We start from the raw sequence: 72,089 nt of genomic DNA on the forward strand, positions 1-72,089 counted from the left end.
GAGAACGCATGGCGTGCCTCAGGCTGGTGCAACGTCACGCCGGCCTCTGCCGCCACAGGCTCGCCCTGCATCCGTACCCCTCCCTCCCCCTGGCCTGAGTGAGCCAGAGCCCCCGAATCAGCTGCCCCGTCCTGTCTGAGCAAAGAACAGACGCCCACCGGCGACCTACATGCAGAGGCGGGGCCAAATCCAAAGCTGAACCCCGGGAGCTGCGTGAACAAAGAAGAGAAAGGGAAATTTCTCCCAGCAGCCTCAGGAGCAGCGGATTAAGCAAAGATCAATAAAACTAAAAGCTGGCTGAGAAGATAAACAAAATTGATAAACCATTAGCCAGACTCATCAAGAAAAAAAGGGAGAAGACTCAAATCAATAGAATTAGAAGTGAAAAAAGGAGAAGTAACAACTGACACTGCAGAAATACAAAGGATCATGAGAGATTGCTACAAGCAACTATATGCCAATGAAATGGACAACCTGGAAGAAATGGACAAATTCTTAGAAAAGCACAAACTTCCAAGACTGAACCAGGAAGAGAAAATATAAACAGACCAATCCCAACCACTGAAATTGAAACTGTGATTAAAATCTTCCAACAAACAAAAGCCCAGGGCCAGATGGCTTCACAAGTGAATTCTGTCAAACATTTAGAGAAGACCTAACACATATCCTCTCAAACTCTTCCAAAATATAGCCAAGGGAGGAACACTCCCAAACTCACTCTACGAGGCCACCATCACCCTGACACCAAAACTAAAGATGTCATAAAAAAAGAAAATTACAGACCAATATCACTGATGAATATAGATGCAAAAATCCTGAACAAAATACTAGCAAACAGAATCCAGCAGCACATTAAAAGGACGATACACTATGATCAAGTGGGGTTTATCCCAGGAATGCAAGGATTCTTCAATATATGCAAATAAATCAATGTGATACACCATATTAACAAACTGAAGGAGAAAAACCATATGATCATCTCAATGGATACAGAAAAAGCTTTTGACAAAATTCAACACCCATTTATGATAAAAACCCTCCAGAAAGTAGGCATAGAGGGAACTTACCTCAGCATAATAAAGGCCATATATGACAAACCCACAGCCAACATCGTTCTCAATGGTGGAAAACTGAAACCATTTCCTCTAAGATCAGGGACAAGACAAGGTTGTCCACTCTCACCATTATTATTCAACATAGTTTTGGAAGTTTTAGCCACAGCAATCAGAGAAGAAAAAGAAATAAAAGGAATCCAAATCGGAAAAGAAGAAGTAAAGCTGTCACTATTTGCAGGTGACATGATACTATACAGACATAATCCTAAAGATGCTACCAGAAAACTACTGGAACTAATCATTGAATTTGGTAGAGCAGAAGGATACAAAATTAGTGCACAGAAATCTCTTGCATTCCTATACACTAATGATGAAAAATCTGAAAGAGAAATTAAGGAAACACTCCCGTTTACCACTGCAACTAAAAGAATAAAATGCCTAGGAATAAACCTACCAAAGGAGACAAAAGACCTGTATGCAGAAAACTATAAGCGATTGATGAAAGAAATTAAAGATGATACCAAAAAAAGAGAGATGATACCAATAGATGAAGAGATATAACATGTTCTTGGATTGAAAGAATCAACATTGTGAAAATGACTATACTACCCAAAGCAATCTACAGATTCAATGCAATCCCTATCAAACTACCAATGGCATTTTTCACAGAACTACAACAAAAAATTTCACAATTTGTATGGAAATACAAAAGACCCTGAATAGCCAAAGCAATATTGAGAAAGAAAAACGGAGCTGGAGGAATCAGGCTCCCTTACTTCAGACTGTACTACAAAGCTACTACAAATCAAGACAGTATGGTATTGGCACAAAAACAGAAATACAGATCAATGGAACAGGATAGAAAGCCCAGAGATAAACCCACGCACATATGGTCACCTTATCTAATTGCAAAACTTTTGAGTAAACAACCTCCAGCTTAGCTCAGGTTCTTCCAAATATTTGCGTATTTTTTATAGATGCTAAATTTTCATATACAAATGTACTGAGCAAAAAAAAAATGACACAAAGTTACACATAAAAGTTGGTAAAAGAATTTTATTATGTGGCTTAGGTAGGTCTTTGCATACTACTAACAGAAAAGCATTTTTCCACATCTTACTCAACCTAACAAATGATATATTTGTCGTGTTATCTACATGGCTGCAGTATTACACTATTGAAGAAAACCTTCCTTTCATTTGTACTTTGGTGCAATTATACAGTAGATACCTCTTCCTCCAGAAAATAAAAATATTCCTGATCTAAACTTGAAATGGAACAAAGACATTAACACCAAGTTCCTCACACCACTTGGTAAAAGATTGCAATAAAAGTCCTAATAATATGCTGCTTAACACACAAAGAACATGAGACATCTGCCACAGTTTCAGTCAAATCTCGGGAGGAATGGTTCAGCATGTGGGTTTATCTTCCCGGGGTTTTCACATATGATAGGTGGAATTGTACCATAATAAAGAATAGTCACCTTTTTCTCAAGAGACTCAAATATTGGACTCTCGCAAGGGAAACATCTTTTGGGACATGGTAACGTACAAATGGATAGGAGAAAAAAATTGCCTTAAGAAAAATCCACCACTGTTTGACCAAACACCTGAAATGTTTTTATCACAGCTTTCATATATTAAAAAAGTTTCCTGCGGAGATGAAGCTTTTTCATGAAATAAAGCCTAGTCGCTATCATCTGAACCACGTTCTGAGCCCTGATCCGAGGCCTCGTTGTTGGATCCCTCGGGTTCGGATTCATTGCCGGAGCCTCTGCCGGAGCCTCGGCCGGACCCCTCGTTGTCAGATGCTCTCTCGGAGTAGTGGTCCGACTCGGCGCTGGGGGACGCGGGCTGAGAGTCCATCTCAGAGCCCCCCGAGCGGCTCCGCCCGGACTGCAGGGATTCGTTGTCAGACTGTTCGGAGCCCGAGGGCCTGAGATTTCTGGCCGGCTGGTCGCTGTCTGAGTCCTCATCTGAGTGCTGCCTCCGGGGCCGCCGGGGGCTGCCGGCCTCGCTGCCGGACTTGTTCTGGTTCTCGTCGGAGTCGCTCTCCTCCGAGGAGGCGCCCGTCTTCCTCCGCTGGCCCTCATCGGAGTCACTGTCGCTGTTGCGGGGATGTCTGGCAAAGACAAACGCTCGTTAGACCAGGGTTCTGGCCAAGGGAGCCTCGACAAACCGGGGATGTGCTTGAAAAAAGAAGGGCATTTAATGTCTTGACCGGATCGCTGTTGACACAGGTGTTCGTTTTGTGATATCCTTTGGTGTGCTTTTTTGTAAATGTGATAGGGTTATTAAGAGAGGATTAAAAAGTTAAAAAGAATAAGGCACTTTAGCTCTGAGACAGAACATAGGCAGTGAAGGGTGACCGCACTGGTCATCCCAGGCACCCTTCATCAGAATGAAGCATTTCTCAATTTCGTACGTAAAATTATGAAAAGGAAGGGATACATTTATTTATCTTTATAAACCAATACACAGTGGCAGAGGTGCAACCCGGGACCTCACTGGGCTGCAGAGACTCTGAAGAATGCACTCTGTCCCAAGGCTGGCTGGGAGGGAAGCTCCTCTGTGCCACTGCCATCTGTGCTAGAAGATCGCTGAGGAGCAAAGTCACCCTTTCTGTCCCAGAATCTGCTTCTGCTCCGGTGCCCTCCGCCACGACTAGACCTACTCAACATAGGAAGCTGGGGCTAAATAAAAAGGTTCTGCAGCTTGTTTGTGTACTTTTGCCAGAGTTCCCCCTCTACTTATCAGATGTTAAGGGCAGGGGACCTGTGCTAATGCTTGGGGGTGCAGTGGCACCCAGGGAATCTTGGCTTCTTGGAGGAAAGAACATTCCCTTCACCACTGTCACAACTGCTCCCCCACCAGAGCTGTGGAGAGGAGGACATGCTTCTCCTCGGGCATATTCCTTAGTTTTGGTTTCCATAACAGATATTCCAAGAAAGGAATATTAAATCCTACAGGGTCAGTCTAAGGAGGGTGAGGGAGGTCAAACATACTACTCTCCCTAGAAATGAAAACATCCCTGTAGACCGAAGAAAGGCTCTTTGTGCTTACAACTGAAAGAAGAAACCTAGACACACATCACATAACTCATTCTGTATACACGCTAAGCGCAGTGGGCCCCGGGATCTAATTCACTCCATTCCATCTGGCCAAACAAGCAAACACTTCATGAAGGTCTAACCATCACTCTGTAATCAGTGGACCAGGGTAACACTGTGGGCAAGGGTGAAACAGTGTTTTAGGGAAAAGCAATCCAAATCTGTGTCAACCAGCATCTTCAGAGAAAAAGGGAACTGCAGATCTTTACAGATGCTTTACCCTACCAGACTAGCCCTGCACCAGGACCCTTAGCCCCTTCGACATGCTAACCTCTCACCCTGCCTCACCTCTAACCAACCAAGACTCTCTCTTCCTTTTATTTTTTTAAAAAATTCTTATTATTTTTTATTGAAGTACAGTGGATTAGGACTCTCTATTCTTCTTCTAAGACTTAAACAGCCTTTCTTCCACAAAAAAACACCTCAATAATTCCCCCCACTACCTCAACTCCAGATTACATGTGGTCACTGAAGAGCAATAAATGCAAAATGTAAGTGATAACCCTTTTCCCACTATAATGTAGTTTTGGTTTATTGTCATTCTCCACTGTCTCTAAAGTACAAATTCCCTGGGGGCAGGGTCGATGTCTTTATCTTCTGCATCCCCAGCTCTCAGCTTGCTATCTCATAGCATGGATGTTCAAATGTCTGTTGAATGAAATGATGGCCATCAGAAGAACCCAGCATAGTATGGTATTAAGAGTCTTAGTCTAGGAATCCAAATGCAGAGCTTGAGGGGCAAGTTCAGTACAAGTGAAACAGAATATTGTTTCACCAAGTAGGCTGTGAGCTAGAGGAGTCTACGATAAGCCCTCCATAGAGCAGGCAGTGCTGAGTCATCCCTGCCTGACAAGGGAGGAAATGGTCAAGAAAGTCCCTTTCTCCCTGTGACCAAGATCAGGCTACTCTTAATACTTTAAGCCAGTCAATGGCAGTGTAGCAAAATGATAGAAAATTTCAGCTAATATCCACGAAGAAATGAGATTTCAAAATAGGTTTCCTTCTTTAAGGGACAAACATTTAGTAGGACAAAATGACAAGACTGGAATGAGAAGTGTGCTCAGGCTTCTTCCTGCTCTAAGATTCTAAGAAGCTGCAGAGATGACGCTTTGGCACAGTGACCACTCTTGGTTATCCTTCACTAGGAGAACATAAGTGAAAAATTCCTACCCTTCATCAGCAATTTTCAGTTTATCTTCATCAGATGAATCGTCACTTGATGATATTATGGCTTTGGATTTTATTTTTCCCTTCATTGAAGGAGGCAGACGTTCTGGCTTGGGCTGAAGAAAGAAGATCATCAAACGTAATAGATTAGTCAAGACTCTTTATGTTAGGATGTCTTGTTAAATTGGGTTTGCACTGCAGTGATACTGATACAATCAAACTGCAACCAACAAACTTCAAAAACAAGTGTCTGTGCTTGAAGACACTGCAGGGGAAGAATGTATTCTAGAGTACCGCAGTCTTTGATGCCTACTGGGGATGAAAACCACAGAGCTGGACACTTACAGCCTTCTTCTTCTCTGCTCTTGGTAGACGGCGCTTTTTCGGTTTGGGGCCATTTTCTGTTTCATCATCATCAGATCCTTCATCTCCCTTCGGAGGTCTAAAATAGTGAACACCAAGAGAAAGTTTGTCAAGATTCACTCGTGCCTATAAAACCCAAGACTTCTGTGCCATTCAAACAGTATTAGTCATTTTGAACACCCTTCTTTACAGGGGCTGGCCTCGAGCAGACTGTACACCCCTCAAGGGCAGAGACCACAACTTACTCTTACTGCACATGGCTCGGGAGTCTGCAAAAACTGTATTTATGCCATGTCTGCTGACTAACTGAGTCACTTTTAAGCCCTCTTATTAATCTAAGATGAGCTCGAATCTTGCCCTTGGTGAGTGACAGAAGATGTGAGAAAAGACCCAGGCTCCAGACTCAACCTCCTTCCCCTCCTCTTTCTTCCCTTCCAACTACTCATCCCAGGCCTGCTAATATCCAGCCACAGCTTCAATTCCACAGGTCTGAATGAATTCCACAAGCAGAGCCAAACATGGGTTGGAAAGAACAGGTCTAGCTAACACTGGAGGTTCCTGGACACGAAAGCACCATGAGAGGAACAGACAGCTTAGGGGCACTTCCAGGTGAGAGGGGGGCAGGGCACCACTTATCCTAACAGCGGATGGCACTAGGAGGATTAAAAGGCCCTTCTTTCACATAAATTCACATTTTATACATCCTGTAAAACCAGGAGGTGGGCCATCGCTATTTTACAGAGAGGAAACAGGCTCAGTGGCTTTTCTAAGATTTCAAAGATGGACAGTCAGTGTGGACACACTAACGTTTCTCATCCTACACTGCATAGATTTTCCAATAAATATTGCAATTTTCAGTCATAAGAAAGGCAATTATTGACTGACTCAGAGCTCTCAGAAGGAAAGCTGTGGACATGTGTGGAGACTCCAAGCATGCCGGGAATTTGGTAGTGGGGCCCATTTTAGGATTAAAGTAGGAAATGGGGGAATGAAAGGCTTCCCTATCTGGGGGGATCAAGTGATAAAAAAGTGTTCACAGATTCTAAACCTAAGATTCAGAAGGTGAAAGGTCTTTTGCCACTTTCATGAGGTGGTTTAAAACCCAGGTGATTTAAAAGGTTATTCCATGACACTACCTTCTCCTCTTCTTCTTCTTTCTTTCGCCACCCTCCTCCTCCTCGCCTTCTTGCTCACTACCACTGCCCTTCCTTCTCTTCTTCTTTTTGGATATAGGCAGGTCATCATCGGTGTCATCGTTGACAAACTCATCAAACTCTCCTCCCTTCTTGGACCGCTGAAACCCAAACAAGACCACAGTCATTGCTTTCCTGGCTGCTGGAATGTGGGTGGAATGCTAAGGTATGAAAGAGGCCACTTCCCATCAGTCCTCTAAGTCAGAGGTCTCCGACCCCTGGGCCATGGCCCGGTACTGGTCCGTGGCCTGTTAGGAACCAGGCTGCAGAGCAGGAGGTGAGCGGCGGGCGAGCGAGTGAAGCTTTATCTGCCGCTCCCCACCGCTCCCCATCGCTCGCATTACCGCCTGAACCAACACCTCCCCCCAACCCCTCCCCACTGCCACCATCCATGGAAAAATTGTCTTCCACGATTTTTCCGGTCCCTGCTGCCAAAAAGGTTGGGGACCGCTGCTCTAAGTCACGTGGAAGAAGTGCATGGTGAGGCCCATACTTTAAAAACTTCTAATTGGGATGAATGCCTCAAATAGCAAAAATCATCAACTACAAAGTTGCTACAAGGTAAACTGTACTCAGCTAACAGTGAAATGCATTTCTAAATACTGGATACCATTTAAAGCAGTCTCTGTTGGAAAACTAACTTTTAGCAAAGGAGGAAGCCAAAGCTCAGGACTAAGTACTGAGTGAATTTAACCAATTAGCTTCGTTTCTAACTGGAGTCATATCTTACCCGTCCACCACTGCCACCTCTTTTCTTTTCTTTTGTCGCTTCAGTCTCTCCAGTAAACATAAGAATATTTTTGGTCTTCTCTACGTACTGGGCCCGCTGTTCCAAAAGTTTCTTTTGCTCTTCTTTTTCTCTGAGACGTTTCTCTTCCTATGAGGAAAAAGAGTAGGAAAAAACCTCATCACAATGTTCTTATGACAAAAAAAAAATCATGGCTACCATCAGAAGAACTTCTTTTTTAACATACAAAGTGTATGTATGTACACCTTTAATTCTAGTATAACTGCAAACACAATACATACCTGTTCTTTGAGAAGTTTCTGCCTTAACAGTTCTTTCTCTTGTTCTTGTTTGGCCCGCAATTCCCTTTCTTCTTCGTCCTGTTTGCGTGCCCTGGCCACGTGGTACTGGGCCTGGCTCAGTAAGTCAGAGCATTGCCTAGAACAATCCAAATTTAGAGAAATACATATGTAGCTAGTATACTTTTTATTAAAAAACTCATAGAGCATCTGTATTCCTTACACACATTTAAAAGTTTGAAGCAGGATCATTAGGTGATACCTATGGGAAGTCTTTTTTTTTTTTTAATTCTTCAGCCCTTTTCTTTTTTTTAATTTCTATTTTATCTTATTTTTTTGGCTGCTTTGGGTCTTCATTGCTGTGCGCAGGCTTTCTCTAGTTGTGGTGAGCAGGGGCTACTATTCGTTGCGGTGCGTGGGTTTCTCATTGCAGTGGTTTCTCTTGTGGAACATGGGCTCTAGGCACGTGGGCTTCAGTAGCTGTGGCATGTGGGCTCAGTAGTTGTGGCACATGGGCTTAGTTGCTCCGCGGCATGTGGGATCTTCCCAGACCAGGGATCGAACCTGTGTCCCCTGCACTGGCAGGCGGATTCTTAACTGCTGCACCACCAGGGAGTCTTAATTAGGAAAATTAACTTAATTTCTCAGAAGCCAATACTGTCAACTATGTTAAGTTTGCAAATTATAACCGTCCTCCCAAAGCACAGCTAAAAAGATTCCCAATACTATCTTTACATGTGACAGATTCAGGAATCGTGTCTTGATTCTGACTACATAGCTGACATTAGTGAAATAGAAAAGTATTTTCCCATACAACTTAAGTACTTGAACTTTGCCATATTCCCTGAAAGGACCCTTAGGAAAAAGCCTTGGTCCAGGCTGGAGTGTCCCAGAGAGGAGTGTGAAAGACTGACCTCTGGAAGGTCAGAAACCCATTCACTACTGTGTTACTCTCCCAGTCCACACTGCTATCACTGCCTCACCCAGAGTCACCTTCCATAAATAGTACATTACCTGGCTTCTGTAGCAGCGAGGGCCAAATCAAATCTCATTTTATCTCCAACTTTACTCAAGTAACTGAAATATCTAAATAGAATGAGAAAATGAAATACTTTACTTAAAAAAAATTAATGAAACAGACCCTTTAGATTTTTAATCTGTTCTTAAAAAAACAGTCTGAGAGGAGGCTTACATACTGATTGAAACTTAATAAACACTTAATACTTAAATGAATGTATTCATGAAGGGCTGTTATCTCAATAAGAAAAATATATATACAACTCACTTAAAAAAGGACTCTCATCAATACACCACTCAATATTAGTAAGTTCATGATGATAAAGTTACAGTTAACGGTATCAGTAAATTCACAGACAACCAAAAATCAATTCCAGCAATGAATTTTACTAAACACCAAATTTACTAAATATGCCAGCATGGAGGTTAAGAGGCTTAAGCCATGAAAGCACTTACAATCTACTAGGCAAGGCAAGGAATACTTAAACAAGAATTCAAATAAGGCTGGACAAAACCTGAAGAGATGTCAGGTTTTAATTTTATCATACACTGAATTACCAAATAAGTACTGTAAGGTTACATAAATTTTGAGCTGAGCTGAATAAATTTATTCAATATTTAAGAGGAAAGGTCTTAATCTCAGCTTAAGTAAAACTAATATCACATAAAAAGACACTAGTATAACAAGTAAAACCAGCGTAAGTGGAGTTGAAAAATTTCTAGTGTGTAAAATGCTGGGTCATATTATTGACAGGTCAATGAAAAATCTAGGGCAAGTTTGCAAAGCCAGCCAGCCAGTTCTAGGGGTCGGACTACATGATCCAATTCTAGCAGGATCCTGGCTACGGTTGGGTGCCACCTGGCGGAAGCTGTCTGCTTTGGCTTAAAAATCGCTGGAATGATTCTAATAGAGAATGATTCTCTTTTGAGCCTTGTGGGTTTAAAGAAACAAAGCATTTCAAAGGTTGTTCCTACAAAATCTTACCTGTGTGCAAGCTCCAGTTCTTTCACAGCATTGAGTACTTCCTTCAGATTACTCTTTTCATCTTTCAGGACAGAGGTAGCTAATCTTTGCAGGACCAAGGCCACATTAAACATAAGAACTGTATCACTGGGTGCCACGTGTCTAGCCTATAAACAAAAACAAAGCAAATCTTTCATATGGTATAATAACATGAAAAGAATTTTAGTCAAATAGAGTGTTAGGTGTGTAAGCATGCGTAAAACAGGACAAAAAATACAATGCAGCATAGAATTGAGTTCTCTTTTTTACCTTCAGCAGAGTCTGTTTGCATTCCTGTAACTTGCCACACTTGAAGAGAGCCCGGGCCAAATAGAGGACAACTTCAGTGTTCTGGTGCTTATAGAACTTTCTGAGGCAGTTTTCATACTACAATAAAAGAAAACGTTAATTAAAACACAACAAGGATTAAATGATATTGTCATTTTGTGACAAAATTTCAAGCAATCTTAAAGCTATGTGAAAAGGTATTTTGTCTTTTGAACGGTTAATTTCAAAGACTAATTTGAGGACGATATTTTACACTCACCAGCATACATTTTTCACAACATAAAAACCTGACAAGAAAAATTACATACTAGAAATAGTTTTTCCATTTGAAATTTCGACCAACACTGAAAGGTTAAACAGACTGGAAGGTCTTTTTTTTGTATCTTCAGCAATACTATCTAGAACAAGCTCACTGACAACTTATTAGAAGTCATACACCTGGCTCCTAAGGTGCTCTACCACCTTTCTTTAGGACTGGTGGAACCTACTGGCAACGAGAATGATAAGTCTCACTGTTCTTGCTGTTAATTTCTTAGTAAAACCAATATAGCAATACTGGTATTAATTTTGCTGTGAACATATCACTTTCTGACCATGGAACATATCTTATCATAGGTAAGTTCTTTTTTGTGGAAGGTGGTTAGACGGTTTTTCCCTGAATATCCCTAGAAATTAATTTGCAGATCAAGAAGGCCCACCTCCAAAAACACAACCTCTGAGACTACCATATGCAATCTGGGTTCTGTAAGTCCCTGTGACCAGGACCTTTCCAATATTCTGAATACAATAATACCCATCCTTTTTAGAAAAATGGTTAACCACTTCCCAGAACCTATCTTCTTTTATTCTTAAAATTTATTTATTTATTTTTGGCTGTGTTGGGTCTTCCTTGCTGTACACGGGCTTTCTCTAGTTGTAGCAAGAGGGGGCTACTCTTGGTTGCGGTGCACAGGCTTCTCATTGTGGTGGCTTCTCTTGTTGTGGAGCGTGGGCTCTAGGCGTGCAGGCTTCAGTAGTTGTGGCTCGCGGGCTCTAGGGTGCAGGCTCAGTAGTTGTGGCTCACAGGCTTAGCTGCTCTGCGGCGTGTGGGATCTTTTCAGACCAGGGCTCGAACCAGTGTTCCCTGAATTGGCAGGCAGATTCTTAACCACTGCGCCATCAGGGAAGTCCAGAGCCTGTCTTCTAACTTTGTTCAGAAACCTGTTTTTTCTGACCATAATAATTCCCCCATAAGAACATTTTTACTTTTTACTATTCAAAAGATGCTAAGCATGACTCTTTTACTTCAAGTTCAAGTAATCAACAAATATGAAAAGCATAATAAAATTCTATAGCCATGGGCTCTCCTGGTGGTGCAGTGGTTAAGAATCCGCCTGCCAATTCAGGGGACATGGGTTCAAGCTCGGATCCGGGAAGATTCCACATGCCACGGAGCAACTGAGCCCGTGCACCACAACTACTGAGCCCAGATGCCACAGCTACTGAAGCCCACACGCCTAGAGCCCGTGCTCTGCAACAAGAGTAGCCACCGCAACGAGAAGCTCACACACCGCAACGAAGAGTAGCCTCCGCTCGCCGCAACTAGAGAAAGCCTGCGCACAGCAACAAAGACCCAATGCAGCCAAAAATAAATTTAAAAAATAATTCTATAACCATGAAAACTTATCCCCATGGAGTTTCATTTTAAGTGTCATTTAACCTTCCTGAAACTCAGTTCTCTCATCTGAGAAGTAAGAGGGTAAAACAAGCAAACGGATATTAAATCCCACTAACTTCTGAGTACTTACTGCTATGCGAGGCAAACTAGTGCCAAGTATGGTGCCAAGTATTTTTCATTCTGGATGCTCAAAAAATTCTATGAGATTAAGGTACAATTATTTCTATTTTATAGATATGAAAACTGGCTCAGAGAAGATGTCCTTTGTCCAAGACATGCAATTAAAGGTGGAACCAGGACTCACATCTCTGTCTGGACACCAAAGACTGGCCTTAACCACATATAATTATAAGCCTCTGAATAGACACAGTGTCGTAAGAGATAGCATCCAGCTCCAAGGCAGGACCAGAATGGTTAAGGAAACAAGTGCTCAACAATGAACACAAAATAAAAATATCTTGAAAAATAAGACATTACCATCTGAACGGCGCTGATATATTGCTTTTGTTCCACATAGATGTGTGCTAGGTTCAACCACACATCACTGATATCTGCTGTTGCTTCTCTTACTTGGGCAAATACATCACGAGCTTCACGGAAATATCCTTTGTGGGCCAAAACAGCTCCTAAAGTTATAAAAAGGTTCACAGAATTAGAATTTTCTAATTGTAGCCAGAAAAACAACTAGAGAGAAATTCTGATCTACAAACATCCCTCCAAAAGCATTCATTTCACAAATTATTATGGATATCCAAACTGTATAATTACCTATGCCATTAGCAGCATACAGATTCTTTGCATCATTTCTGAGTACTTGTTTGTAGATGGCCAGAGCACGATCTTGATGACGCTTTTCCTATAAAGAGATACAAACATTATAAAAAAAATTCAAACAAGAATCAAATAAGTATCAATTTTGTTTTAAAGAGATGGAAAAAGATTACCTTTTCTCTGTCTCGGGTGGGCTGATGCAAAGTTTGGAGCCAGACGTTGCCAAGGGCCAGCATAGAATAAGTGTCACTCTGAGTAGCTGGTTGTTTTAATATCCTCTCGAATTTCTTCTGGCCTGGACCCCATTCTTGTTTTGCCAAATGAAGATTACCAATCAAAGACCAAGCATCCGGATGGTCCTAAAAACACACGTATAAAAAGAAGCAAAATCTGTAATTTGGATTCAGAGAGATCAATCATCTTTCCACAACAGCTAATTACTGGAGAGGTTTACAAGCTACATTTACAACAGTGTTTTTCAAACTGAGAGTTGAGATGGATCAGTGACTTGTAACATCAATTTAATGTTTAGTTATCACCATAAGAAATGCAACAGAATGGAATACAGTAAAAATGTCAATGTACTGCCTATGGAAAGAGCACAAAATGATTTGTAAAACTTTGATTTCAGTTGTCTGTATACACACGTGTGTATGTACTAGGCTGTAGTGTGAAATCTATTTCTTACTGTGGGCCACAATCAAAACGTTTAGATGACTTCTATACCCTTTAGTATCTTTAACAAGTAAATGAAAAGAACAGGGAGATGCCAAGTCTAGAAATATGATAGCCATTAAAAGGAAAACTTGATTTACTGGGGGGAAATGGTGAAATAATTATTTTTCAAATCTAAGAGTTAATATTACCAACCTGATTAATCTGAAGAGCTTCCTTAAACCAATCTGAAGCCTCATAAAAATTTCCTTTATCTCTAGCCATGGCTCCTAGGCGCAGATAGCCTGAAAATATACACGTTTTCATGTTTAAAATATTAGCTATAAAGTAGAATCATAATTTTAAAGTCATACTTTTGAAACAATTGTTTTTCATTAATACATTAATAATGAACAGAAAAGTCCCACAGGTGAAACTATAACAAGTATCAATATAGCTAATTAATAACCTAATAAATTGAAGAGCAACTCTGCCACCATCAAGTCTTCCTGTTTGAAATCTCAGATTATCTCTTCCACTCCGTTCCCCAGGCTAGCACCCTGGACCAAGTCATCATCTCAAGTTAAGTTATTTTAAAAGCTTAGCATTGTTCTGTTTCCAATTTCTCTCTGACGCACAGCACTGTGCTTGGCATATGGCACTACAGTGAAAGCACAGACTACTAGGGATTACTAGTTAGAAAACCTGGGCTCTAACTGTGGCTCTCCCACTTAAATAAAAAAAGTGCCATACAAATGTTGTTATTTTCTCCAAAAAATGTCACTCTCTCCAGGAAACAACAATGGCTTACTACTGCCTATCAACTCAGTTCAAATTTAGCCTGACATTCAACTAAAACCTTATTTATTTTAAATCACTTTTGCATCCATAACAGTATGACAGGGGCCAAATTGCTAGCCCCTAATTTGACCACAGTCAAAACATCATAGCTTTAGGTTCTTTTAAGGGAAGTACAGCATATAAAATATTTTTAGTTAAAAAGTTACCAAATTTCACATTGTCTAGGTTGTAAAAACTCAAGGTAGGACATTTTTAGTAATAATTATTTCCAGGAAAAGCACTGTTCTATTATAAACATTGCAAAATGTTTATATGAATTCAAAGCAGGACCCATCATAAAGATAAACCCATCACCAAATATGCCAAGGAGTTGTTAAAAGCCTAATAAAGGTAGCTGACCCACTGAAGATGGCCTAGTCTATAAAATATGGTCCAACTGGTTTTTAGTTGTTTCTTTTCGTTTCTAGCACAAATTTAACTGAAGCTGCATCTTTTTTCTTTTTTGTTTTTTTTAAGGCCACAAATTTGCCTTGAAGAAAACGGGGCAGGCATATAACCTTCAACACTGTTTAACTCTTTTTTTTGGTCGCACCGCAGCTGCACTGCGGGGCTTACAGGATCTTAGTTCCCTGACCAGGGATCGAATCCAGGCTCCCTGTAGTGGAAGCATGGAGTTCTAACCACTGGACCGCAAGGGAATTTCCTAAAACTGTTTACTACTGGTTCTAAGAAAGATTTTTTTCAGGCTAAATTTTTTGCTGCTGTTGTGGACATTTTAATACACACAAAAAAAGTTTAAAATTCCTACAGTCAACATAATTAGGATGTTCCCGTAAGATGTTTTTATATAGTTTTTCTGCTTCATGGAATTCACACATCGCCTCATACAGCCTGGCTAAATTGTATGATGTTGTAACAGAAATGGCATTGTAATAATGTTCATCATGCTCAGCTTCTGCCTTGGCACGATCCAATGATGCCAAAAAGTATTTCTAGGAGAAAGAATAGAAAATTACATTGTTAAAAGACTTGGTTGATACATAGGAAAAAGTGTGCATTGAACTTGATAGTATAAAAGAAGGGAATATTTCTACGTTCCTACCTTTGCCTCTCCCAGATTTCCAAGCCTGAAATGGAGGGCACCCACGTTATTCAGAATCTCTGGGGGGACATCGGCCTGCACTTTCTCCTGAAGGATCCGTGTCGCTGTTCCATAGGCTGACAGGGCACCCTGTATTTTCATGGTGGACAGAATAAAGTGTAAGTGAAAATGAGAGGAAGAGAAACACTGCATTAGGCTTACCAAAAACACATCAGGTAGCAGATGGAAAACATGGCTAAATACCTGTATGTCGGTCTGTTCTAAGATTTGTGCCAACTCAATCCAAGCTTCAACGTCATCAGGATACTGTTCTGTGACCTTCTTCAAATGGCCCTGGGATGAAAGAGATCATTAAGCTAAAGCATTCCAACTCTAGGGTATGACATTGAAATGTGGTAGCTACTCTACCCTGTTTGATAAGTCAAATGTTAGTTCAACTACAACAAACTCAGCTAACAAAACTGTGTCCATCATATTTCTACTAGCAATAACAAGAAATGAGGAATGCGCATCTAGAGATAGCTAACAGAAAATAAAATTTTTAGATTTTTAAAACATACCTTGGCGATATCTCGTTTTTCTTGGTCTTCTGAGGCGGCATATAGAGAGCCAAGAATTTTCATAGTTTCATAATTATTAGGATAAGCTTTCAAGACTTTCTCAAAGCACTGAGATGCATTCTCTTTGTCACCTCGATAAATGTACATTTGTCCCAAACCAAAAAAAGGCAGCACAAAAGAGGATGAGGCAAACTGTGTGGCTTGATAGTAGTACTGGAAAGCTTGGTCATAATCTTCCTAAAAAATGAAATAAAACAAGGCCAACAATATGTACAAAAGTTTTTAAATGATTTGGAAAACCATTAAAGAATTAGATATTTAGAGAGGGTGTAAAGTTAACTTACCTGGACGTGGAATGATCTAGCCAACTGATAGCAACTTTCTGCTTGCATGGCCTCCACTTCTGTATTATGGAATGCGTGGAGAGCCAAGTGCTGGACTTTACTGTAATCCTGAACAAGGAAGATCCGAAACTCAACTGAGTGAACCCAAACAATTCTACCAGTCTCAGTCATAAGGCTTCCCCAAATTTCACTTTTACAATTTGTTTATTGAATGAACAATAGCAGCACTGTATCCAGAATTACAAATCATTTTCCTCACCCCCTCGCTGATGAATTCAGGGAGGATGGGAACTAACAGTGGCCCAGTACTTAACATCTCCCCAGTACTATTACTTCATTTAATCCCCACAACAATCCTTTGAGGCATTAGTCCCTATTTTTGTGATGAGAGAACCCAAGAGAGGTTAAGTCCTTTATTAACAGTAATGGAAGCAGTTACAGTTTATTGAGAACTATTATATCCAAAGCCCTCTGCTAGGTATAATACTTATATTAGTTCTAAGGTTAATCAACCTCCCTGCAAAGTGTGTCATTATTACCATTTTATTGATGGGAAAATAGACACTGAAAGAAGTAAAGTTTGTTATCTAAGGTGAAAAGCCAGAATCTCAATTTAGTGGGTTGTTTTTCTTTTTCTGACTCCAAGGCTATGTTCTATCACATGAGGGTAGCAAGCGCCAGCACTTGGACTTGGACTCAGCTCTATTTGAATGCATGGGTCATGACCTTTCTATTAGGCCTGACTTTCCTTTGGATTAGTCTCCCAAGTGTCTCAGAGTCAGAGTTCATACATCAGGGGTAGAAACAACTTTCCAGTTTTAATAGGAATGTGTTTTATTCATTTGACTAGAAATCTGGTCTGAAGTAGAGTTTTTGTTTGGTCAATGACCACTTTCGACTTTTTTTTTTTTTAACATTAGAAATAATAATGGGATTGCAGCTTTTATCAGGAACTGAGTGTTTCACATTAGATAAGTATTTAATATGCATATTACATTTAATCCTAACTACCATCCCTCACATCCTATATAGTAGGTATTATTACTATTTTATAAGTGAGGCAATTAAAGTTTAGGGAAATTATTAGTTTATTTGCGCAAAGCAACAGAACTATATACAATGGTGATGCCAGAATTTGAACCAAGTGATTCAAATTCCACACTTTTAATTACATGACACAGCCTTCTGGCTTAATTTATATACTGTTCACTGGAATGAGTGTATGGAAATACCCTGCCTACCTTCTAGGGCTGTTGTAATGACAAACTGAGAAAACATATGTAAACATGCTCTGTAAACCTTAAAGACATATATCCAGTGCAAGATGACCTCATGACACCTGGCACAGTGCTGATCACAGATCAGGTGTTCAGTAACACCCAAATATACTGGCTTGATTTACATATTTCACCTACGTAATCTTTTCATTTTTTTTTTTTTTTTTTTGCGGTACGCGGGCCTCTCGCTGCTGTGGCCTCTCCCGTCGCGGAGCACAGGCTCCGGACGTGCAGGCTCAGGGGTCATGGCCCACAGGCCCAGCCGCTCAGCATGTGGGATCCTCCCGGACCGGGGCACGATCCCGCATCCCCTGGATCGGCAGGCGGACTCTCCACCACCGCGCCACCAGGGAAGTCCATCACCTATGTAATCTTTAAGGTTCTGAATATACTGATTGTTCTCAGTAGAAGCAAGTCTTTATCTTCTGCAGTGGAATGGTGACTAGCATTGAAAATTAAAAACTGAATTATTCTCATTTGGTTCAAGGAAGCTGTCCCAACTGCTGTGAGCACTGACTACTAGATATGCCCTCAAATATTTAGAATCATCCATCCTCTGTTTTTGTGCTGTTGCTGTTTTTCCAGTAAAAACCAAACTAACTTGTGTAGCTGTTTTATCTTAAACAGTAACACTTCATTTACATATGAGATACATTTCCATCCTCTCCTTAAGTAGCTGCCTTTTAGTACTAAAACAGCTATAGCATAAAGCTTAATTAATAATTCATTATGAAAAGGGAGTATGCTTCTACAGCCAGAGAGAGTAAAGCATCATGGTGAATAGCTGTGTGACCTCAGGCTATTAACTCTTGCTTCCATTACATCCACAAAATGAGGAAAATATTACCTACCACATAGGACTATTTTGAATATCATATAAATTCATAGCATGCACTTTTAACAGTACTTGGCATTTTATAAGCATACGATGCATATTAATAGCAACAATAACAGCAACATAGCATCTATTACTAATAAGGATTGATGCAGTTTTGTGAACTCTTACCTAAACTGCTATTTAATTAAAGCTCTTGGTATAATTTAGTACCTGGTTTAAAAATGACTGATTAAACTCATGCTTACTAACTATATAAAAACTCTTTTAGTATCTGAGAAACCTAGAATGCCACTGCTTCTACAGAGTTAGTGGTAACTTAAAAAATTACACCATGATCAACATGTGAAAATAAACAAGCAAAAATTTCACCATATGCTACACTCTTACTAAACTACTAAGACCATTTCATAGATCTGTGCCTGTCTTCTTTCAGCTACCTAGTGACCTTCTTCTAAAAACATAGTTCAAGAGCTCTCTCATTCTTGGTGATGAAAACTCTCCTTAATCACTTCCTCTTTCATTTCTTTACCACAGCAGGGCAGAGACCTTTATTTTTACATTTACATTTGTTCCCATATCTGTGTTTTCTATGAAACAACTCCTTGAGTGCAGAAACCACATCTTATTGAACTCCACATCCCTATCGCAATGTTGGGTACAGTATACAGGGTCAATAATTATTAAATGAATGAATGAATGAATGAACAAACATACCCAGATACTAATTAGTATCCCCAGATACTAATCCAAACTCTAACTTGAAAAAAAACTCTTGATTCAAATTTCTTTCCAAGTTAAAAAGATAAAGTATCACCTGCAGTACAGAAAAACAAAAATCAGGATTTAAAATTAAACAACTTTAATAAATGATTTCTCCTACCTTTTTGAAGAAAAAGTGATTTGCCAAGTGGTTCAATACCATAGGGTTGCTAGGATCAATAGTATAGGCTCTGGAAAGAAGTTGGACACCATTTTTGATGGAATCAGCCTAAAAGAAAAACAATGATGGCAGGGTTGAGTGAAATATTACTTAAATAGCACTTTTTCAAAGTTTCCTTTATAGTTGAAGAAATAAGATTATACAAATCTAAGTTCAGATAGCAAAATATAGCTCTTGTTTTAGTTAACTTTCATCAGGGATTAAAAAATTTCCAACAGTGATGGTGAGAATGAAAATTGGCATAGCCACTGTGGGAAACAGTATGAAGGTTTCTCAAAAAACTAAAAACAGAACTACCATATGACCCAGCAATTCCACTCCTGGGTATATATATCTGATAAAAACAAAAACACTAATTCGAAATGATACATGCACCCCAAAGTCCATAGCAAGATATGGAAACTGCCAAGATAATGGAAACAACCTAAGTATCCATTAACAGATAAATAGATAAAGAAGATATGGTATATGTACATATATAATGGAATACTACTCAGCCATAAAAAAGAATGAAATTTTGCCATTTGCAGCAACATGGATGGACCCAGAAGGCATTATGCTAACTGAAGTAAGTCAGAGAAAGATATATAATGTATGATATCACTTATATGTGGAATCTAAAAAATACAACAAACTAGTGAATATAACAAAAAAGAAGCAGCTTCACAGATATAGAGAACAAACTACTGGTTACCAGTGAGGGGGAAGGGGGGAGGGGCAATACAGGGTGGGAAAGTGGGAGGTACAAACTACTGGGTGTAAGATAGGCTCAAGGATGTACTGTACAACATGGGGAATATAGGTAAGATTTTGTAATAACTGCAAATGGAAAGTAATCTTTAAAAATTAAAGAAAAAATAATAAAAATAAATTCAAATAGTGAGGTAAACTTTTAGAATTTAGCTTTCTTAACAAACTTAACTGCAGAAACACTGCCACTGGAAAGCATTTCCTGCCCTTTGAAATTGGGTGCATGTAGTAAATATACTTGATATCACTGTCCTAAATAATTTACTGCTAAGGCAAATAATAGAAAAGACTCCAAAAGATTGCATTTTTTAACAGCTCTGTTGAGATATAATTCAATATATAATTCAATACTATTCACCTGACAAATCAGTCAGGAACTAGACAGTTTTTTCACTCACATACCTCTTTATTGTTGAGTTCTAGAACAGCCAGTCCCACCAATGCTCCCACACACTTGGAATTGAGTTCCAGGGCTCTGCTGAATGCCAGACGAGCCTTCTCCAATTTGTTAAGTTTGACAAAGCAATGGCCCATTCCTAAACGAACTTCCGCTACAAAAATAAAATCAAGTCATGCAGTCTGTCAAATTAGGGCATTTTTAGGATTAAAAATTTTTTTAATGCTTAAACATTCTCTATTTACAAGTTGCAAAATCGCAGAATTAACTTCAGTATAACTACACTATAAAATCTTCGGGTGTATCACAAACTTGGTTTCACTGGAGGTCAGAGCATACCACTCTCCCCTCACACCTCCCAACACTTACCCCCTCATCAAGGATACCTTTCTCACCACAGAACAGAACACCTATAATAGTGGTATTTTTCTTGTCTTCCAATGCTCCTGGCTACACTGTACCTTCATTATCTAATTTTTTTTTAACATCTTTATTGGGGTATAATTGCTTTACAATGGTGTGTTAGTTTCTGCCCCACAACAAAGTGAATCAGTTACACATACACATATGTTCCCATATGTCCTCCCTCCCGCGCCTCCCTCCCTCCCAACCTCCCTATCCCACCCCTCCAGGCTGCCACAAAGCACCGAGCCAATATCCCTGTGCCATGCGGCTGCTGCCCACTAGCTACCTACTTTACAACGTTTGTTAGCGTGTATATGTCCATGACTCTCTCGCGCCCTGTCACAGCTTCATTATCTAATTTTTAAAGAGCAATTTTTAAACAAAGAACAAAAAGCTTCATTAAGGTCTTAAATATAGTGACTGACTACATGCACATCTACAGAGCTATGCTTATAAATGCTTCCCAATTCCAAAGCCATGCCAAATCACAACCATGTTTATAAGGATAACCTCTCCACTGCTCACTAGTTCCTACCCCTTCTCATCTAAGGACACTGCTCCTGCAACCCTGCCCTATTTTTCCCACATCATCAAATTTTCCCTCTCAACTAGATCATTCTCATCCATATACATTCTCGCATCTTAAAAAAATCCCCTCTTGATTCCATTTCCCTTTCCAGTTGTCAATTCATTCCTACTCTTCCCTAGATAGTAAAACTCCTTGAGAGATCTACATTTGCTGCCTCCCAATTCCCTTCCCTTTTTCTCTCTTGACTCCACCCTAATGAGTATCTCACCTCCACCATTTCAGTAAAACTGCTTTATCAAGGTCACTAATGATTTGTATGCTGGAAATCCAATGATCAATTTTCATTCCCTATTTTACTTGGCCTAACAACAGAATTTGACACTGACACCCTCTCCTTCTGGAAACATTTTACATTTGACTTCAAAATTTGCTAGATGAATGAGATTTTGGAAAGAAAACTAGTATAGGGCAAAAAGATTATATTATGATCTACTATGCAGCTTTTGAATCAAACATCAATATTTTAAGTTGGATCATACACAGCCTAGACTTACAGTTTTTCTCTTACCTGGACATCCTGGGTTAGTTCGCAAGGCTTTCTTATAGTAAGCGAGAGCTCCTCTGTAATCCTTCTTGTTGAATGAAATGCAAGCTTTACCTGTAATGATTTTTAAAAATAAACATGCACTTATTAAAGAACACAAGTCTCATATGCTCTCTACTAACTCATGTAAATCAAATATCTCTCTCAGTAAGAAATACTTGAAAATAGCAAAAATGATTTCATATCTAAACTTGTTTTCCATGAGGGTACATTAATCTATGCCTATAAATAGAACGGTACTATATTATGTTAAATGTTATAAAATAATTAAAGTAGCTTAGAGTTGTCCAAATAGATTGCTTATTGACGCTTTAGAAGTGTATAACAAATTATGCTTAACTGGTATATATCTTATTTCTGTAATTTCAACAGAAACAATGATCTATTGTAATAGTTTTATTTTTAATAAGGCAAAGCTCTTCTACTTTGCTGCCCAGCCCAGTTACTAAGGAGTCATCAACAAAGAAATACATTCTAGGCACAGATGAAAAATACAGATTCCTAAGATGGTTGCCAAAAATGACTTACCAAGAAGGGCTGGAATATTATTTGGAGACTGGTTGAGTACGAAATGAAATTGTGCATCAGCCTGATCCATTTTGTCACCTTCAAGTAGGCAGAAGCAGGCTCTTCCCAACAAATGGTTCTGAAAAAGTAATGCATCATCTTAGACTTGACTTTATCCAGGACTAACCACAATTTAACACAAATGTGTAACATGAAAATGAAAACCATATAGGAAGGAAGCGGATCATCACACGAATTCCTCTATCACTGTAATGTGTTTAAACTACCAGTAAGCAATTCTTAATTGCAAATTGAGGAACTATCCTAAAATGCAAGTTGTCTGTGCCAGGAACGATGACAAAAAGAAAAGTTCAAACTCCTTAAAATATGCTTGAAGTTCACCTGAGGATGTTGGAATTACCAACTCAACAAGTGGATAAGTTTCACATGCTAAATCTGCCCATATTACTTCAACAGTACCAGGACCAAAGAAATTTCTATTTTATTAAGGAACCCTTCTTTTTGACTATTCTTATCAACTATGTTATTTTAAGAAAAACTGAAAGAAAATCTGTTGCCTATTATACACATTTTACTTTCATGTGGTACTTTTTTCCCTTTCATAAATTCAAAGATATCTGATTTAATTTACCTGATCATACATAATAATTTTATCTGCCATCGTATACAATAGGGTTGCCTGTGTAATAAGATCTTTCTTGTTGTCCTTATTCTTCTCCTTCCGAGCCTGTTGTACATAATAGGCTGCCAATGTATCCAAGCAAGTCATCTGGTCTTTTTCATGGTCTCTATAGTCCAAATTGCCATCTATACGCGCTGCTTCCAACAACTTTACAAACTCTTCTGTTTTTCCTTGCTTGTAGTATTCCAGCTACAAGGTAAAGAATCAAACTAGAATTACTGGAGGATATGTCAATACAAAAAGTTGTACACAAATGTTTACAGCAGCTTTATGTGTAATAGCCCCACACTGGAAACAACTAAATTGTTGAGAAAAAGGTGAATGGACAAACTGTGGTCTATCTGTATAATGGCTACTGCTCGGCAGTAAAAAGGAGCTATTGGGTACGTGCTACAACATGGATAAATCTCAAACTAATCTTTAGTGACAAAAAGCAGATCAGGGGTTGCCTGGGCACTGTGGAGGGGCAAGGGAGAGGTGGGAGGAAAGTTTTAGGGGTGACAGATATATTCGTTATCTTGATTGTGGTGATGATTTCACAGGTGTACATATATGCTAAAAATTCTCAAATGGTACATGTGAAATATGTGCAGTTTACTATAGATGAATTATACCTAATAAAGCTGTTTAAAAAATTATAATCACTACAAATGCTTCCATCTTCTTACCTAGCAATAGCTGATTTCAAACTAAATCAGAGTCCAAGAGAGAAAGCAATAGTGAGAGGGTATAAAGAATTCCAAACAGAAAACTTAGGTTCCAGTTATAGATCCATCAAAAATTGTCTATGACTTTGGGTCTGCTGAATAACTTCCCTGGGAATCTGTTTCATTTATTAATAATAAAAGGAATATCCACCATTTATTAACCCCTTACCGTGGGCCACAAACAATGCCAGGAGCTTCGTATACATTATCTCTAATCTGTACAACCACCCTTAAGGTGAGTGCTAACAACCCCCTATTTTAGATGAGGAAATAGGCTCAGAAGGTAGATCATTTGTCTAGTTAGTAGCCGAGTTGGAATTTGAACAAAGGACTCTCTAATCCCAAAGCCTACATTCTTTCTAGTGTAACAACCTACAGCCCACAATGCTTTATGAATTTATTTTACTACAGGTTCCATGCTAACCCTCCAAGATTTCAATTTTCATGTAAGTGCTGTTAAAGGAGGCATTTGTACTAAAAAAATACTAAGTTCCCTTCTGGTTTTAAAAAATATGTGACAAGCATTAATCTCTTGTTCTCCAAAGACCAGGAAAACTTAGCACTTCAAGTCAGGAGGGCACTGCTTGTCACTGAAAGTATCTCTCTGTAAATCCATACTTAAGAAACTCTTTAAGAGTTAGGCTTAAAAAAAAAAAAAAAAAAAAAAAAAAAAGAGTTAGGCTTGAGCACTGGACACAAGCCCGATTCCAGATCTACTTCTCTGACTCTTCAAGGTCAGAGGCCTCCTGTGTATCTTTACGTGAAAGGGACCTGTGACAAACTTGCTTAGGAATAATGATCAAAGTATTTACTGTATTTTATTCATAATCATTTACTATAATGTTCCGACAAAAAAGAAACATCGTTATGCAGCTGGTGCTGGGGAGGGTAGAGGGTGTTAGATTGTTTAAATTGTGGCACCTCGTTTTTTCTCAGTTTATCTACAAACCATAAGCCAGTCTTCACTGAGTAATCACTAAATAACCAAATGCTCAGTATAGAGTACTCTTTAACTTAAATGAATTCTGCTTTCACCAACATATACTAATTTACCAGAGGCCAACACATCACTTAGTAAACTTGCCTTTAATACAATTAACTTCCATATACATGGTACTATCTATCATTCACCCAAGCTGGCTATTACTGTAACTGAAAATAGAACCACGTATTTTTTCCAGTCAACATATAAAAAATATTTGTTACGTGAATACTCACCGCCAAAGCAATCCATATGTGCAATTGTGTGTGTTCCTGTTTCAGAATACTGATAACTTCATCTCCCTCCGGTAACTGATCGAAGTCAAGTTCAATGACCTAAAATACAAAATGTAGGTTTTAACTCTTATTTTTCTTTTTAAAATTCACATTTCTTCTTTGACTGCTGCTTTCCTAAAGATATATCAGTATGGTTATACATAGGATTTGTGTTCACTTTCAATAGGGCTGAACAAGCATACATTAAGAAACGTTTAAGGAGCATATGACAAATACGTTATATGGTAATGTTAAAGCATAGCAAACAAACCCTGCTATTTGTCCTCAAATCACTAGAACTATAAAATGCTACAAAAGCTTTTCTTACTGAAAAAACTAAAAGGAAACCCTGCGTAACGTATAATGCAGGTAAAGTACAGATAAACATCTCAGAGACTCATGCCACAGACTCTGAGACTCGGTCTGACAACTTTTGTTTTTTGGCTGCATTGGGTCTTTTGTTGCTGCACGCGGCCTTTCCCTAGATGTGGGGAACGGGGTCTACTCCTCATTGCGGTGTGCGTGGGCTTCTCCTTGCGGTGGCTTCTCTTGTGCCTAGAGCACAGGCTCTAGGCATGTGGGCTTCAGCAGCTGTGGCTCGTGGTCTCTAGAGCGCAGGCTCAGTAGTTGTGGCGCACGGGCTTAGTTGCTCCGCAGCATGTGGGAATCTTCCCGGACCAGGGCTTGAACCCGTGTCCCCTGCATTGGCAGACAGATTCTTAACCACTGTGCCACCAGGGAAGTCCCGGTCTGACAACTTGAGAAGCACAGTCCTAGAGGCAATGCAAAGTTGAGTGCCACCGTACACACTAATCATGGAGGCATCATTTGTGTCACACACACTCCTGAATGTGGCACAAAAATAACAGTAGGAAAATGTTCTGGAATTAGATAGTGGTGATGGTTACACTACTAAAAACCACTGGATTTTACAGTAAGTGAACCATATCTCAATATTGTACCTCAATCAAAAGTAAGAGTATGAGATATCGAATAAGACAACATCAATTCTGAAGACTTTACTCAGACAAGCCATAGGCCACCCATAAAAGAGGCGACAGGAAGGGAAATGGGGTTAATTCTATCAGCACACTGCAGCGGCTATTATCTTGGGGTCTCTGTTTCGTTGATGGAGCCTTGTGTGGCAGATGTGGTGCACCATGACACTCGAGTTTCTAAGGGAGGAAGGGCGACATCCTATATATTCCCAGGGAGAGACACTTAGTTTGAGTAGCAGAGAGAACACAGTGACATCTGCGCCCACCTCTGCGATCTATGAGGTGCCTTACATTTTATCAGGCACTGTCACACCCCTGCGCTCCTGAATTAGGAAAAGAGCAGAGTACTGTCAAATACGGACAGGTTGGTGGGGAACTTTCAAGAACTCCTTCTCGGGGTGGCTTCGAGGTTGCGCGGACCTGATGTTCCCAGCCTGGGAGGGCGCTAGGGCTGGGGAAAGACGTGATAGGAGCTTCGGCCGGGTGGCTGGATCTGGGGAGAGGGTGCTCTCGCTTCGGAAACGAAGTCGAGAGAAAGGGGGAGGGAGAGATCTCCAAGTTCAAGGTCCCCACCCTCCCCCATTCTCTACACTTACCTCGTCAGTGTCCCGGAGGGGAATCTCAATGGAGCCCCGCGACATGGCGAGATCAGAAGGCGAGCGGGCGTTCGGCCCCGCCGCTCCGCAGCTGGTGCTCCTGGCTTCTGGCTCGTCCAGAGGCTAGCGGCGGCTCGGGCTCCGGTCGTGACTGCCGCCCCGCGGCGCAGCCGAAGCTCCGGCTTCTCCTTCCCGTCAGCAGCTCAAACAACGAACAGCAGACGGCGACCGGCGACTTCCGGCAGCCCCGCCCCCTGCCCCGGAAACTTTCCCCGCGGGAGGGCCTGTCCGATGGGAGGGTTCCTCCTGTGATTCAGGTTCTCCGACTGTAGGAGGAGCCTTTCAATAGGATAAGTCTTTGCAGGTGAATTTTTAAATTGTGCTTTACCTTGTCATTTATTAAAATAAGCCTTGTTTCTGAAGTAGTATGACATCTGATCATTAGTAAAACATTTTAGGCTTATAATTTGTCATTATATTTTTCTGGGCAGTTTTATGATCTATGTCATAGTTTCTTCTAGGGGTTTTTTTTTATTCCTTATCCCTTCCCCACCTCTAGGTGTTTGGTTTTTTTTTCGGTACGCGGACCTCTCACTGTTATGGCATCTCCCGTTGCGGAGCACAGGCTCCGGACGCGCAGGCTCAGCGGCCATGGCTCACGGGCCTAGCCGCTCCGCGGCATGTGGGACCTTCCTGGACCGGGGCACGAACCCGTGTTCCCTGCATCGGCAGGGGGACTCTCAACCACTGCGCCACCAGGGAGGCCCCACCTCTAGGTTTTTGATAAACTTTCATCTTTAAAACATGAGCTTATTTTCAGGAATTTAAAACTATATAAAATGCTCCCTTAGGTAAGAACTGGGAATGTAAAGATTAACAGAACTAATTTGATTGTCAGTAAAAAAAAAACTATGATAGAAATCTTAGTTCTGGCAAATTAGAATAACCAGAAAATCCTCCTGCTATGAACACCTAGATATGCTGAATTAAAAAACAACAAGAACAGCATAGCATAGCATGTCCTTGTAAATACATAGCTGAGAGATCTGCTAATCTGAATAACAGAAATTGAAGCCTGTACTAAGACTACCCAGATAGTGGTGGGTACAAGTAGGATTCTGTTTTCTATTACTGTAGGGCATTGAGTTTTAATGCTTACACAGGGACAGAGTTAGAGGCTTTGGGTTCATGCTAGAAGCCTTAAAAGGCTATTCCCTACGTAAAAGGGGGTAAGGAAAAAAATCCCTAAAGAAAAAAAATCCCACCAATACAGGTAACAGTCTGGCCTCAGGATATAAAAGTTGCAGCTGGTGATGGGAGACGAGTCGGGTGGGGGAGGGGTGGGAGAACTTCCCTTGTGGTCCAGTGGTTAAAACTCCAGGCTTCCAAGGAAGGGGGCACGGGTTCGATTCCTGGTCGGGGGACTAGCATCCCACATGCCACCCGTCTCGGCCAAAAAAAAGAGAGAAGTTGCAACCACGGGTCTGTATATCAGGTACGTTGGGTGTTGGACATTTCCAACTTGGTCTGGGAATTCCCAAGACAAGAAATTAGCACAGGAATTATCCCTAAGTGTGTGGTATCTCTGGCATGTTTGGGCAAGTTACTTGATACTTTTGATTGATTGGTCCTTACTTCCCCTAGTGGGAATTAAATAATGGTGACTAAGAGGTATTGAATGTTTACTTGTTTCAGCACTTTACCTGCCAAAACTCATTTAATCTTCAGAACAGCCCTATGACATGGATGCAGTAATCTGCCAATGGTGCGAGGCCATGGTGGGTGGTCATATCTGTCTCCTGGGATCGTTATGGAAATAAGATGAGGTGTAAAGTGATAGGCCAATACTCATGTGACTTTACTTTGGAAACTGCGACCAACTCTCTATCCCTTGGAGTTTGCTCACTTCAGATAGGACACACACTCTCAAACTCTTCCCATCCTCTCTTTCTTTTTGTCCCCAAAGGTAGGAAGCACAAGATCCCTTCTTATTTTAAGGATTTTATTATTGATCCTTGTTGAAGGAAGGAAAGAAGATGGACTTTGAAGTGGCTTTGAAAGATGGGTAGGATTTGAGTAGGCAGAACGTGGGAAGCGTTTCAAGCAAAATCTTAATGGCAAGAATTACACTCTTTAAAGGCCAGTGACAAATGAATACATCCCAGCATTAAAACTTACCAATTCTTCGACATCCATCATGTGTCTGTCGACAAATATTCAATTAGCAATCAAGTTAAGAAGAAGAAAGAGGATTTTATTTAAGCCAAACTGAGGATTATAACCCATGAGACAGACTCTCAGAAGCTCTGAGAACTGTTCCACCTGTTAGAAGTCGAAGGCACAGTCATAGAGCAATACGTTTGCAAGACAAATACATCAAAATGGTACACTGACATTTTACCTAAAGTTCACCAAAGATACACAGTCCAGATAAACATGTATAAATCGAGCTGTTAAGTCACTATGACCACCTACAGAGTTGGGAAGAAATGTGAATCTTCTGAGAAGTTACGTTGCTTGCATCAGAAGAAAGAAAACAAATTGATGTTTAGTGTCGAGTCGGCATCCCCGTCTTCGAGGAGCTCTGGTTACCGTGTGATGCAGATGTACACTGCACATGAGGGAGGGAGGGAGGAGGCCCAAATGGACAGGAAGAAATTTATGTTTCCTTAAAATATAAATTTTATTTTATCATGTCCCATCTCCTCCAGGAAACCTTCCTTGTTAATATCATTCAAGAATCTGTCCCGCCTGTTCGTCTTATTGTCTCCAAAAATAGCTTGGCATTGAACTATATTCAGTTTGGAAGACAGTATACATCACAGTATACTTATTTATTTATTTTTTTTACATTTTAAAAAATTGAAGTACAATGTTGTGCTAATTTCTGCTGTACACCTAGAGGGGTGGATTAGGGAGGGTGGGAGGGAGGCGCAAGACGGAGGGGATATGGGGATATATGTATACATATAGCTGATTCACTTTGTTATACAGAAGAAACTAACACAACATTGTAAAGCAATTATATTCCAATAAAGATGTAAAAAAAATTTTCTTCTGTACAGCAAAGTGATTCAGTTACACATATATATACATTTTAAAAAATATTCTTTTCCATTATGGTTTATCACAGAATATTGAATATAGTTCCCTGTGCTGTACAGTAGGACCTTGTTGTTTATCCATTCTATATATAATAGCTTACATCTGCTAATCCCAGCCTCCCACTCTATCCCTCCCCCGACCCCCTCCCCCTTGGCAACCACAAGTCTGTTCTCTAAGTCCGTATATCACAGTATATTTAGAATACCTATTTTTAAAAGTAAACAATCTCAAATTTTTATTGTCTTCATAATAAAACAAAATAAACTCAGCACTGGGTCACTTGGCCCTTTCTTTTTTTATCTCCTCCCAGCACAAAGTGCTCATTACACCTCTTGATAGCCAGCATTCTCTTAGATCTGCAGTTGGGCTCAACTCATTCAAGCCTCAGCACAATTGTCTTTGTAGTTTTAGCCTTTTTCTGGAAAATCGACTTAGTCTGGCCACCATAGCCACTCTGCTTCCTGTCATAATGCCGCTTTCCCTAGGCATACAGAGAATCCTTGACCTTCTTATACTGTGTGACTTTGTGGGGTTGGTGCCTGCCACACTTCTTGCAGAAATTCCGGCTGGTTTTAGGAACGTTCACCGTGTTTGCAAGACTGCTATCAGCAGGGAAACAAGCTAAAATCCTTTTATTTTTTTAAAGATTAAAAAAAATATATTTATTTTATTAATTATTATTTATTTTTGGCTGCGTTGGGGCTTCGTTGCTGCGCGCGGGCTTTCTCTAGATGTGGCGAGCAGGGGCTACTCTTCGTTGCGGTGCGCAGGCTTCAGTAGTTGCAGCACGCGGGCTCTAGAGAGCAGGCTCAGTAGTTGTAGTGCATGGGCTTAGTTGGTCCGTGGCATGTGGGATCTTCCTGGACCAGGGCTTGAACCTGTGTCTTCTGCATTGGCAGGTGGATTCTTAACCACTGCACCACCAGGGAAGCCCTAAAATACCTATTTAAAAAAATATATTTTATTTATTTATTTGGTTGTGCTGGGTCTCACTTGTGGCAGGCAGGCTTCTTAGTTGAGGCTCGCCTAGCTCCTTAGTTGGGGCATGCATGGGGGATCTAGTTCTCTGACCAAGGATCGAACCTGGGCCCCCTGCAATGGGAGCTCAGAGTCTTAACCACTGCACCACCAGGGAAGTCCCTAAAATACCTGTTTTGAATGCAGTCTTTTCTCCCCTCTGACTTTCCTCAAGGTCAGAATATTTTTTGAATACTCCCCTCTCACAGTGTGAGGAGCCTAGAATTCTCAGTGCATAAATAGATTTTGAATTGCTTGATAAAAGCCACAGTTGGAAGCACAGCAAAGGATATTGCTTCCAAAAGCAAACGTACACAAGGAATGTGCATACTATTGCTTTGTGTAGATGAAGCTTTCGGCTTGATTGTTTAAATAAACATTTGAAGATATTCTCAGAACTTTGAAAAGTGAGGATTGTTCTTCTCATTCATCCCTAAAAATCATGAGAAGCATTTCAAATTCAAGGAAAGATGGATTGTTTTGACTGAGTTATCTTAGATTTTGTATATTAAAAGATGTCTGTTTATAAAATGAGTTTAGAACAGTTTAAAAATACTTTTACCTGATGCTTTGTCCAGATTTGTGTATGTGATAAACATACCACTATATTCTGGGACTTGTTAGGGCAGAGAAAAAATTAATGTGCACTCCAGTGAGAATTCTTTCTACTTACCCTCAGGGTGACTTTCTGCCTAAAGAAGTATGTTATAACAACTTAAGAAATTCTTTTCCAGCTACCCTACCGACTTACCCCCTCTATGAGTGTGGGAAATCAACTCAACTGTGTAGTTTATGATTGGTCAAGTTAGTGGTTTACACAGTGTAACCAAAGTAAGCCAATTTATCAGTGCTTTTTGGCTGAGGGCATGCCAAGGCCCGGTCATACTGACATATCAATATTTACCCCAGAGTGTAGATGACTCCTGCCGGTGAAGCCTGTTTACAAAGCCTGTTTACATATATATGTAATTTTAAAAGGCATTTGGATCAACATTTCAGCACTATTCTTATTTTAAAATAATTTTATATTATGGTGGGATAAAGGGAAAACTTTTCAAGTTTTGGAGAGATTTCCCATTCTTCTGTTTCAGAGACAGGACTTGCTTACAGCAGTGCTTTTCAAACTCTTTAGTGTAACAAGCATCACCTGGACAGCTAGTTAAAACTCAGATTTCTGGGTCCCAGTCCCAGTTTCTGATTCAGTAGGTGTGGGGTGAGATGGAGAATTTGCATTTCTAATGAGTTCCTGGTGATGCTGGTGTTCTTGGTCCAGGGACCACACTTAGAGAACAGCTGCTGAGAAACCCTGGGCTTAGAGAATCCTAGAGTTGGACCTCCGAATACTTACATTACGTCAGACACTGTGCAAATCACTTTACATCCATTATATCTAATCCAGATGACAACCTTACAAGTTAGGGACGATTATTCCTATTTTATAGATCGAGGAACTGAGGCTCAGGAAGTTAAGTTATCCAAGATCACACAGCATGTAAGCGGCAGAGCCAGAATTTGAACTAGGGTTTTCCTGTCTCCAGATGCGTGTTACTTCTCTGTTAAAATATGCTTTTTTTATCTGGGTTAAAGTTCTTCTAGTCCCAGTTTCTTCCTCACATGGGGATAATTTCTCTAACATCCCTGAACCATGGCCCTTTGGCTTTTGCTCAAATCTGTCAGGAAGGGACACTCACTACTTCATGAAGAAAGTCTTGTTGGGGATAGCTAGAGTGATCAGCCATATGGTTTGCCTGGGACCAAGTGGTCTCCCAGGGTAGGACTTTCAGTTTTAAAACCTACACAGAGCCAGGCACACCAGAATGACTGGTCACTCTACGACGGCTAAAGCCATTTCAAATGCTTTGTTATTAGCCCACCTTCTTTTCTATACTTTTCCATTTCTGTTGGAGTTTTGTCTAATCGGGTCTTGTACCTGATAGTCCTTCAGATATTTGAAGATGATGATCCTTCCACCAGTCACCAGACTACCTTCATGTCCTTTGACCTTTCTTCACATAACATAGTATATACAGCACTTTCTATGTGTCAGGAACTCTTCTAGAAGTTTTATGTATATTAACCAATTTAATTTTCACAAGAGTCCTATGAGGTAGGTACCATTATTATCCCCATTTTACAGATGGGGAAACTGAAGCATAGTTAAGTACTCTGCTCCAGGTCACAGTTTTTAAGAGGCTGAGCCAGGATTTTAACCCACAGAGTATGGCTCCAGAATCCACGCTCTTAATCACTACACTTTACTGCTTTCCACTCAGTCAGTAAGGGTCTACCAAGTACCGACTATGTACTGAAAAAGATACGGAAGAGAGACACGGTCCTTGTCACCATGGAGTGTATGGTCTAGTGGGAGACACACAAGCAACAAGTAATTAAATTTAAAAAATTACAAATTAGGATAAGTGCTATGAAATAAGTAAGTGCTAATATAGAAAATATTGGTGAAGCAGTTTGGGTCCAATCAGGAGACAGAAATCACACAGGAGGTTAAATAGAGGAAGTATAACATAAAGAATTATTAATTGTGATAAATGAGTAATCCTATGATGTAAAGACACTTTGGTACCCTAGGGCTGAGGGAGGATACCCAAAGAAGGACAGTCCCTTAGGAGGAATCCAGCTTTCATTGGAGAACGTGTGTATAATTGTCAGCTTGGGCTGCCATAACAAAATACCAAGACTGGGGGGCTTAAACAACAGGAATTTATCTCACAGCTCTGGAGGCTGGTAAATCCAAGATCAAGGCGCCTGCTGATTAGGTTACCTGGTGAGGGCTTTCTTCCTTGCTTGCAGATTGCCACCTTCTGGCTGTGTCCTCACATGACTGAGGGAGAGGAAAGCAAGCTTTCTGACAAGGCACTAATCACACCGTAAGGGACCCACCCCTATGACCTTAGCTAACCCTATTTACCTCCCAAAGGCCCCATCTCCACATACCATTGCACTGGGGGTTAGGACTTAATTAATATATGAGTTCTGGGGGGAAGACAAGTCAGTCCATAGCAGTGTGGTTCTGCCATGGGATAGCAGAGAAGTTGGCTGATTTGGGTAAACTGGAGCGGTTCTGGAGTCACTGGACAAGCAATAGCCCAGCTTCTGGGATGCAGGAAAGGGCACAGGCCATCAGTGTGGGTGGTCTGGGGCCCTGGCTTGGGCAGGAGCCCTTTAAAGAATGTAGGCTGCACTGAGGCTCAAGTTTTTTTAAAATTAATTAATTAATTAATTATATTTTTGGCTAGGTTGGGTCTTCGTTGCTGCTTGCGGGCTTTCTCTATTTGTGGTGAGCAGGGGCTACTCTTCGTTGTGGTGTGCGGGCTTTTCATTGTGGTGGCTTCTCGTTGCGGAGCACGGGCTCTAGGCGTGTGGGCTTCAGTAGTTGTGGCACACGGGCTCAGTAGTTGTGGCTCACGGGCTCTAGAGTGCAGGCTCAGTAGTTGTGGCGCATGGGCTTAGTCGCTCTGTGACATGTGGGATCTTCCCAGACAAGGGCTCAAACCCGTGTCCCCTGCATTGGCAGACAGATTCTTAACCACTGCACCACCAGGGAAGTCCCTCAAGTTTTTGAGTTTTGTGAAAAGGTTATCCTACGAAGGCCGAGGCAGCACGGTTACAGAGGGACAGCGCTCTTGGCCATGGCTGGGGCAGGCTCCAGCCTATGTCCTCACATCCACCCCTCCAACCCTGGAAAATGGCATGAAAGCCCCTTGCTCCTGCAACATCCCTCCAGTGCATTTGATTAAGAAAGTGTTCACATCTCGCTCACTGTAAAGGAGACACGCTTAAAGGAATTCTGTTGTTTATCACAGAACATATATTGAAAGGGGCATTCATAGCTGAGACCATAATTTCATTACAAACAGTTGAGTGGCAAATTAAAAAAAATGTTAAAATATAATATAAATCCAAGGTGAAAGTTTTCAAGTCCTTTAACTTTACTCCAGAGAAGTACAAAATGAAAAGGGAAAATCTCACTCCTTCCCTTCCCATCTCATTTTCTCTCTCCAAAGGTAAAAAGCAAAATCCTGTGATTCCTTCCAGGAAAAAAAAATGCATTTACCCATATATGTGTCAATGCTATAAATTATACAAAGGGGATCATTTTCCTCTACAGCATGCTTTCAAGAATAAAAGAGAATTAATAAAGTTAATTATTAATTAAAATTAAATTATTAATAATAATGTATTAAAAGTCTTTCCCCATTGGCATGTCCAGATCACCCTTATTCTCTCTAATCTCTGCACATAATTGCATCATGTAAATGACAGATAATTTTTTTCTTCCAGTTGTATAGAGATAAGTGACATACAGCGCTATATAAGTTTAAGGTGTACAGCATAATCATTTGATTTACATACATCATGAAGTGATTATCACAATAAGTTTAGGGAACATCCATCATCTCATATAGATACAAAATTAAAGAAATAGAAAAAAACACTTTTTTTCTTGAGATGAGAACTCAGGATTCACTCTCTTAACAACTTTCATATAAAACATACAGCAGTGTTAACTATATTTACGGTGTTGTACATTACATCCCTAGTACTTACTTACCTTATAACTGGAGGTTTGTACCTTTTGACTGCCTTCATCCAATTCCCCCTCCGCCCAACCCTTGCCTCTGGTAACCACAGATCTGATCTTTTTTTCTATGAGTTTTAAAATTTGTTTTTGAAGTATAATTTTTTTTTACATCTTTATTGGAGTATAATTGCTTTACAATGGTGTGTTAGTTTCTGCTTTATAACAAAGTGAATCAGTTATACATATACATAATTGACTTCTACACTATGTTATTTCCTGTTACACAACTTAGAGATTTAATATTTCTATATATTCCACACTGATCACCACAATAAGTCTAGTTACAATATGTCACTATACAAAGATATTACATAGCTATTGACTATATTCCCGCCAATGTACATTTCATACTTGTGACATTTATTTTGCAGCTGGAAGTTTGTACCTCTTAATCTCTCTCACCTATTTCTTTCCTTCTCCTACTCCTCCCCTCTGGCAACCACCTGTTTGTTCTCTGTATCTGTAACTCTGTTTCTGCTTTGTTATATTTGTGCATTTGTTTTATTTTGTTAGATTCCACATATAAGTGGAACCATACAGTATATGTCTCTGTCTGACTTATTTCACTTAGCATAATACCCTCCATGTCCGTCCATGTTGTTGCAATGGCAAAATTTCATTCCTTTTAATGTCTGAGTAGTATTCCATTATATACGTGCCACATCTTCTTTATCCAGTCATCTACTGATGGACACTTAGGTTGCTTCCATATCTTTGCTATTGTAAATAATGCTGCAGTGAACATACAGGTGCATTTTTTTTTGAATTAGTGTTTTTGTCCTCTTCAGATAAATACTCAGGAGTGGAACTGCTGGGTCATATGGTAGTTCTATTTTTTCCATACTCTTTTCCATATTAGCTGAACCAATTTGCATTCCCAACAGTGCAAGAGGGTTCACTTTTCTCCACACCCTCACCAACATTTGTTATTTGTAATCTTTTTGATAATAGCCATTCTGACAGGTGTGAGGTAGTATCTCATTGTGGTTTTGCTTTGATTTCCCTGATGATTAGTGATGCTGAGCATCTTTTCATGTGCCTGTTGGCCATCTGTATGTCTTTCTTGGAAAAACATCTATTCAGGTTTTCTGCCCATTTAAAAAAATCTGGCTGTTTGTTTTTTTGATAGAGTTATGTGAGTTTGGTAGAGTTATGTGAGTTCTTTGTCTGTTTTGGATATTAACCTCTTATTGGACAAATAGTTTGCAAATGTATTCTCCCATTCTGTAGGTGGCCTTTTCCTTTTGTTGATAGTTTTCTTCACTGTGCAAAAGCTGTTTAGTTTGATATAGTTCCATTTGTTTATTTTTGCTTTTGTTTCCCTTGCCTGAGGAGACATATCCAAAAAAATTACAAAGACCAATGTCAAAGAGCATACTGCCTAGGTTTTCTTCTAGAAGCTTTATGACTCCAGGGCTTATATTTAAGTCTTTAATTCATTTTGAGTTTGTTTTTGTGCATGGTGTGAGACAGTAGTTACAGTTCGCTTCTTCTGCATGTAGTTGTCCAGTTTTCCCAGCACCATTTATTGAGGCTATCTTTTGCCCTTTGTATATTCTTGCCTCCTTTGTTGTAATTAATTGACCATAAGTTGTGGGTTTATTTCTGAACTCTTTACTCTGTTACATTGGTCTATGTGTCTGTTTTTGTGCCGGTACCATAATGTATTTTTTTTAAATGTTATTTATTTTTTATTGAGGTACAGTTGATTTACAATATTATATTAGTTTCAGGTATACAACATAGTGATTCAAAAATATTATAGATTATACCCCATTTACAATTATTATAGAATATTAGCCACATTTCCTGTTCTGTACAATATACTTTCTAGCTTACTTACTTTATACATAGGATTTTGTACCTCTTAATCTTCTACACCTATCTTGCCCATCCCCCCTTCCCTCTCCCAACTCATAACCACTAGTTTGTTCTCTATATTGGTGAATCTGTTACTGTTTTGTTATATTCATTCCTTTGTTGTATCTTTTAGATTCCACATGTAAGTGATAACATACAGTATTTGTCTTTGTCTGTGTGACTTATTTCACTAAGAATAGTACCCTCCAGGTCCATCCATGTTGTTGCAAATGGCAGAATTTCATTATTATTCATGGCTGAGTAGTAGTCCATTGTATGTATATATGTGTGTGTGTGTGTATATATGTATCACATCTTCTTTATCCAGTCATCTGTTGATGGGCACTTACGTTGCTTCCATATCTTGGCTATTGCAAATAATGGTGCTTTTAACATATGGGTGCATGTATCTTTTCAAATTAGTGTTTTCATTTGCTTCGGAGATACACCCAGGAGTAGAATTGCTGGATGATATGATAGTTCTATTTTTAGTTTTTTGAGGAACCTCCATACTGTTTTCCACAGTGGCTGTACCAATTTGTATTCCCACCAACAGTGCAAGAGGGTTTCCTGTCCTCTGCACCCTTACCAACATTTATTTGTAATGTTTTTGATGATAGCCATTCTGACAGGTGTGAAGTGATATCTCATTGGGGTTTTGATTTGCATTTCCCTGATGATTAGCAATGTTGAGTGTCTTTTCATGTGCCTTTGGTCATCTGTAGGTCTTCTTTAGAAAAATGTCTATTCAGTTCTGCCCATTTTTTAATCAGGTTTATTTATTTTATATTGAGTTGCATGAGCTATTTATATACTTTGGATAGTAACTCCTTATTGGTCATATTATTTGCAAATATTTTCTCATTCAATAGGTTGTCTTTTCATTTTGTTGATGGTTTCCTTTGCTGTGCAAAAACTTTTAAGTTTAATTAGGTCCTATTTGTTTATTTTTGCTTTTGTTTCCTTTGCCTTAGGAGAGAGATCCAAAAAAAGTTGCTATGATTTATGTCAAAGAATGTTCTGCCTATATTTTCCTCTGCGAGTTTTATGGTATCCAGTCTTACACCTAGGTCTTTAACCTATTTTGAGTTTATTTTTGTATATGGTGTGAGAAAATGTTCTAATTTCATTCTTTTCCATGTAGCTGTCCTGTTTTCCCAGCACCACTTATTGAAGAGACTGTTTTTTCTTCATTGTATCTTCTTGCCTCCTTTGTTGTAGATTAATTGACCATAAGTGCATGGGTTTATTTCTGGACTTTTTATTCTGTTCCATTGATTTCTGTGTCTACTTTTGTGCCAGTACTACACAGTTTTGATGACTGTAACTGTGTAGTATAGTCTGAAGTCAAGGTGATTGTGATTGTTGTCTATTTGGGTTCTTTTGTGTTTCCATACAAGTTTGTAAATTATTTGTTCTAGTTTTGTGAAAAATGCCATTGGTATTTTGATGTGGATTGCACTGAATCTGTAGATTGCCTTGGGTAGTGTGGTTATTTTAGCAATATTAATTCTTCCAATCCATGAACATGGTGTATCTTTCCATCTGTTGGTGTCATCTTCAATTTCTTTCATGAGTGTCTCATAGCTTTCTGAATACAGTTCTTTTACCTCCTCAGTTAGATTTATTCCTAGGTATTTTATTCTTTTTGATGGGTTTGTAAAGGGGACTGTTTTCTTAATTTCTCTTTCTGATAGTGTATTGTTAGTATAGAAATGCAACAGTTTCTATATATAATAATTTTGTATCCTGCAACTTCACAGAATTCATCTATGAGCTCTAGTAGTTTTTCCATGGCATCTTTGGGATTTTCTATGTATGGAATCATAGATGATGGATAATTTATTTCACTTTTAATGCATACTTTGGGTTTTGCTTTTATAAAAATTCTGCCAGAAAGATAACTGTACATATGTGACTGAATTTTTGTAGGTATAACCATATTTTTTGCTATATGAAAAGACATGTGCCTTTAAAAATTTTGTATTTATCAGATTTACCTGTAGTAAGAAATTGCATCAATTTGTACCCCCCTCCCATCAAAAGTGGATGAGAGGATTAATTTCTTCACATCCCTGCCAGCATCAGAGAAGCCTTGTACCAGTTTGATAAGTGAAAAAAAAATGTTTTCTTACCATTTTGATTTGCATTTCTTTAAGTATACACGAGTGAGAGCATCTTTCTGCATGTTTATCATCCTTTGAATTTGCTTTTCTATGATCTCTTTCTATTCTTTGCACACTTTTCTGTTGGGCTTTTATATATATATTCATTTATATCAGTTCTATTTAAGTTAAGGAAAAGAGCTCTTTGACAAATATGTTTTAAATTTGTTTGCCCTGTTTTGGAACCTAGCCTTTCATTTAAGTTTCAGTTTTTGTTGTTGTTTTCCTTTTTTTTCATACCAAAGTTACATTGCTACCTAGACAAGTTGACTAACTTTTCCCCTTCTAGCTTCTGGATTTCATAGCCTTCTCAGAAAAGCCTCTTTCTTAGATTAGTATTTAGTTAACCCCCTTTTTAGAGGTATTTTATGATTTATTTTTTACAGTTCATATTTGATCTATCTGGAATTGACTTGGGTGTAAGGAGTGAGATAAGAACCCAGCTTTGTTCTTATCTCAGTAGGTACTGACTAGTTGTGCTACCACTATTTACTTTTATTTTATTTACTCTTTTCCCCAATGATTTGAAATCTCACCTTTCCACCTTTACAGTAAATTCCCTTGTGCGTTAGAGTCTATTTCTTATTTTTCTTTGGTTTCATTAATTTCTTCTCCTATCAAACTGCTTTATTAATTGAAGTTTCAAAATATGTTTTGATATCAGATAGAACTAGAAGTGGACATATTTTGGATGGGGAAGACAGAGAAGGTCTTGCTGATGGGTGACATTTAGGCTGACATTTGAAGAATAAGAAGTAACCAGTTTCATGGAGACGAAGGTAGGAGCATTCGAGGTAGAGGGAGCTGCATATCCAAAGGTTGGGAGACAGAAAACAGCTTGGCTTATTTGCAGAAGCTAAAAAAAGACAAGTGTGGTGAGCACATGAAAACACAGGAGAGAAGGACACAAGATGGAGTGGAAAGATAGGCCAGATTTTGTAGGGACAGCTTGGTTTTGTCCTAAATACAAATGGAAGCACTTAATGGATTTGAAGTAGGAAAGTGACATATTCCAACTTCTCGGTGTATAACATTGTCACTTTGGCTGTTATGTGGAGATGGGCAGGAGAAGAACAAAAGTTGCAGTGAGGAAGAGTTGCTTCCTCTTCATCCAAGTAGCTTCTCCTTGTTATATTTTATCCCAGCATCTTATTTATTCCTTTTTGGGATAGTTTCTTTTTTATTCCTTTTTGTGTCCTTAGTGCCAGCACGGAGTCTAGCAAACAGCATGCAATAAACATTTGAATCATGAATGAATGAAAAAGTAAGTTCTTTCAATTTTCACCCTGGCCCTGGGGAATGAGAGTTTTAAATCCCTTACAGCTTTAAAAAGATTAATTAAGCATCTGAGAAGCGTTGGGTGGGTTAAAATATTGGTGAGTTATGTTCCAGCGGCCAGACCAAAGGGGAACTCTGAAAGAGCTGGGGAAGAGAGTCCCGTAGTCCCGGGGTGCTGGTGAACTCCAGGGCTGTGTAAGCAAAACCCCAGTAGAGGGCAGTAGAGGGCTGCACAGGACTGGTTCCGCCCGATGGGCAAGGGCCAAGGCGAGGGCAGGGAAGGGGACAGGGACAGGAAAGGGGAAGGGGAGGGGCTGGACAGCAGGTCAGGCAGCTAGAACCCGCACCAGACTAGGGCTTGGGGAGCAGGTGACCTTCTGGTCTCTCGTCGGAGTCTAAAGTGCGCTGATGGAGAGCATGAGGCCACCTTTCTGTGTTTAGATCGTGTTGCTTCTTAGCTTGCAGAGTATAATGAAGCTGTTTTACTGTGGGCCCCTTGCTGCTGGGAAGGGCAGTCTCCTGGAACAGTGATGGGAGGAGGGAGAGAGGAGGGGGTGGGGAGGAAGGGCCCTGAGGTGAAATGGTGAGCACAGATGGGAGTTTTGGCCTTGGCTGCGAGGGAACAGGTTTCTTGGAGACTGTTCTGCAAAGCAGGGAGTGAGACTGTGTCCCTAAGTCACAGCCAGGAGCTGGGAAGACTCAAAGGCAGACAGCGCTTTGCGGAAAACAGGAGGTAATTATTGGCTCCGCAATGTACGTTGTAAGAAACAACTTTGAATGTTTCTTATGCTCTCTGAATTGATTTCCGTTCTGTTCGTTTTTGTTAGTATAGTTGTTTTAAAAATTTCCAACCTCTCATCTGTGCTTAGGGGAAAAGGATTTTGTACACACATTGGCCAGAGGGTTAAAAGGGGAGCACAGTGCCCCCTAGTGGCCATCAAGGTGATAGCAGCAGAGATCAGAGTGAAAGGCCCCAAACAGAAGCGACACTTAGTTTGGACACTTGTTCTTCTCAGCACACACACACATTTCACATACACACATATACACACAATCACATAGCATAGTACGGTTTTTAAATTGTTCCAGTTTTATTGAGATATGATTGACATCCAGCACTGTATAAGTTTAAGGTGCACAGCGTAATGATTTGACCTGTGTACATTGCAAAATGATTACCAAGCACACCTACACTTATATACACACATCTCACACACATTCTCACACAGACACATCACATACACATAGCACACTCATACTTTACACACACTGGCATATCACACATACAGGATGACACACACGCACACTGATAAAGGGTTTTGTAGCAGATAATACGGTTGCCCACCAGTAGCTATCCCCCCGTGTATAACTACAATGTGGTTTAAGTCAAGGATCAAGTCAACTTTTGGTTTTGGGGTAGGTTCCAACTGACCTAAGTCATCAACATAATATCAACCCCTTTGGCATAGGAGTGGGCATGTGACCACATCGATCCATTAGCTGTGAATGAGGTAGCATGTCGCCCTGGAAGCTTCCAGGAGCCATCCTGCTACCCCAAGAGGCCAGTTTGGAAAGAGCTGATGGGGGTGAGAGGGGGAGGGGAGAGACTCAGGCAAACAGAGGTGTAGCCTGCTAAACATTGGGAGCCTCTGAACAACCCAGTGCTAGAAGCTCACCCTGCCTCTGAACTTTAGGCTTTGGGGACAAATAAGTTGCCTGGTATTTAATGCCTTCAGGTTGGGTTTTCTGTTTCTTAGATCAGAAAACCTCAGAACAGATCAAGTCCTCCTGGAAGTCATCTGTGGAGGGGTCCAGCTCTGCTTTAAGAAGGAGGACTGTTCCTTTCTACCCCTCCTTTGACCGCTTGGTCCTCAAAGTGATTATGATGGACCCGGCACAGTTCTTGGAAATTTTCATGGATAACAGAGAAGAAAATAGTATTTAAAACCAAGCCTCTTTGCCTTCGAAGGAAAGTGACACAATTCCAATTTGTGCAGGAGTAAATCTCTAGATGGATCTTGTCCCTGGCAGAGGCTGAAATAAGATTCAAGCCAGTGTTTTTGAATTTCAAAGGACAGGCAACCTTGGCTGACAACACAGATTTTGTATACGCAGTTGGCCCTCTGAATCTGCTGGGTTTTGCAGCTTCTTCTTCTATTTTTTTTTTAATTAATTTTTTATTGGAGTATAGTTGCTTTACAATGTTGTGTTAGTTTCTGCTGTACAGCAAAGTGAATCAGCTATATGTATACATATATCCCCTCTTTTTTGGATTTCCTTCCCGTTTACGTCACCACAGAGCACTGAGTAGAGTTCCCTGTGCTATACTACTATAACTACTATAATGAGTAGTTTCTCATTAGTTAGCTATTTTACACATAGTATCAATAGTGTATACATGTCAATCCCAATCTCTCAATTCATCCCACCCCTTCCCCCTTCCTTCCATACATTTGTTCTCTACATCTGTGTCTCTATTTCTGCTTTGCAAATAAGATCACCTACCATTTTTCTAGATTCCACATATATGAGTTAATGTATGATAGTTGTTTTTCTCTTTCTGACTTACTTCACTCTGTATGTCAGTCTCTAGGCCCATCCACATCTCTGCAAATGACCCAATTTCGTTCCTTTTTATGGCTAATATTCCACTGTATATATGTACCACCTCTTCTTTCTCCATTTCTCTGTTGATGGACATTTAGGTTGCTTCCACATCCTGGCTATTGTAAATAGAGCTGCAATGAACATTGTGGTACATGACTCTTTTTGAATTATGGTTTTCTCAGGGTGTATGCCCAGTAGTGGGATTGCTGGGTTGAATGGTAGCCCTATTTTTAGTTTTTTAAGGAACCTCTGTACAGTTCTCCATAGTGACTGTATCAATTTACATTCCCACCAACAGTGCAAGAGGGTTCCCTCTTCTCCACACCCTATCCAGCATTTATTGTTTGTAGATTTTTTGATGACAGCCATTCTGACCAGTGTGAGGTGACACCTCATTGTAGTTTTGATTTGCATTTCTCTAATAATTAGTGATGGTGAGCATCTTTTCATGTGCCTCTTGTCCATCTCTATGTCTTCTTTGGAGAAATGTCTATTTAGGTCTTCCTCCCATTTTTGGGTTGAGTTGTCTGTTTTTTTGATATTGAGCTGCATAAGCTGTTTGTATATTTTGGAGATTAATCCCTTGTCAATTGCTTCATTTGCAAATATTTTCTCCCATTCTGAGGGTTGTCTTTTCTTCTTGTTTATGGTTTCCTTTGCTGTGCGAAAGCTGTTAAGTTTAATTAGGTCCCATTTGTTTATTTTTGTTTCTATTTTCATTACTCTAGGAGGTGGATCAAAAAAGATCTTGCCGTGGCTTATGTCAAAGAGTGTTCTGCCTGTGTTTTCCTCTAGGAGTTTTATAGTGTCTGGCCTTATACCTTTGGTATAATCTATGACAAAGGAGGCAAGAATATACAATGGAGAAAAGACAGTCTCTTCAATAAGTGGTGCTGGGAAAACTGGACAGCTACATGTAAAAGAATGAAATTAGAACACTCCCTAACACCATACACAAAAATAAACTCAAAATGCATTAAAGACCTAAATGGGTTTCACAGCTTCTGATTCAACCAACCACTCAGTACTAGGTTGGATGAATCCATGGATGAAAAACCCACGGATACGGAGGGCCCACTGTACCCATTTTATATAAGCGGCTTGAACATGCATGGATTTTGGCGTCCGAGGAAGCTCCTGGAACTGATTCTCTGCGGATGCTGAGGAAGGACTGTATACATACTCATTTAAACCCTTTAATCACCCTACAAGGTGAGGATCACTTATCCCATTTTACAGATAATGAATCAGGCTCAAAGAGAGTGTCACGTGCTCAGTGTCAAACAGCTACATAGCGGTGGCACTGGGCTTTCAACCCAGGGCCCTTTGGCTGGAAAGCTCTCGGTCTCCCTTCCAGGGCAGCATACCACCTACCACACCGCTGGCCGCCTCCTGTGTGTGATTTGGTCTGGGTGGGCCTCTTGGGGCGGCAGCTGCAAAGAGGTAAGAGGAAAGTTATCCTTGTACGTTTATTTAACATTTCATGGGGGCAGTGGTAGGAATGGGGAAGATAGCCTCTTACACCAGGGTTCTGATCGTGCTGGGAAGGAGCCTGAAATGGACCTTGAAAAGTCAGCCTCTGCCAGGGAGGCAGTGTGGTGTGGTGCTGGCCACCCAGCCTCGGAGCCCTACTGGACCTGGGGTCAGGTCTCAGGGTCACTGATGTGTTAGCTCTGTGACTTGGTAAGTCACAGACTCTGACTTTAACCCGTTGAAGTCTGAGTTTCATCCCTAATAATTAGACCTACCCCCTAGGGTCTTCATGTGGATTAAATAAGAAACCATGGGGCTTCCCTGGTGGCACAGTGGTTAAGCATCCACCTGCCAATGCAGGGGAGATGGGTTCAAGTCCTGGTCCAGGAAGGTCCCACATGCCTCAGAGCAACTAAGCCCGTGTGCCACACACCACAACTACTGAGCCTGTGATCTAGATCCCGAGAGCCACAGCTACTGAGCCCACGAGCCACAACTACTGAGCCCACGCGCCACAACTACTGAAGCCTGCGCGCCTAGGGCCCGTGCTCCACAACAAGAGAAGCCATCGCAATGAGAAGTCTGTGCACCACAATGAAGAGTAGCCCCTGCTTGCCGCAACTAAAGAAAGCCTGCACTCAGCAATGAAGACCGAACACAGCCAAAAATAAATAAGTAAATAAATAAAAATTTTAAAAAAAGAAAAAGGAACCACAAGTAAAGTACCGTACTGAGCACAATGCCTGGTGCCCCACCCCCTCCACCGCCAATGGCAGATGTTATACTATATTAAACACATAGTGCTCCTGCAGATTTGGGCAGGTATTCTAAAGGCCCCTTCTCATCCAAATGGTAAGCCTCAAACACTGTTATAAAGAGAAGGCAGAGAAAGGCAGCTCGTGCACAATGCTTTTCTTTTTTTTTTTAATTAAAAATGTTTTAATTGTGGTAAGATACACATGACATAAAACCTACCATCTTAACTCTTTTTAAGTGTACAGTTCAGTAGTGGTAAGTTCATTCACATTGTTGTATAAAAAAATCTCCAGAATTCTTTTCATCTTGCAAAACTGACACTATACCCATTAAATTCTCCATTCTCCCCATCCCCTAGCCCCTGAATCAACATTCTACTTCCTGTCTTTATGAATTTGATTATGTGAGTGGAATCAAACAATTTGTTTTTTTGTGACTGGCATATGTCACTTAGCCTAGTGTTCTCAAGGTTCATCCATGTTGCAGCATGTTCAGAATTTCCTACCTTTTAAAGGCTGAATAATATTCCACTGTATGTATATATTTTGTTTATCCATCAATGGGTACTTGGGTTGCTTCCATCTTTGGGCTACTGTGAGTAATGCTGCTATGAACATGGCAGTATAAATATCTCCTCAAGACCCTGCTATCAATTCTTTTGTGTATATACTCAGAAATGGAGTTGCTGGATCATACAGTAACTCTATTTGTAATTTTTTGAGAAACCGTGATATTGTTTTCCATAGTGGCTGCAGCATTTCACCTTCCTACCAGCAGTGCACAAGGCTTCCAATTTCTCTACATCCTTGCCAACATGTGTTATTTTCTGGTGGCTTTTTTGTTGTTTTTTTTTAAGGTAACCATCCTAATGGGTGTGAGGTGGTGTCTCACTGTGGTTTTGATTTGCATTTCCCTAATGATTAGTGATATTGAGCCTCTTTCCATGTGATTGTTGGCCATTTATGTATCTTCTTTGCATAAATATCTACTCAAGTCCTTTGCCCATTTTAAAATCAGGTTGTTTATTTTTTTATCATTGAGTTGTATGAGTTCTTTATATATTCTGGTTATTAACTCTTCATTACATAGTATATGATTTATAAATATTTTCTCCCATTCTGTGGGTTGCTTTCTCACTCTGTTGATTGTGTCCTTTGATGCACAGAAGTTTTAAATTTTAATATAGTCTAACTTATTTATTCTTACCACAATGCTTTTCTTCCTTTTTCTCTCTTTGGGAGTAAGTTGGTGGAAAGTGGGGTAAGCTTAGCCATATTCTACCTCTTTCATTGCCTATTGGTGTGAAAAAGGAGAAGGAACTCCTTACTCCATAAGACAAAGGAGCAGCGTCCCTCATGAGACTTCAGCACAGAGGGATTTAAATACAGCTGTTTATTTTCTACTTAGTTTTTTAAAAATAGAGGTATAGTTTTTTTAATACATTTATTTATTTATGTATTTTTGGCTGTGTTGGGTCTTCGTTGCTGCGCGCAGGCTTTCTCTAGTTGCGGTGAGCAGGGGCTACTCTCTGTTGTGGTGCACGGGCTTCTCATTGCGGTGGCTTCTGTTGTTGAGGAGCACAGGCTCTAGGTGCTTGGGTTTCAGTAGTTGTGGCACATGGGCTCAGTAGTTGTGGCTCGTGGGCTCTAGAGCGCAGGCTCAGTAGTTGTGGCGCATGGGCTTAGTTGCTCCGCGGCAGGTAGGATCTTCCCGGACCAGGGATCGAACCTATGTCCCCTGCATTGGCAGGCAGATTCTTAACCACTGCGCCACCAGGGAACTCCCGAGGTATAGTTGATGTACAATATTATGTAAGTTTCAGGCATACAACATAGTGATTCACAATTTTAAAAAATATTTATTTATTTATTTAATTTATTTTGGCTGAGCCGGGTCTTAGTTGCAGCACACAGGATCTTCGTTGTGGCAAGCGGGCTTCTTAGTTGCAGCATGTGGACTCTTAGTTGTGGCAGGTGGACTTCTTAGTTGTGGCATGAGGACTTCTTAGTTGTGGCATGCATGTGGGATCTAGTTCCCAGACTACGGATCGAAACTGGGCCCCCTGCATTGGGAGCTTGCAGTCTTAACCACTGTGCCACCAGGGAAGTCCCTGATTCACACTTTTTAAAGTTTATATTCCATTTATAGTTATTGTAAAATGTTGGCTATACTCCTTGTGTTGTACAATATGTCATTATAGTTTATTTATGTTATATCTAGGAAGGGCAAGATAAGGGTGGGGGTTAAGAGGTACAAAATAAATCAGTTTATTGAAGACTCCTAGATTCGGGAAGCTGGGCCTAGGAATGTTGGCTTTCAGACAGCCTGGTGCCCCCTCTGACATCTGGCCTAGGAATCAAGCTGGAGGTGGCAGGAAATCTCACCACAATGTCCAGCCAGGACCTGTTTCCAGATTGTAAAGGTTGGGGAAGGAGTGCAGGTTAGTATCCCCTGGGAGCTGGCTGGAACTAAGATGAGGCAGGCAAGACACCAAGTGCACAAATATTTAAGGAGACACTCACTCCAGGTGCTGACCTTGCACTTGCATGAGCCATAGAGGGAGTGCCTCCTTCTACTTTGTGCCCCTAGAGCCCCGTTGACTCATTCCAGTCCTGGCTCTGCCTGGGGGCAAGGAGAAGGGCACACAAGTATGTGTGACCCACATTACAAGGATGAGTGCTCAGATCAGAGTCCCCACCTGTTGGGCAGGCCCTGTGGATCCTGACTGTAATGGACTCTCGGATGTCTTTCCTTGGATGGATGATCAGACCTCAAGGTATGAGGCAGAAGAGATCTGGGTGGAAGCCAGGCAGAGGCCATACTTCTGCTGCCCCTGCTCTTTCTGCTGGCATTGCAGTTGAGGGACTGACTGAGCTCTCTCTGGTGGCGTGAGCAGGCATCCCGGTGTCCTGTCTCTAGCCTCATGGATGTTGGGAGGCCAGGATCATGCATTTTGCTGGTGACCTTGTGGCAGGAGCAGTGGTGGTTTTGGAGCGAGCAGCTTCCATGGTGGCCCAGATCTTCTTTGGGAGGCTTTTCTGAAAGCTCAACCTAAAGTCTTTTCTACATTTCTCCTAGCAGTTCTGTAAGACACTTAATATCCTGTCATAAATCCCTTCTTGCCTAATCTAGCTGGAGTGGATTTTGTTCTCTTCAACTCACCAATACAAATGGGATGGAGAGACTTTTATTGCTGAATTCCTCTTAGAGAAGTCACTGCGTGTGTGCTTTGGAAGGATGCCTTGATCCGTCCTTGGAGAGAGGGTTCTTCTCCTTCCCCACCAACCCTCACCCCACCCTCACCCCGGACCTAGGTGTTAGCGGGCACTAAGGCTCAGGAACTCTTTAAGCTGCTTCTGAAAAAAAGGGGGAAAGAGACAAAAGTGTGGAGAGAAGGCAGAGGGACTCAGTGATGGCAGAAGTCCAGGTGCTGTATAATATGACCCTTTCCCAGGACCCATTCTCCCATATTTTGTAAAACCTGTATGTATAAATGCTTGGTGGGATTGAATTTTTCTATCGTGGAAGCCAAAGGAGTGGCTGAATTTTGTGTTGGGGTTGGGGGATGTTATATGGGGACAGAAGTGGTGTGTGAGGAAGCTAGAATTTCAAGAGGTAGAAGGGCCAGGAGACTGAGGTCCCCACAGGGAGCTAGCAGAAATGCTCGAGAGCACGTGGAACTCTCTGGTCCACGGGATTCAGAAGTCCAGGCCATCTCACTTGGACATCAAGGTACAGAAGCCCTCGGTGGACATCTGGAGGACGTGGGAATGCATTCAGGATTGGTTCCTTCTTGTTGTGCTTGACTCTTTACCTTACAACTTGACCTCTCTCCCCCATGAACTCTCAAAATACTTTAGCGCCACAATCCTTCAGAGTGCCCGTCACGTTGTCCTCTGTATTCATGTGCATTTTTGTTTGTTTGTTTACCTTCTCTGTGAGACTCTTAGCTTCTGGAAGGCCTGTCTCTGAAGTTATTACATGCACAGTGTTGTGTGTATGTGCCTGTGTGTATTTTTCTGGGGAGAATACCCAGAACTTTAATCACATTCTGAAAGGGGTCCAGGATCTAGAAAATGTTTAGAAGCTGAATAAGGAGGTCTTTGGGGGGACATCTGGATACTGACTCTTTACTGCAATTCAAAAAAGAGTCATCATTCAGAAGTCAAATCCATCTCGTCCTCATGCTTGTTTCCCATCTAAGGCTCATGGGCTACGCAGGAACCCTAGACTCGGTTTCTGGTTTCAAGATTCTGTCAATTAGGGGCTCAACCAAGCAGTGTGTATTTATTGCCTCTTGCTCAGGACGCCTTGCCCTGCACTCAGAGAGGTTTACAAGCCAGGCTGACACCAGGCAAGTCCCACTGTGGGTGGGATTGATGGCTGTTGTGGGCTTTCCAGCCTGTTGTTTCTTAAGCTATAAATATTTATCAAATGAGTGCGGGAAGGTCAGTCTCCCAAGTATCTGAAACGCTGTGTATGTGTATGTGTATGTGGGCGCAGGGATGGGGAGCCTGCTGGAGAATGAGAGCCCTGTGGAAGCTGGCATGTGATGTTGGTACATTAATGATTGACAACAAGAGCAATAAAAACCCCATCACAAGTCAGTGTCTCTGCAGCCCAGGACTGGGGGGAGGTGAGCTCTGTTCTAACCTGCACATCCCAGGTACACAGCCCAGAGACCACAGGCAAACATCAGTTGCTGGCTTCCTGACATCTGCTGGGCTTATAGACTTTCTAAAGATCCCACATTTATCCCTTAAATGAATCCAGCGACACTTCCATTTGACTGACAACTTTGCATGTGTGGATGGGTTCAGTGAGGGAGACAGTAAAAGACTGTAGAGGGCCAGCTTAAGTTTCTGTTGGCATTTTATGGTTTTTAACTTGGAGCGACTGGTTGTTAAAATGAAATGGCTTCACTCCCAGTTGTAGTTAAGGCTCCAAGATCCTGCCACTTGCCAAAGTAAGATCACCTCTGAGTCCTTGCAAAGGGGTGGCCTCTCACTCATTTAAGGATATGAAAGAGTTGAAGTCAAGGGGGCCAGGAGGAGTAGACATAGGAGGGAGAGTTTGAGGCAAGCTGTCCCTGTGCTCTGAGCCCTTCCAGTCCAACTCTAGAAGAGGTTCTGGAAGGCCTGAGCATTTTCTACCCTCAGGAAGCACATAGCTGCCACTCCAGAACTATGCCACACTAGCCACAGTCTCAACAGCAAAAGGATATCCCTGTGAGCCAGTGTCTGGGGCTGCCGCCACCTGTGCCGTAGGAAAAGCAAACACCTCCACGGCAGACTCGTCAGCAGAAATAGCAGAAGGGATGGGAGCTTGGCTCACACCTGATTCCTGCCCTCCAAATCTTGCTTTTGTGTGTTTTACAGAGTGGAACCTAAATCCTTTCCAGGGCGTCGCCTGCAAAGAAGTCTGGGAAATGTAGTTTTATCTTAGCAGCTCCTGCAGAGCAGGGAACACCAGAAGGAGTTTGGAATGGGGGCTGAGCATCAGTTCACCTGATCTAACACATTCCTACTCACACTCCGAGGCCCACATCAGATTCTATCTCCTTTCAGAGACTCCTCTCCCACTGTCCTCCCTCCCCCAGGAGAAAACTTTGTCCTCTGTGTTCCCACTGCTTATATAATCCAGTATGACTTGTCAGTCTCCTTTGTTAAGCCAAAAGGTTTTTCTTTCTTTCTTTTTTTTTTTTTTTAAATATTTATTTATTTTGGCTTCTCTGGATCTTCATTGCGGCACGTGGGATCTTTAGTTGCAGCATGCATTTGGGATCTAGTTCCCCGACTAGGGATTGAACCCGGGCCCCCTGCATTGGGAGCACGGAGTCTTACCCACTGGACCACCAGGGAAGTCAAGCCGAAAAGTTTTTTGAGGGCAGAGAATTTTTTTTTAAATTGTGGTATAGTTGATTTACAATCTTATGTTAGTTTCAGATGTACAACATAGTGATTCAAAATTTTTATAGATTATACTCCATTTAAAGTTATTGTAAAATATTGGCTATATTACTTGTGCTGTACAATATATCCTTGAAACATTTATTTTATACAGAGTGGTTTGTACCTCTTAATCCACTATCTCTGTCTTGCCCCTCCCTCCCCTCTCTGCATTTGTAATCACTAGTTTGTTCTCTATATCTGTGAGTCAGCTTCTGTTTTTGTTTTTTTTTCAATAAATTTTTGTGTAAAGTTTTTTTTTTTTTTTGCAGTATGCGGGCCTCTCACTGTTGTGGCCTCTCCCATTGCGGAGCACAGGCTCCAGACGCGCAGGCTCAGCGGCCATGGCTCATGGGCCCAGCCACTTCAGGGCATGTGGGATCCTCATGGACCAGGGCATGAACCCGTGTTCCCTGCATCGACAGGTGGACTCTCAACCACTACGCCACCAGGGAAGCCCTCAGCTTCTGTTTTGTTATATTCATTTTATTTTGTAGATTCCATGTATAAGACATAAAATAGAGTATGTCTTTCTCTGTGTGACTTATTTCACTTAACATAGACTCCAGGTCCACCCATGTTGTGGGAAATGTCAAATTTTTATTCTTTGTTATGGCTGCATAATATTCCATTGTATGTATATTTATACAACATCTTCTCTATCCAGTCATCTGTTGATGGGCACTTAGGTTGCTTCCATATCTTGGCTGCTGTAGGTAATGCTGCTATGAACATTGGGGGCATGCATCTTTTCGAGTTAGTGTTTTCGTTTTCTTCAGAGATATACTCAGGAGTAGAATTGCTGGATGATATGGAAGTTCTATTTTTAGTTTTTTGAGGAACCTCCATACCTCCATACTGTTTTGCACAGTGGCTGTACCAATTTACATCCCCACCAACAGTGTACAAGGCGTCCCTTTTTACCACATCCTGGCCAACATTTGTTATTTGTGGTCTTTTTGCTGATGGCCATTCTGACAGGTGTGAGGTGATATCTCATTGTGGTTTTGATTTGCATTTCCCTGATGATTAGCTGTGTTGAGCTGGAGGGATATCTCCAGCTCTGTTCTTCTTTCTCAAGATTGTTTTGGCTGCTGTTGCTCTTTTGTGTTTTCATACAAATTTTAAAGTTATTTATTCTAGTTCTGTGAAAAATGCCATTGGTATATTGATAGGTATTGCATTGAATCTGTAGATTGCCTAGGGTAGTATGGTCATTTTAACACTATTAATTCTGTCAATCCATGAACACAGTATATCTTTCTATCTGTTTTTGTTAGTCTTCAGTTTCTTTCATCAGTGTCTTATAGTTTTCTGGGTACAGGTCTTTTACCTCCTTAGTTAGATCTATTCCTAGGTATTTAATTCTTTTTAATGCAATTGTAAATGGAATTGTTTCCTTAATTTCTCCTTCTGATAGTTCATTGTTAATGTATGTAAATGTGGCAGATTTCTGTACATTAATTTTATATCCTCCAGCTTATTGATGAGCTCATTGATGAGCTCTAGTAGTTTTTTTGCGTCATCTTTAGCATTTTCTAAGTATAGTATCATGTCATCTGCAAACAATGACACTTTTACTTCTTCCTTTCCAATTTGGATTTTTAAATTTCTTTTTCTTGTCTGATTGCTGTGGCTAGGACTTCCAATACTTTGTTGAATAAAAGTGGCGAGGGCTTCCCTGGCGGTGTAGTGGTTGAGAGTCTGCCTGCCAATGCAGGGGACACGGGTGAGCCCTGGTCTGGGAGGGTCCCACAGGCCGTGGAGCAACTAGGCCCGTGAGCCACAACTACTGAGCCTGCGCATCTGGAGCCTGTGCTCCGCAACAACAGAGGCCGTGACAGTGAGAGCCCTGCACACTGTGATGAAGAGTGGCCCCTGCTCGCTGCAACTAGAGAAGGCCCTCGCACAGAAATGAAGACCCAACACAGCCAAAAATAAATAAATAGATTTATTAAAAAAAAAAAGTGGTGAGACTGGGCATCCTTGTCTGGTTCCTGATCTTAGTGGAAATACTTTCAGCTTTTCACCATTGAATATGATGTTACCTGTGGGCTTATCATATGTGACCTTTGTTATGTTGAGGTATGTTCTGTCTACACCCACTTTGTGGAGAGTTTTTATCATAACTGGATATTGCATTTTGTCAAAAGCTTTTCTGAATCTATTGCAATGATCATATGGTTTTTATTCTTCAATTTGTTAATGTGGTGTATCACATTGATTGATTTGCGGTTGACGGCAGGGATTTTGTGTGACTCATTTTTGTGTCTCTTGAAGCTATACAAGGGCTGATAGGTAATGACTGTGGTGGTTTTAGAATATGCCCACAAATTCTTTCTTCTTGCTTCAAAAAGTGGAGCCTCATTCCCCTCCTCTTAAGTCTGGGCTAGGCTTACTAATTTGCTTCTAATGAATAGAATGTGGCAGAAATGATGTGTGACTTCTGAGTCTAGGTCATAAAAGATGTAGCCTGATCACCCCTGGATCACCGGCTCTTGGGGAATCCAGCTGCCATGTTGTGAGGACACTCAGGCAGCCCTATGGAGAGGGCCACAAGGCAAGGACCTGAGGTGGCCTGCCAACAACCAGCACTAACTTGCCAGGAATTTTCTTCTCCCAGGAGGGAAACTTCCATCTAACCTGGGAGGACATTCAAGGCTCTTACTTCCCCTGATCCATTAAAGTGGTTACAAACCACAGCTTGTTGACTTACCTTTGTTTCCTATGAGTTGAGGCACAGTGGACAGGATAGAACTGAGGCTCTCTGTCTTCTCTGTTTTCATTCAGTGTTACTGGTTGGTTTTGGCCAAGCCTGATTAATCCTGCCGAGAAAGGTGAGAAGAGATATCAACAACTCAGAATCCCCTCACCTCTCCTTGTTGAAGAGGAGCTTGTGGTCCTGGTGAACCCCATGTTTTTTGGCATGGCTCTCACCAGAGGAAGAAGAACCTATCAAGGAGTGGTCTTCCGGGCCCCATACAACCCTGGTGCACTGCATGCAGGTGAGTGGTCTGGAAAGGCTGAGGGAGAAGGGTTGTTAGCCAGCAGTAATAGAAGAGCATTAAGCCTGGCTTTCTGAGCAGTGCCTCCAACAGGAGAGCCCACTCTCTCTCAGCTTCCTGAGGCAGTTGGGGGAAAATGAGCAAACTAGCTGAGGGTAAAAATTTGCTTCTCCAAGAGGGCAGGGCCTTGGCAATCCTTGGCCTGCTTTCCCCATGCTGAAATCCTGCATCTTCTTTTCTTTCTTACTTGCACAATCAATACACTTTCATTGTAAAATAAACAAAGTTCAAATAATATATTTATACGGAGTAAGAAAGTGAATGCTCTCTATTATAACCTCAATCCCATTTCCTCCCCACAGGAAAGAAACTACAGCTAACAGATTGACACAGAGCCTGCCAGACCTCATGGATACAAAGGTATCACACTGTATATATGACCCTGTAACTTGTCTGTTTGTTTCATTTGATGATAAATCATCAACATCTTTTGTTCATGTCAGCACATACAGAGCTAACCCTCTCTCTTTTCTAATAGCTTTCTAATTTCCATAGTATATGTGAGAGGAAGAGGAAAACTATGCTAAGAATAACCACTTTTCACTGCCTTCTTTGGGGGGGTTTGGGTGGGGGAGTGTTGGGGAAGGTGTTATGGAGAGCTGAGTTGCTCTTTAGAATGGGGGGGCGGGATTTGGAGCCTCAGAGGTCATCTGCGTGGACAAATGAAAAGGGGTGAGGGGAATGCAGGAAGTCAGAGGTTGCTGGCAAGATGGAATAGAGTGCCCTGCATAGTGATCCCTCACATGCCCTCACACCTTTAGCAAGCTTACTAAATTCATGAATGAGTATATTCCTCATCTCTTGAATGTTTCCTTAGAATGACATCGCAAGGGTGCTATTACTGGGTCAAAAAGCAGAATTTCTCTACGGTTCTTGTGACATCGTTTGTTAAACTTATCCCAAATCGCTGTAAGAATTATGCTGCTACTTATAAAATTTTGCCTTTTCAAAATGTACATTAGATTAGAATATACAAATAATGACATTTAAAATGCTTATCCATGTCCCACAGAAGGTAGGGTGAGGAAGTCCTGCAATGGTGTGAAGATGGGTAAATAGAGCTCAGAAGGGAAGCAAGTCCCCTGCCACCAACTTCCTGAAGGCTGGCCTTGGTCCCAACTGGCGAAGCCCATAAGCTCATATCTGAGACCCCAGATACTCAGGGAAGCGATGGTGGCTTGCTGATAGTGGCTAGGAAACACTTGGGAAGTGGCTGGGGCACATCTGCTGGGAGTGTTAGGACCCTATCTCGTGGGAAGTCAGGGCTCAGAATCAGGAGAGAAATGAGGAAGGCGTGTTCTGTCCAGAGCTGTTAAAGGCCTTTCGTGACCCTTGGACTTGAGCCAGGCAGAGTAGGGCGGAGAAACCCCAAATGAAAGCCAGGATGGCTCTAAGCCTGCAGTTGGGGCAACTGCCTTATACGGGATTTCCCCCATTTGCACAAGATAAGTTATTTCTCCAGTAGTTAGACAAGAAGCCTCTTCTCAACTCTACCTTGTTCCCACCAAAGTCAAACCTACGGGCATCATCCTCAGAGACCAGTTACTTCTGACCTTGGACAGCATCTTCCTTGGGGCTCTTGTAGTCTCTCCCCACCTTCTGGCCTTGAATTTCAGCCTCTTTGGTCTCCGTGGGTCCCAGATCCTGCATTTCTGCCCCTGTCTTGTCCTTATTCCTTTTTAGGCTCAATTCCTAATAACTGCCCGTCTGTTTCCTGCCTTCACAGAATTCTCATTGGCTTCTCTTAGTGCCCAGTGACACCCACCCTGTAGAACCATGACTGAACCTGTCAGGTCCATGGATACTGGCCTCACCCTCTTGCCAAATCCTGTCAGCTGGGCCTCACCTGTTGGCCCTTGCTGGCCTGTCATCCACCCTGGCTCCTGTGTGGCCATCTGGGAGCTGCCAGGTGTTGTCTACTCCGGTGGCATGTCAGGAAGCCCATTGTGTTGACAACAATGAATTGAATGTGTCCACATGGGGAGCACGACTATCAGGCAGAGCTCACGTGGGCCTGGTTCCCACGACAGAATTGTTAATCAGGACTTCCCTTCTTTCTGAGGCAGTGGTGGGTGGTGCAGAAAAGAACACGGATTTCAGAGTCAGGCAGCAGAGTTCAAATCTTGGCTCCACAACTTAATACTTTGGGCAAATTTCTTAACCTTTCATAGCCTCAGAGCCCTCGTTTGGAAAAATGAGGATAAATAAAAGTACCTGACTTATTGGGTTGTTTTAGGGCTAACTGAAATAAGTGATCATGATTTATAGTGAGAATTTTTCAATGGTAAGAGTGTTTATTTGTTAGGAATGTCATAACAAAGTACCATGAACTGAGTGGATTAAACAACAGAAATATGTTGTCTCACAGATCTGGAGGCTAGAAGTGTGAATCAAGATGTCTGCAGTGTTGGTTCCTACTGAGTGCTGTTTGGCAAGAATCTATTCCAGGCCTCTCTCCTTGGTTGTAGATGGCCATCTTCTGTGTCTGTTCACATGGTGCTCTCCTTTGTGTGTGTGTGTGTGTGTGTGTGTGTGTGTGTGTGTGTGTGTGTGTATCTGTCCATATTTCCCTCATTATAAGACACCAGTCATTGAATCTGGCCCACCCTAGTGACCTCATCTTAACTAATTACATCTGCAACGATCCTATTTCTAATATGGTCACATTATGAGGTGCTGGGGGTTAGGACTTCAACCCATAACAGTAAGTTATCATTATTTGTCAGGAGCTCTTATAAAGCTCTGATAACTGATGGGATTTTAGTGGAATTCAGTGGTAACCATTCAACCTTCTAAGTGAACTGCGTTCTACTGAGATACCTATTGTATCAGTCACTCACTGGTAGTGGCAGGTTTGTGGGGCCCCATAAGCCTCCAGGTTTGTGTGTAGGAGCTCATCTTACAGAGGTTTTTATTTTTCCCTTTTCCCTGAGCAGCGGTGGCAGTGGTGGTCGGGTGGTGGACTCCCAATGGTCACACAGGCTATCCCTGAGCCTACTGTGCATGCTGGAACCCTAGGGCTAGGGCCAAGGCCAGATCCTCTGTTCACCTCCTTTTCCTCCTACCTCCAACCCAAGTCACTAGGAAGAAGCTTCCTGCCTCATGGCAAATTCCCATATCTCCAGGAATTTGTTCCCTGAGAAGTTCAGGGGATGACAGCTCACCACTCCCTCTGTTCTGTAGGAAACCTGGGTTCCTACGGGAGGGCAGGAGTGCAAGCAGTGCCCAGAGCTGACAACTGGGCCTTCTTTATGCCAGACCAGAGGAAGTGGGGAAGCTGAAAGCCAAAGACGTCAGGGCTTGTGCAGAGCGAAACAGAAGCCTTTTCATGACCTCTATCACTTCTGCACACCTCAAGCCATCTTGATGCTGTTCACGGGAGCGCAATGTAATGTCACGGCTAACTCTCCCTGCCCCTCGTCCAAGAGAGCCATATTATGCCCTGAGAAGGACACACGAACGTGGGTGCTTGAGTCTGGGCTGCATGCTTCTGGCATTAACGTCTCAGCATCTTAACACCCAGGTGACCTGGGTTCGGACAGCTGTTGTGTCTGCTTCTCACCAGGTCAAGGCTCTGTCTCTGAACACTGCGGCAGGATTTATGTGGCTGGAGACAGTAGTGAGCCCTTGGGATGTGGCCATGCCTAGGGGCACTGCGACTTCCTCCCCAGCCTCATCCTTGAGGGCGTGCTGGCTTTGTGAGGACACAGGGCCAGGATCTCTATTCTTTCTTTCTTCTATTAACTGCCCCAGAACTCCCTGTCTAATTTCATCCTCTAGATAAGTTCAGCTTCAGCAAATGTTTATTGAATATACACACCATGCTAGCAATTTAATACATGGCACTGCCCTCAAAGAGTTTACATTCAAATAAGGGTTAAACTGAAACACAGGCAGAGAGCGACAAGGATGGCTACTTAGATGATGACAAGTACTTAGAGGCAGAGAGAAATGAGAAGTTACTTCCAACTAAGAAGGCTTCATGGAGGAAGTGGAATCTAAAATATGTGGTTATGGGACTTCCCTGGTGGCGCAGTGGTTAGGAATCTGCCTGCTGGTGCAGGGAACATGGGTTCGAGCCCTGGTCCGGGAGGATCCCACATGCCATGAAGCAACTAAGCCTGTGTGCCACAACTGCTGAGCCCGTGTGCCATAACTACTGAAGCCTGTGTGCCTAGGGCCTGTGCTCCACAACAAGAGAAGCCACTGCAATTAGAAGCCTGCTCACCACAACAAAGAGTAGTCCCCGCTCACCACAACTAGAGAAAGCCCACGTGCAGCAAGGAAGACCCAACACAGCCATAAATAAATACATAAAAGAAATAAATTTATTTTAAAAAATAATAATAAAAAAATAAATAAAATATGTGGTTATGAGGAACCTAGGGACAGGACAGGAATGAAGACGCAGAATGGATTTGAGGACACAGGGAGGGGGAAGGGTAAGCTGGGGCAAAGTGAGAGAGTGGCATGAACTTATATGTACTACCATGTGTAAAATGGATAGCTAGTGGGAAGCAGCCACATAGCACAGGGATATCAGCTCGGTGCTCTGTGACCACCTAGAGGGGTGGGATAGGGAGGGTGGGAGGGAGACGCAAGAGGGAGGAGATATGGGGATATATGTATATGTATAGCTGATTCACTTTGTTATAAAGCAGAAACTAACACACCATTGTAAAGCAATCATACTCCAATAAAGATGTTAAAAAAAAAAGAATGAGTTGTAAAGAATAGCTAGGATTTCAATGAGTGCAGAGACAAAGGAGGGCTTCAGAGGGGAAAGAATAGACTGAAAAGATAGGACGGTTGGAAAATGCAGAACATTATAGGAGAACAAGAATTTAAATATGGCTCAAGCACAGGGTGGGGATCCATGTGAGACTAGAATGGGAAATGAAATGAGAAGGGAAAGTTGTGCCTGGATTGTGTAAGATCTTGATGTCCAATTGAGGGATTTAGACTTTATTCTCTAAGCAGTGAGGATGACACTGAAGAGGTTCAGACCAGCTTGAGCACCTGATCCTGACTGCGCCTTAATAAAACTGATGGGGTAGCTTTCTGTGCAGTGGATTTGTGTGGTAAGAGTTGGGGGTAGGGAGGGCAAACTGGAGGCTGCTGCAATAGTCCAGGAGAGAGATGAGGTGGGGCCTCAGACGTCTGGGTGGGTCAGGAGTCAGAGTGGATGAATGATTACTTACAGCAGGATAAGCAGGAGGGCTGGAGGCCAGGATTATGTGCTTTCTTCCCCAAAGCCCCCAGCTGGGCAGGTGCTGGAGGAAGTGACCCAATGGCAGGTGCACACTGGATTCTGATTGTCATGTGTAGTGACCAAGGGGTAAGCAGCAATTGTTTCATTGTCCCTCAACAACATGGATCTAAAGTAAGTTGGTGATGCATCTCTAGCGGTGAACCTGAGGACAGGAAAGCCCAAGTCGGCAACAGCTGGAATTCCATATATGTAGCCTGGAGCCAGGAGTTCTGTTATGGATCCTGCCTAGTTGTGCATTTTGACTGGGCACTTTCTTCATTCTGTTCCATACTCAGGCCCCTTGGTCAGATCAGCAAGTGTCTGGGCTACCTTGTCTTTCAGGTTTGTCCTTATTCAGGTGTCAGAGTCCAAGAGTCATGAATTCCATCCTTGGGCCTGATCCCCGTAACCTGAGCTTCTTCCCCAAAGCCTCCCAGGTTTTCCAAAACCCAAGCTTCAGTTGTAAAAAATATATAAAAATAGCAGCTGGTCCTGTGCCCTTTGGGCATCTTTTCATATGTCTGTTGGCCATTTGTATGTCTTCTTTGGAAAAATATCTATTCAAATCTTCTGCCCATTTAAAAAATTTTTATTTATTTATTTTTAATTTTATATAGCAGGTTCTTATTAGTTATCTGTTTTATACATATTAGTGTATATATGTCAATCCCAATCTCTCAGTTCATCCCACCACCACCCGCCCCTCCCTGCTTTCCCACCTTGGTGTCCATACATTTGTTCTCTACATCTGCATCTCTATTTCTGCCTTGCAAACCAGTTTATCTGTACCATTTTTCTAGATTCCACATATATGCGTTAATGTACGATATTTGTTTTTCTCTTTCTGACTTACTTCACTCTGTATGACAGCCTCTAAGTCCCTTCACATCTCTACAAATGACCCAATTTCATTTCTTTTTATGGCTGAGTAATATTCCATTGTGTATATGTACCACATCTTCTTTATCCTTTCGTCTGTCTATGGGCATTTAGGTTGCTTCCATGTCCTGGCTATTGTAAATAGTGCTGCAATAAACGTTGGGGCGCATGTGTCTTTTTGAAATGTGGTGGTTTTTTTTGACAGTTAGACCTGAGTCTTTTTATGCTAGGTTTGATCAAGAGTACACAGTCGTGGAGGAATATGATAGGTCAAGAAGTAAGAGGTAATTATAGTAAACTTGGGGAAATCTAACAAGGCCTGCTCGTTCAGATTCTTCCAGGTGTTACTTTGTCTTTGGAGACAAGGATGTTCCTCTCACTTGAGGGTTTTAATGCTTCTTTCAAGGGAGAAGGGCAGAGGAAGGTCAGAGTGACCTTCTTGCTTCCGTCATTTTCTCAAATTTTTCTTAAAATATACAGTACACCAAGATGCCATATTTTGGGGTAGTGTGTCCTGAACCCCATCAATGTGTACTATTTGAATGCTCAGTTTATAGACTTTGGTTCTCATTCATTTATTCCAAAGCATGAAGCACTTGTGGGAAACTTTTTTGTTTCTTGGGGCATATTTTCCTTCAAACTGGATTCTTCATGTATCCTTTCCTTGGTATGTTTTTTCCTTTCTTTTTTTAAAATTTAATATAATTTTTTAATAGAGCAAATTCTTATTAGTTATCTATTTTATGCATATTAGTGCATATATGCCAATCCCAATCTCCCAGTTCGTCCCCCCCACCCACACACACTGCTTTCCCCCCTGGGTGTCCATACGTTTGTTCTCTACATCTGTGTCTCAATTTCTGCCTCGCAAACCAGTTCATCTGTACCATTTTTCTAGATTCCATGTACATGCGTTAATATACGATATTTGTTTTCTCTTTCTGACTTACTTCACTCTGTATGACAGACTCTAGGTCCATCCATGTCTCTACAAATGACCCAATTTCAGTCCTCTTTATGGCTGAGTAATTCCATTGTATATAAGTACCACATCTTCTCTATCCATTCATCTGTTGATGTACACTTAGGTTGTTTCCATGTCCTGGCTATTGTAAATAGTGCTGCAGTGAACATTGTGGTACATGACTCTTTTTGAATTATGGTTTACTCAGGATATATGCCTAGTAGTGGGATTGCTGGGTCGTATGGTAGTTCTATTTTTAGTTTTTTACGGAACCTGCATACTGTTCTCCATAGTGGCTGTATCAATTTACATTCCCATCAACAGTGCAAGAGGGTTCCCTTTTCTCCACACCCTCTCCAGCATCTGTTGTTTGTAGATTTTCTGATGATGCCAACTCTAACCAGTGTGAGGTGATACCTCATTGTAGGTTTTTTAAAAAATTTAATTAATTAATTTTTGGCTGCATGGGGTCTTCGTTGCTGCGTGAGGGCTTTTTCTAGTTGCGGCGAGCAGGGGCTACTCTTCATTGCGGTGCATGGGCTTCTCATTGCGGTGGCTTCTCTTGTTGCAGAGCATGGGCTATAGGTGCACCGGCTTCAGTAGTTGTGGCTCACGGGCTTAGTTGCTCTGCTGCATGTGGGATCTTCCTGGACTAGGGCTCAAACCCATGTCCCCTGCATTGGCAGGCAGACTCTTAACCACTGTGCCACCAGGGAAGCCCCCTCATTGTAGTTTTGATTGGCATTTCTCTAATAATTAGTGATGTTGAGCAGCATTTCATGTGCCTCTTGGCCATCTGTATGTCTTGTTTGTTAGTTTGTTTGTTTTTGCAGTGTGCGGGCCTCTCACTGTTGTGGCCTCTCCCGTTGCGGAGCACAGGCTCTGGACGTGCAGGCTCAGCGGCAATGGCTCACGGGCCCAGCTGCTCCGCGGCATGTGGGATCTTCCCGGACCAGGGCACGAATCTGTGTCCCCTGCATCGGCAGGCAGACTCTCAACCACTGCGCCACCAGGGAAGCCCTTGTTTTTTAATATTGAGCTGCATGAACTGTTTATATATTTTGGAGATTAATCCTTTGTCTGTTGATTCGTTTGCAAATATTTTCTCCCATTCTGAGCGTTGTCTTTTTGTCTTGTTTATAGTTTCCTTCACTATGCAAAGGCTTTGAAGATTCATTAGGTCTCATTTGTTTATTATTATTTTTTATTTCCATTACTCTAGGAGGTGGGTCAAAAAAGATCTTGCTGTGATTTATGTCAAAGTGTGTTCTTCCTCTGTTTTCCTCTACGAGTTTTATAGTGTCTGGTCTTACATTTAGGTCTTTAATCCATTTTGAGTTTATTTTTGTGTATGGTGTTAGGGAGTGTTCTAATTTCATTCTTTTACATGTAGCTGTCCAGTTTTCCCAGCACCACTTATTGAATAGATTGTCTTTTCTCCATTGTATATTCTTGCATCCTTTGTCATAGATTAGTTGACCATAGATGCATAGGTTTATGTCTGGGCTTTTTATCCAGTTCCATTGATCTCTATTTCTGTTTTTGTGCCTGTACCATATTGTCTTGATTAGTGTAGCTTTGTAGTATAGTCTGACATCAGGGAGTCTGATTCCTCCAGCTCCATTTTTTCCCTCAAGATTGCTTTGGCTGTTCAGGGCCTTTTGTGTCTCCATATAAATATTAAGATTTTTTGTTTTAGTTCTGTAATAAAAGCCTTTGGTAATTTGATAGGGATTGCATTGAATCTGTGGATTGCTTTGGGTAGTTTACCTCCTTAAGTAAGTTTATTCCTAGGTATTTTATTTTTTTTGTGGCAAAGGTGAATGGGATTATTTCCTTAATTTATCTTTCTCATCGTTCATTGTTAGTGTATGAGAATGCAAGAGATTTCTGTGCATTAATTTTGTGTCCTGAAACTTTACCCAATTCAATGATTAGCTCTAGTGGTTTTCTGGTGGCATCTTTAGGATTCTCTATCTATAGTATCATGTCATCTGCAAACAGTGACAGTTTTACTTCTTGTTCTCCAATTTGTATTCCTTTTATTTCTTTTCCTTCTCTGATTACAGTGGCTAGGACTTCCAAAACTATGTTGAATAATAGTGGTGAGGGTGGACAACCTTGTCTTGTTCCTGATCTTAGAGGAAATGGTTTCAGTTTTTCACCATTAAGAATGTTGTTGGCTGTGGATTTGTCATATATGGCCTTTATTATGTTGAGGTAAGTTCCCTCTATGCCCACTTTCTGGAGGGTTTTTATCATAAATGGGTGTTGAATTTTGTCAAAAGCTTTTTCTGTATCCATTGAGATGATCATATGGTTTTTATTCTTCAGTTTGTTAATATGGTGTATCACACTGATTTATTTGCATATATTGAAGAATACTTGTATCCCTGGGATAAATCTCACTTGATCATGGGTATGATCCTTTTAATGTGTTGTTGGATTCTGCTTGCTAGTATTTTATTGAGGATTTTTGCATCTATATTCATCAGTGATATTGGTCTGTAATTTTCTTTTTTTGTTGTATCTTTGTCTGGTTTTGGTATCAGGGTGATGGTGGCCTCATAGAATGAGTTTGGGAGCGTTCCTCCCTCTGCTATATTTTGGAAGAGTTTGAGAAGAATGGGTGTTAGCTCTTCTCTAAATGTTTGATAGAATTCACCTGTGAAGCCATCTGGTCCTGGGCTTTTGTTTGTTGGAAGATTTTAAATCACAGTTTCAATTTCCTTACTTGTGATTGGTCTGTCCACATTTTCTGTTTCTTTCTGGTTCAGTCTTGGAAGGTTATACCTTTCTAAGAATTTGTCCATTTCTTCCAGGTTGTCCATTTTATTGGCATAGAGTTACTTGTAGTAGTCTCTTAGGATGCTTTGTATTTCAGCAGTGTCTGTTGTAACTTCTCCTTTTTCATTTCTAATTTTATTGATTTGAGTCCTCTCCCTCTTTTTCTTGATGAGTCTGGCTAAGGTTTATCAGTTTTGTTTATCTTCTCAAAGAACCAGCTTTTAGTTTCATTGATCTTTGCTATTGTTTTCTTTGTTTCTTTTTCATTTATTTCTGCCCTGATCTTTATGATTTCTTTCCTTCTAACTTTGGGGTTTTGTTTGTTCTTCTTTTTCTAGTTCCTTTGGGAGTAAAGTTAGACTATTTATTTGAGATTTTTCTTGTTTCTTGAGCTAGGATTTTATTGCTATCAACTTCCCTGTTAGAACTGCTTTTGCTGCATCCCATAGGTTTTGGATCATCGTGGTTTCATTGTCATTTGTCTCTAGGTAATTTTTGATTTCCTCTTTGATTTCTTCAGTGATCTCTTGGTTATTTAGTAGTATATTGTTTAGCCTCCTTGTTTTTGTGTTTTTTATGGTTTTTTCCCTGTATTGATTTCTAATCTCATAGTGTTGTGGTCAGAAAAGATACTGGATATGATTTCAATTTTCCTAAATTTACTGAGGCTTGATTTGTGACCCAAGATGTGATCTATCCTGGAGAATATTCCATGTGCACTTGAGAAGAAAGTGTAATCTGCTGTTTTTGGATGGAATGTTCTATAAATATCAACTAAATCTATCTGGTCTATTGTGTCATTTAAAGCTTGTGTTTCCTTATTAATTTTCTCTCTGGATGATCTGTCCATTGGTATAACTGAGGTGTTAAAGTCCCCCACTATTATTGTGTTACTGTTGATTTCCTCTTTTAGAGCTGTTAGCATTTAGCCTTATGTATTGAGGTGCTCCTATGTTGGGTGCATAAATATTTACCATAGCTATATCATCTTCTTGGATTGATCCCTTGATCATTATGCAGTGTCCTTCCTTGTCTCTTGTAACATTCTTTATTTTAAAGTCGATTTTATCTGATATGAGTATTGCTACTCCAGCTTTCTTTTGATTTCCATTTGCATGGAATATCTTTTTCCATCCCCTCACTTTCAGTCTGTATGTGTCCCTAGGTCTGAAGTGGGTCTCTTGTAGACAGCATATATATGGGTCTTGTTTTTTTATCCATTCAGCGAGCCTGTGTCTTTTGGTTAGAGCATTTAATCCATTCACATTTAAGGTAATTATCAATATGTGTGTTCCTATTACCATTTTCTTAATTGTTATGGGTTTGTTTTTGTAGGTCCTTTTCTCCTCTTGTGTTTCCCACCTAGAGAAGTTCCTTTAGCATTTGTTGTAGAGCTGGTTTGTTGGTGCTGAATTCTCTTAGCTTTTGCTTCTCTGTAAAGCTTTGGATTTCTCTGTTAAGTCTGAATGAGATCTTTGCTAGGTAGAGTAATCTTGGTTGTAGTTTCTTCCCTTTCATCACTTTAAATATATCATGCCACTCCCTTCTGGCTTGTAGAGTTTCTGCTGAGAAATCAGCTGTTAACCTTATGGGAGTTCCCCTGTATGTTGTTTGTCGTTTTTCCCTTGTTGCTTTTAATAATTTTTCTTTGTCTTTAACTTTTGTTAGTTTGATTACTATGTGTCTCAGCGTGTTTCTCCTTGGGTTTATCCTGCCTGGGACTCTCTGCGCTTCCTGGACTTGGGTGGCTATTTCCTTTCCCATGTTAGGGAAGTTTTTGACTATAATCTCTTCAAATATTTTATCAAGTCCTTTCTCTCTCTCTTGTCCTTCTGGTACCCCTATAATGCAAATGTTGGTGCATTTAATGTTGTCCCAGAGGTCTCTTAAGCTGTCTTCATTTCTTTTCATTCTTTTTTCTTTATTCTGTTCTGTGGTAGTGAATTCCACCATTCTGTGTTCCAGGTCACTTATCCGTTTTTCCACCTCAGTTATTCTGCTATTGATTCCTTCTAGTGTATTTTTCATTTCAGTTATTGTATTGTTCATCTCTGTTCTTTAATTCTTCTAGGTGTTTGTTCTTTAATTCTTCCAGGTCTTTGTTAAACATTTCTTGCATCTTCTCAATCTTTGCCTCCATTCTTTTTACAAGGTCCTGGATCATCTTCATTATCATTATTCTGAATTCTTTTCTGGAAGGTTGCCTACCTCCACTTCCTTTAGTTGTTTTTCTGGGGTTTTATCTTGTTCCTTCATCTGGTACATAGTCCTCTGCCTTTTCATTTTGTCTATCTTTCTGTGAATGTGGTTTTCGTTCCACAGGCTGCAGGATTATAGTTCTTCTTGCTTCTGCTGTCTGCCCTCTGGTGGATGAGTCTATCCAAAGGCTTGTGCAAGCTTCCTGATGGGAGGGCCTGTTGGTGGGTAGAGCTGGCTGTTTCTCTGGTGGGCAGAGCTCAGTAAAACTTTAATTCACCTGTCTGCTGATGGTGGGGCTTAGTTTCCTCCCTGTTGGTTGTTTGGCCTGAGGCGACCCAGCACTGGAGGCTACAGGCTCTTTGGTGGGGCTAATAGCAGACTCCAGGAGGGCTCATGCCAAGGAGTACTTCCCAGAACTTCTGCTGCCAGGTTCCTTGTCCCTGCAGTGAGCCACAGCCACCTCCTGCCTCTGCAAAAGACCTTCCAACACTAGCAGGTCGGTCTGGTTCGGTCTCTTATGGGTCACTGCTCCTTCCCTCCAGGTGCTCATGTGCACACTACTTTGTGTGTGCCCTCCAAGCGTGGAGACTCTGTTTCCCCCAGTCCTGTTGAAGTCCTGCAATCAAATCCCACTAGCCGTTGAAGTCTGATTCTTTGGGAATGCCTCCTCCCATTGCCGGACCCCCAGGTTGGGAAGCCTGACATGGAGCTCAGAGCCTTCACTCCAGTGGGTGGACTTCTGAGGTATAATTGTTCTCCAGTTTGTGAGTCACCCACCCAGTGGTTACGGGATTTGATTTTATTGTGATGGCGCTCCTCTCACCAGCTCACTGCAGCCTCTCCTTTGTCTTTGGATGTGGGGTATCTTTCTTTGGTGAGTTCCAGTGTCTTCCTGTCGCTGATTGTTCAGCAGTTAGTTGTGATTCTGGTGCTCTCGCAAGAGGGAGTGAGAGCACGTCCTTCTACTCCACCATCTTGAACCAATCTCTCTCTTCTGCCCATTTTTTAATTGGGTTTTTTGTTCATTTGATGTTGAGTTGTGTGAGTTCCCTTCTGTAAGTAGTTGTGATTGTGGTGTGCCTTTGGGAGGAGGTGGGGTCAGGCTCTTCCTACTCCACCATCTTGGCCACATACCAGCAATCTTTTACAAGTAATGGCAGGGACTGGTTTTTGAGAGCAGTTATAGGCATTTGGGGGATTCCAAAACTTCATGTTTCACATGAACTCATTAGTCTTTTTTTGGGGGGGGGCTTTCATTGTTTAAGGCAGTGGTTCTCAAATTTCAGTGGGAATTTCTTAGAAACCTTGTTAGAAATGACAGATTTCCCTGCGCTACCACCTCCAATCTGGGGTAGAATCCAGGAACATCAATTTAAAGCATGCACAGAAGGTGATCACATGTTGAGAAACACTACTTTAGGAGAAGACTTCCAGATGTAAGCCTGCCTTGACAGAGTAATTAGGAGAGGATATACAATTCCAATTTCATAGAATTGTATTTTTATTTATACAAGGGATTTCGTTGAATGCAAAACCAAATGCAATAGGATTTTTAGGTTATCAGGAGACTTTTCTTTTAAATACATTCACAAATCAGAAAAGAAATCTCTGACTGAGTGTTTTCCTAGTTTTGGTTCAAAGCATATGGTCACCCTTCTAAGGGTAAACTTTAGCACGCCATTTGTTCAGATGAAATGGTAATTGCTGACTCTCCAAATGCCAAGTGTGGGGCTGCTTAAGGCCTTGAACGGTCTGGGCCTGCCACAGAAAGACTCTGGCACTTGGAGTATTTTCAGTGTTTTAAAATTCCTGAGTTGTTCTTTGCTGGATAGGTTTGTTTCTAGAAATGGGAACCTCTCCTTGTGAATTAGGACAAGTTAGCCTTCTGCTTGCTGTACGTTTGCTGCAGGATGTGCTTTGGGCTCTGCCCCTCTTGCCTCTTTTCTAGCAGAGCTGGACGCTCCCAGTGTGGGAGTGGTGGCAGAGAGTTGCAGCCAGAGACGGACTCGAGGAGGGGAGGTGACCATTCTTGGCAGATGAGGGAGGGGTATGGAATCCAGGACACTGCAGAGCAATCTTGACCTTTAGGGCTGGACCTGAGCAGGTCAAATTTTGACTTTCAGAATGTGGAGACAGAGGATGGGAATCTTTCTTTGGAGAGGCTCCTGGCACTACAGTAGCAGAGGGAGTGTCCAAGAGAAAAACAGGCAAAGACAGAAAAATGGGGTCAAATTAGAGGAGGAAAAGGGACTGAAGTGATGAGTATCAGAGGGAGGTAATCAAATGTGGTTTAGGGAGAAAATTCTGGAGTTAGAGAGGTTTGGGTTTGAATCAGAGCTCTACACCTGCTAACTCTGTACACTTGGAAAGGATACTTCACCTTTATAAATCTTAATTTCTGTAAAATAGGGGTAATAATACTACCTACTTATAAATTCCTGTGTGGATTAAAGTAATTCATATGAAGTGCTTAACAGAGCTTATCTGGCCTATGGTTACTATTGATTGACTGCTAACTGTTACAACCATAAGCCACCTTCTTGATTTTGCATATAATTGTTATGAACTGCCTTCCCAGCTTGGAGTACAACTAAAATCATCTTCCTTAAAAATTTTAAGCACCTGCATGCCTGTCTTTTAGCAGGAAGTCCAGTATCTTCCACTGGAGGTATTTTTTTTCCCCTTGAATTTTCTAATAACCTCAGAGCCTTACTCAGTCCAAAGGGACAGTCCTGCCTCCAAATGCTAGGCAGAGAGAAGACCCTAGAGTCTCATTGGTCCAATGATGATTTTGCTGCCCCTGTTTTTGTTGCCATCATATGGTGTCATAGTTGAAAACATGTCTCAAGTAGTTGTGGATTGTTGCCATAATAATGCCCTCACTAGTCTAGAATTCTCTGTGGTAGATTGTCTCTACCCTCCTTGTGAAAGGATTGTATTTCTTACTCCACTGCTGTCCAGCTTGGCCCTATGACTTGCATTGGCCAGTGAGATGGAAGTAACATGTACTGCTTCTAATCAGAAACTTCAAGAGCCATCACTCTCTCTCTTTTTCTTCTGCCACAAAAATGGCAATATGGGGTTGCTCCTTCACTTTGAGTCCTGGAGTGAAGAGTTTATGGAGCAGAGCTACAGCCAAACCATAACCAGCATGTAATATGACTAAGACATAAACCTTTACTGTTGTAAGCCACTGAGACTTTGGAGATTTTTGTTACTGTAGTGTAACCTTCTCTAGCTGACTGATATAACCTCTTGGGTCACAGGAGTGTCTCTTATTTAGGTTCTAAAGTTACAGCTCTTTTAGTTCATACATTTGACTCAGGCATTACACCCAAAGCACACCACCACGTCAGGATGGCTTGGTTGAGAGGGACCTGCAGCCTCAGCTACATGCTCCACCAAACCCCACTTCCCTCGTCCGTGACCACTTAGGCTCTTATCACGAGCTAGATCACCCTCATGATGTGTTCCCCTCTGGGGCCCTTGGTATCCCTTTCTGCTCACAGGTTCCAATTGGTGCCCTCCCAATACGTCAGTGAGATTGTAGTAATGTTCCTGCAAAAGGAAAGGGTCAGGGGCTCAATGCCCTTGTCTCCTATGCAGATTTACCACAGTAGATGTATCACAGATGTTTGGGAGAGGTAGTCTTTGTCAGGCTACAAGAGTTTGTTACATCTCTTTTCTGTGCACAAGTACTTATTTGCCTTATATTTGTTAGGGGAGGTCACTCAGCTGATTTTTTCCCCACAGTAGGTACAATCTACCCCAGTGTAGTTTGCTATTCCCACTTCTAACCATAGCAAAAACTATAGGGTTTTTTTTTTGAAATTTACATTAACAGTCCCTCTGTTATATGTAGATGTTATATGGAGGTCTTATTGAGAGGATCTGGGGGCAGAGGGAAGACGTAAATGAGTCACAATGAGGCAGCATCATTTGTCCTACCCCATTCTCCTTTTTCTCCTTCTAAAAACTCCAAAAAATAAGATTAAACTCTGAGAGTTCAAAGAATTACTCTAATGCAACATGAAAGGAGAGATCACTCAGGTCTTCATATTAACACAACTAGTGAAGGTATGTGAAGGGTCCAAGGTCAGCAGTGGATCTTTTAAGCAGGAAGGAGGAGGGCAGACTTAGCCGGACTCAGGGAGAGGAGCTCTTGATACAGGGAGTGGAGTCCTTTCAGTCACTGGTGTCTGTTCTCCCTCTGCCAGAGGATATAAGCAACCAAATAGCATTTTAGAAGTGTGTCTCTGGCTGCTCTCGGGGGGACTGGATTGGATTAGACAAAGGCAAGAGTAAAGACAAGGAGACTCATTAGCAGGAAGTAGAAAAGAAACAAGTTTATTGAATGAATGAATGAATAAATGAATATTGAGCTGTGGATTTTAAGCTATGGCTTGAGTCCCTACTCTAGCCAAAGGACATTCTCTGCAGTGTGTGTCATGTTCCCTAAGGACTGTGATGGGTCTTCAGACTTCTAGAAGAGTAAAACCCTTCCCTATTGCTCTCCTATTGGTGTTTCTGGAGCTTGATCACCAGCTGGTATCAAGTCTGGTTCTGTGCTTTGGCACACTCCCCTTCTTCACCTCTCGTAGTTCTGAGATGTGTCTTGCTTAATAGCAGACAATACCTTTTCTCAGAGCCTTTCTGGTTCACATGATATTTTTAGCCCATCAGACTCTCCACCCCACCCCCTATATCCACATTTGAAGCACAAGCAGATCCCTGTGGGTCATGGGTGACAGCCTCCATGCAGAGCCAAGGTTGCTGCCCAAAGCTATGCATCTTCCAGGGGGTAACTTCTCCACTCAGTCCCTTACTGCTCTTAGGGAACCCATCACCCAGGTGCCCTGCCCTCAGGGTCCTGCCATACAGTTTTCCATTCCCAGAATGCTTTCAACATTCAGGAAAAAAAAACAAAAACAAAAACTGAGCAGCATCCCCACCCAACAAAAATGAGGGCTGTCCCAACACCCCTCAAAACTAGCTTTTGGAGAATCCAAAACACGCAGCTGTCTTTTGCTTTTAATCCAGAAGAAGGAAGGATGATCACAAAGGAAGGCTCAGATCCAAAGTGAATTCTTTTGTCTAGTACATGGTTTATTTTAAATGTGAAAGTTCAAGCTTACAAAAACAAATGGATTGGATTGGGCATTTGTGAATTCTGAAGCATAGACATTTCTCCATGTTTGGAGGATGTGCTCAGATATTGGTTTGTGCAATTTTTGTCATTGTTGAAATAAAAGAGGTACTGAGCCTGAGGAACATTGCACCCAGAATGATGTGAAAAATAAATAAATGATGCTACAGGGCCCAGAATCCCAAGGAGGGGAAGGAGAGTAAATATGGCCCTGGTTGGTATTATCCTCATATGGCCCCAGGGTACCTGGTGGAAAAACCTCTTTCTGATATATCACACCATAAGTTGGGTAGATTTACTGATTGAACGGAATAAATTGGGCAGGTAAACTGCCATCAAGAGGACTGACCTACAGAAATGTTCTTCCT

The 72,089-nt window shown here is 41.3% G+C and overlaps 1 protein-coding gene and 1 pseudogene across 2 annotated transcripts; both read right to left on the reverse strand.

Moving 5' to 3' along the window:
- Window positions 1–2,095: 2,095 nt before the first annotated feature.
- Window positions 2,096–26,836, reverse strand: CTR9 (CTR9 component of Paf1/RNA polymerase II complex). Of its 2 annotated transcripts, XM_024757072.1 has the most exons (25): window positions 26,622–26,836; window positions 24,989–25,087; window positions 23,013–23,252; window positions 22,382–22,499; window positions 21,818–21,907; window positions 20,321–20,469; window positions 19,109–19,216; window positions 16,114–16,221; window positions 15,770–16,006; window positions 15,453–15,542; window positions 15,210–15,338; window positions 14,916–15,099; window positions 13,523–13,611; window positions 12,826–13,011; window positions 12,650–12,737; window positions 12,359–12,507; window positions 10,207–10,323; window positions 9,919–10,064; window positions 8,931–9,002; window positions 7,920–8,055; window positions 7,621–7,767; window positions 6,834–6,991; window positions 5,680–5,776; window positions 5,338–5,450; window positions 2,096–3,179 (listed from the first exon to the last, which is right to left on the reverse strand). In XM_024757072.1, exons 1-25 carry the CDS (start codon window positions 26,664–26,666, stop codon window positions 2,744–2,746), a joined length of 3,531 nt encoding a protein of 1,176 aa, XP_024612840.1. In that variant the 5' UTR covers window positions 26,667–26,836; the 3' UTR covers window positions 2,096–2,743. The 2 variants fall into 2 exon arrangements, with proteins under 2 accessions (XP_024612840.1, XP_024612839.1); XM_024757071.1 differs by having other exon boundaries at window positions 15,210–15,542.
- A 3,155-nt stretch (window positions 26,837–29,991) lies between these two features.
- On the reverse strand, window positions 29,992–56,145 carry LOC112407617 (60S ribosomal protein L36a-like; annotated as a pseudogene).
- Window positions 56,146–72,089: the final 15,944 nt, after the last annotated feature.

This window comes from Neophocaena asiaeorientalis, unplaced genomic scaffold, assembly GCF_003031525.2.
Source record: "Neophocaena asiaeorientalis asiaeorientalis breed wild unplaced genomic scaffold, Neophocaena_asiaeorientalis_V1.1 scaffold504, whole genome shotgun sequence".
NCBI lineage: Eukaryota > Metazoa > Chordata > Mammalia > Artiodactyla > Phocoenidae > Neophocaena > Neophocaena asiaeorientalis.

What these genes read in the sequence shown, in the direction of transcription:
- CTR9 (XM_024757071.1), bottom strand. Translation starts at nt 26,666, where the DNA reads ATGTCGCGGGGCTCCATTGAGATTCCCCTCCGGGACACTGACGAG. An exon ending in CCACCCGAGACAGAGAAAAG is followed by an intron (nt 12,738 to 12,825) that starts GTAATCTTTTTC and finishes ATCTCTTTATAG; the next exon opens with GAAAAGCGTCATCAAGATCG. An exon ending in GAACTGGAGCTTGCACACAG is followed by an intron (nt 9,003 to 9,918) that starts GTAAGATTTTGT and finishes CATTCTATTTAG; the next exon opens with ATATTTCAGTTACTTGAGTA.